The following is a 72,089-nucleotide window of genomic DNA, read 5'->3' on the forward strand; positions in this document are numbered from 1 at the left end:
CTTGGGGCTCCCTTGAGCCCCAAGGCTAGCCCTCCGCTCGTCCTATATATATTGGTGGTTTAGGGATTTTTGAGACACAACTTTGCCACGTGCAACTCAAACCTATACCCACTACTGGAATCCAGTTCTTTTCCGTCAGCCAGTTCTTTGCCGTCTGCTCGCTGACGGCAAAGAACCTCTTTGCCATCAGTTGACACAGGGCAGTCGGCAAAGGACTGACACATGGAAAAAACACTATTGGCCATGTGCGAGCCCTTTGCCGTCTGCCAGCGGACGGCAAAGAGCCCACGGCAGACGACAAAGAGTATGGGTGGGTCCCATGCCTGCCATGTCCGAAATCCGGGGGGCTTTGCCGTCCGTGGGCCTTTGCCGTCTGCCATGGGGCCCTTTGCCGTCGGGGGGCGGACGGCAAAAGGGCAGCCCTATAACGGCCGTTAACCCCCTCCTCCTCACTGTCTCTCTCTCCCCCCGGCCACTGTCTCGCTCACTGTCTCTCTCCACGGCGCCCCCTCCCCGCGCGAGCCCCTCCTTGCGGCGAGCCCCCCCCCCCCCCGCGGCGAGCCCCCCCCTCGGTGAGCCCCTCCCCGCGAGAGCGCCTCCACGCGGCAACCCACCCTCGCGGCGACCCAACCCCATGGCGACCCACCCCCGCGGCGAGCCCCTCCCCGCGGCGAACCCCCTAATGCACGCCCCCTGCCACGCGCCCCGTGCCCCCCTGCCGTCGTCCACCGCCGCCGCCGCCTCCCCCTGCCGTCGTCCACCGCGGTGAGTTCTTCTTCTTTTTATTTTTAAAAAAGTTAATTACTTTAGTTAGTTTATTAGGTTAGTTTTTTATTATATATAGGGTAATTTAGTTAGTTCATTTGGTTAGATTATTAGGATAATTAGGTTAGTTAGTTAGGTTAGAAGAAAAAAAGAGGAAAAGCAGAAGGAAAAAAATGAAAAAGAAAAAAGGAAAAGAAGAAAATAATTAGAAGAAGAACGAAAAGAAGAAGGAGAAGAAGAAGAAGAAGAAGAAGAAGAGGAGGAGGAGGAGGAGAAAAAAGAAGAAGAAGAAGAAGAAGAAGAAGAAGAAGAAGAAGAAGAAGAAGAAGAAGAAGAAGAAGAAGAAGAGGAGGAGGAGGAGGAGCAGGAGGAGGAAGAGGAGAAGAAAGAAGAAGAAGAAGAAGAAGAAGAAGAAGAAGAAGAAGAAGAAGAAGAAGAAGAAGAAAAAGAATACGAGGAGAAAAAGAGGAGGGGGAGGAGGAGGAAAAAGAAGAAGAAGAAGAAGAAGAAGAAGAAGAAAAAGAGGAGAGAGGAGAAGAAGAAAGAAGAGGAAAAGGGAACCCCGACACCCCGAAACTGACCCTCGACCCCCGACCCCTGACGCCCGACGCCACTGACCCCCGACCATCGACCCCCGACGCCACTGACCCCCGACCCCGACCTTCGACGGCACTGACCCCCGAAGCCACTAACCCTCGACCCCCGACGCCACTGACCCCCGACCTAGACCCTCGGCCCACGACCCCCGACCCCCGACGCTCGACGCCACCAACCCCCGACCCCCGACGCCACTAACACCCGACGTCACTGACCCTCGACGCCAGTGATGCCCCACAACCGACGCCACTAACCCCCCGACCCCCTATGCCACCGACAGCCGACACCACCGACCCTCGACGGCACTGACTCCCGACGCCACTAAGCCCCGACCCCCGACACCTCTTCTGCCATCTTTTGAACGAGAAGGTGCTTTTCGGCCTTCCAGAGGCCCACGAGGTCATAGTTTTGTAAATTATGAGTTAGGTCACATATTTTCCGATTATGTTAATTATAAAAACATAGTATTTGTGTTGATCGTGTGAATTTCAATGTGCAGTTGTTCGACGACCTCCATGTGCGTTGGACGAGCTCAGCCCTTGCGTTTGTTGGTGAGCACCAATGACTTCTCCTCCTACCCCCTTAATTTGCTCTGTCCCGGTCTTCGTGCCGATGAAACTTGCTAGTTATAGGTTTCTTCAATCATGAGTATGCGTGACCAGTATGCGTCTCCCGTTCGAAAGGGCGACATCAATAAATATGCATTTCTTTGCATATTTATAAACGTCATCCTTTCGAATTGTCTAACATTATCCATGGACAACCCGAGTATGTGTAGATTGGGTTTGTTTTCCCGTATGCTGTAATCCGGATCCGATGCGGAATTTCGTCAGTGCCTCCCCTGTTGTTCTCCGTGTACACATCCTTTCTGCTTATTGCCGAGACGTGTATCAGGAGAACAGCGGGGAGGTGCTGCCGAAATTCTGCGTCACATCTGGAGCAGAGCATGGGAAAACGAACCCAGTCTACACATACTCGGGTGGGCATAGGACATATCTTTTCCTATTAGCGTGTAGGTTGCATGGACGTAATAAAACTGATAAACTTGATTAGCGTATGAATAGAGATGATGAATTATTTATTTATTTCTTGTGCCCCCATAGGTAGCTAGGCAACATGAGTGATCGTGCTTTGGTGTACACTTGTCACCCTAGTCAGAAAGACATGACCCATGAATGGTTAACAAAAACCATGGGGTTTGTGAGAGCCGCATTTGCAAATGGCCAGCAAAAAACATGGTGCCCTTGTCCCAACTACGACAACTGGAAAAAGCAGACAGAGTTTGAAATGCATAAACACCTGCAGATGTGGGGTTTTACGCCTAATTATACGGTGTGGACTTTTCATGGTGAGTTCGACCAACGTGCGAGAGCTGAGGTGATTCGTCGTCGCACCGACGAGCATGGTACCGGGATTGAAGACATGGTGCAAGACTTTGATGATGCTCGGGATTCGGACGATGAGATGGAGGAATCTGCAAAGGCCTTCTATGAAATGTTGGAGTCTTCAAAACGTCCTCTCCACGAGCAGACTGAGCTTTGTCAGCTGGATGCCATCGCGCAAGTAATGGCTCTGAAGGCTCAATTCAACCTAGGCAGAGAATGCTACGACGTGATGATGACGATATTTGGACGCTTTCTACCCAAAGGCCATGTACTGCCTGCAAACCTGTACCAGTCAGAGAAAATCCTCTGTGTACTTAAGATGCCCTATGAAAGTTACATGCCTGTGAGAATGGATGTGCCTTATTTAGGCTTGAGTATGCGGCCTTGAACTATTGCCCCATTTGCAATTCTTCCAGGTATATTGTGGTAGACAACGACATGGGTGAGAAGAATCAGACCAAAATCCCCATTAGTGTTCTTTGGTATCTACCAATCGTACCAAGACTTCAACATCTTTTCATGGTCGAAGAGATGGCCAGACAGATGACATGGCACAAATTGGGCAAAAGAACCGAACTAGATGCGGATGGGAACAAGATGCTGGTACACACTCCAGATGGTTTTGCTTGGAGGCACTTCGATGCATTACATAAGGATAAATCGGAAGATCCAAGGCAACCTAGAGTTGCCATCAGCACGGATGGGTTCAATGTGTATGGTATGACGGCAGCACAATACAGTTGTTGGCCTGTATTTGTCATTCCACTAAATTTGTCACCCGGAGTGATTATGAAAAGAAAGAACATTTTCCTGATGTTGATAAATTCAGGGCCCAACTACCCGGGGAAGAATATGAATGTGTACATGCAGCCGCTTAAGGACGAGTTGCAAGAAGCCTGGGATAATGGGATCAAGACCTACGACGCGGCTACCAAAACAAATTTCAAAATGCATGTCTGGTACATGTACTCGACGCATGATTATCCGGCGTTTGCGCTATTCGTTGGCTGGTGTGTGCATGGAAGGTTCCCATGCACCACATGCAAGGCAGCACTTCAGTTCCGTTGGCTGCAGGCTGGTCGCTAGTATTCTTGCTTCGACATGCATAGACAATTCCTAGATCCTTACCATAAGTTTAGAAAAGACAAGAAGAATTTCATCAAAGGTAGAGTTGTCAAAAACACTGCACCAGCTGCGTTGACAGGCCAACAGACCCTTGATCAGTTAAACGCTCTCGAGCCTGACCTTTGGATCCAGGATACTTCAAACGGTATAATACGGAACACGCCTGGACTCATCAGTCATGCTTATGTGATCTGCCTTACTTCAAAGACCTCCTTTGCCCACACAACATTGACGTGATGCACACTGAAAATAATATTGCGGAGGCCATTTTTTGTACATTGTACGGCATAGAGGGGAAGTCAAAAGATAATCCTAAGACTAGAATCGACCTGGAGGCTCTATGTGATAGACCGTTGCAAACTTGCGACAACGGAAAGGAAAGCAAAGCATAGCGAAGCCAAAGGCACCGTTCAATCTTGAAAGGCCACCTATGAGGGAAATGCTATTGTGGGTGAAAATGCGGTTGATGTTCCCCGATGGGTATGCTGCGAATCTAAAGAGGGGAGCGAGTCTTGAGAAATTGAAAATATTTCGGCTCAAGAGTCATGATTTGCACATATGGATTGAGCGGGTAATGCCGGTGATGTTGCGTGGCTTTATCCCTGAGGATGAATGGCTAGTACTGGCAGAGCTGAGTTATTTCTTCCGTTCTCTTTGTGCGAAAGAACTATCGCCTGGCGTGCTAGATGAAATGGAAGAGTTTGCACCGGAGTTGATCTGCAAATTAGAAAAGATCTTTCCATCGTGCTTCTTTAATCCAATGCAACATTTGATTTTGCATCTCCCGACCGAGACAAGAACAGGGGGCCCGTTCAAAATCGATGGTGCTACTGAACTTAGAGGATGCAGAAGATGCTTCGAGCTAAGTGTAAAAATAAACGTAGAATTGAAGCATCGATGGCCGAGGCATTCATTACTGAGGAGGCGGCAAACTTCGTGACAGCACACTACGAAGCCAAAAATCATCATTTGCATAACCCGAAGCCTCGGTACAATGATGGCGATCCAAAAAAAGTTCGATCCAACCTCAGCCTATTCAAAGGTAAGCTCCCACCATCCGGTGCTTCGAAAGGGAAATCGTTGGATGTCGAAGAATGGCGGACCATTTCTTTGTATTTCTTCACCAACCTAACAGAAGTGCGGACGTACATCGAGTAAGTTCTCGGTAATTTATTGTTCCGCAACTTCTAATTGCTATGAACTACTCTTATTCCCGGATTTTTGATATAGTCGATACGTCGCCGAATTCTCGGATGGAGCGGTCATCGAAATGGATTCCGCCGAAGAGTATGAGCTTCTCGCAAAGCATGGAGGCTTCTATCCCGGTTTCATCTCTTGGTTCAAACAAAGGGAAATTAATTACCATTAAGGGCCCATTTGATTTCTTAGTCTAATTTGCGGCTAATGCATCCATTCTTTCATATTAAACTTGTAGCCTGATGCAGAGTCTATGGACGCCGAGTTGAGACAAGTCGCTAATGGTTTTGACTATAAGGTCCGTTCATTTGACAAATCCAACATCAACGGGTATCACTTTCGTACCTTTGGCAAAGAGCTATCTATGCTCGACCTAAAGAGTACAAATTGTTCTGTCTCTGCTATCGGCGAAGCAGACATCGAGTATTATGGAAGTGTTGAAGAAATTTATGAACTTCTATTCTATGGTGAAAACCCACCGACCGTCGTAGTCTTCAAATGTTATTGGTTTGAGGCAAGGGAGACTAGAAGGACTCATGAACATATAGGACTAGTCGAAATCAACCAAAACACCCACTTAGATGTTCCCGATGTCTATCTTACGGCTCAACAAGCGACACAAGTTTTCTATCTACTGTGGGCCTGCCAAACTGATCCAAATCTCAAAGGTTGGGATATCGTTTATGAAGTGCCACCACATTTTAGACCACCTACCCTCAATGAAGAGGATTACGAACCTCACATTAACCGAGACACATATGAAGGATAATTCTTTCAAGAAACACGTATGCCCAAGAAACGTGTCAAGAACCGCTCTACTTGACCCTAGAACATTGAAGTAGACAGCGACAGTGAATCCGTCTTAACCCCTGAGCCCGAACAGGAAGAGCTGGAAGAAGAAGAGGTTACTGATGTGGATGACCTTTCACTTCTTGACCGATTACATAATGGTGGCCTTCCACATGTTCTTCGTGATAGTGATGATGATGATGCATTTATTGATGATAGTGATGATCATGATGCATTTATTGACCCCGAAGCATATATAGACGAGCACGATTGTTATTAGTTCATGTGAGGTATTCAACTATTATACTATATATAAATTTTGAGTTCATGTTAGGTATTCAATTTTTATTAGTCATGTTGGTATTTATGACGATGATACACTTAAATTATATACATTTTATTACTCATGTTGGTATTTATTTTGTACTAATTTCATTTACCCTTTGTCATGACAGGTGTAGAAAGATGGTGGGAAAGGGTCGAAAGCACTCCACGACTCCTTCTTCGTCGGCGGGTGATGGGATGTGTACTTCCATTCCTGCCTCGCCTCTTTGGAGAGCGTTGCTCTCTACTCTGCAAGGAGCGCCCCCTGTGAGAGGAGGTCGACCCCCCGCGAAGCCGAGAGGTACTAAAGGTGCACATTGTATTCATGTTGGTATTTATGTTGTACTCATGTTGTATGCATATTGGAATTTATATACATTTTATTACTCATGTTGGTATTTATGTTGTACTAAAGGTACACGTGGCCGCGGGAGAGGTAGGGCGGTGGCTGCCACACCTTCTGAGGTGGCAGCTACACGGTCTCCGCCACCACCCCAAGCTGATTCACCTGAGCACAGGACTTCAAGGGTGGATTCTTTTGAGGTGGAGGCTACACGGTCTCCGGTTCACGAGCCTCGGGTCGACGAGCCTCAGGTCGACGAGCCTTCGACCCACGAGACTCGTGTCCCAGAGGCTTCATTCCAGGCGACTCCGGAGCAAACCAGGGATATGAGGAGGACGCGGCAAATGTTATCGAAACCGAATGTCGTCGCCTACTTCAAAACTTTCGGCACGAGGCTCGGGTGCACGCTGTTCGAGACTACTATGCCACGCGGCGTATTAGGATTTACAAGGTGAAGTGCCCTGATGCTAAGATGGAGAAAGAGCATTACATGAAGGTAATTACATATTATTAAGGCTTTGTAGTTAGTTACCTTGATTTGGTTCTTACGCGCTCAAATTTCTCTTTATTAACTTAGGTGCCCCCGAGATGGTGTGTGGATAAGATGGATTGTTGGGAGACCTTGGTGGATCAGTGGTGCTCTGAAACGTGGGAGGCCAGCCACAACAACGCCAAGGAGAGGCGTGGCAAAATGGTTGCCGTGCCACACCATCAAGGGAGCGTCAACTTAATCCAATTTGGCGAGAATTGGGTATGTGGTTTGCTTCATGCCTCATGCAATTCATTCTTAATGCTATCCTGATCCCTTTACTAATACAATTTCCTCTCTCTCTCTCTCTTTTAGGCGCGTCACAATAAGACGGAGGTGCCACAGATGTACGACCTGTATGCGATGGCCCATAGTGCCTCGTACAAGAAGGTCAAGGCATTCTCTGAGTCTGACCTCGAGCATCCAGAAAACTTCACCAACATCTCCTCCCACCACAAGCTCGTGAAGTACAGAGATCACGGGAAGGCGAGGAAAGGGGAGGACTTTAACCCGAGCGAGGGGCCTATTGATCCAGAGCTGGTGATGGTAGCTGGCAACGGGATGCCCCATGGCTCGATCGCCATTGGAGACGGCCTTATACGTTGTCCTAGCACTCTCCGGCAGATAAAGGCACGCCAAACGAGCTCTTGTCCGGAGATAACACGTCGTCCACGGCCAGTCGAGCTCGCCATCGAGGTTAGTTTAATGGACTCAACTATCTTTCTGCATTATGTTGTGCGTTGGAACCAATATGATTACATTGCTAACAACGAGTTGTGTTGAAGGCTGCTATTCAGAAAGAGAGAGAGGCAATGCAGGCGGCTATGGCGGAGAAGGATAAGGAAATTAGGGAGCTGGAAGAGAGGACGACTGCAGTGGTGGAGGCGGAGAGGGCACGAAATGATGCGTCTAACAGGGCCATATACGAGCTCTTCGTGGTAAGTTTCTTCTTCATGTTATTTCAAATCTTGCATTTGAATGTCCGTTTCATTAATAAATAAAAAAGTTTGACTTGTCGAAACCAAATGTACAGTCTATGTGCGAGAAGAGCGGCCAAGTCCCTCTGCCGATGCCAGTTATTAACGTGGCGGGGACGGTGAGTTTCATTTCAGTGCAGTGATCTTAAGAGTGTCGTCATGCTAACTACACATTGCAAACGATGTTTGGTGCAGAATATCTCCCGAAACACATCGCAGGACCCTTCTACAGTTGACCCTCCAGGACAGCCATCTCCAGGTGAAACAAGCCAGAGCCACCGTGCTTCACCGCTGTGATGACGATAATGGTATGTTATTTCAAGTGTTTTAATAAAAAATAGCTAGACTTCCATCTAAATGACATAATTAGCTTAGTTAGCTCGAAAATGGCTATATTGGCTAATTATCCTACGAAATGACATAATTAGCTTACTTAGCTCCAAAATGACCTATTTAATAAAAACTGACCTATATTTAGCTAAGTTCTCTCCTAAATAACATAATAAGGCTTACGTAGCTGCAAGATGACCTATTCCCCCTAACTTAGGTATTAAATGACCTATAATTAGCCTAGCTAGATCCAAAATGGCTTAATAAGCATAGTTTGCTCCGGAATGACCTATTTTACCCAAGTTAGCTCCGAAACGACCTATAGTTAACTAGGGTTCCATCTAATAGACATAATTAGCTTAGTTAGCCCCTAAATGGTCTATTTAATAAAACATGACCCATACTTAGCTAATTATCCTCGAAGTGACATAATTACCTCCAAAAAGGCATTCTTAGCCAATTTAGCGTGAAGAAGGGGACAAGAGCAGAAGAAAGAGGCAAATTGAAAGGAAAGAAGATGAAGAAGAAGAGAAGAAGAAGAAGAAGGACAAGGAGGAGGATAAGAAGATAGAGAAGAAGGACGAGAAGAAGGAGAAGGAGCTCCTCCTACTCCTTCTTCTTCATCCTTCTTCCTCCTTCTCCTTCTCCTTCTTCTTTTCTTCTTCTTGTCCTCTTCCTTCTCCTTCTCCTCCTCCTCCTTCTTTTACATCTTCTTCTCTTTCTCTTCTTCTACGTAGCTTAGAGTCATCGAAGAAAGGCTAAATTGGCTAATTATCCTACGAAATGACATAATTAGCTTAGTTAGCTCCAAAATGACCTATTTAATAAAAAATGACCTACAGTTACCTAAGTTCTCTCCTAAATGACGTAATAAGGCTTATGTAGCTGCAAGATGACCTATTCCCCCTAACTTAGGTATTAAATGGCCTATAATTAGCCTAGCTAGATCCAAAATGGCTTAATAAGCATAGTTTGCTCCGGAATGACCTATTTTACCCAAGTTAGCTCCGAAACGACCTATAGTTAGCTAGGGTTCCAGCTAGATGACATAATTAGCTTAATTAGCTCCTAAATGGTCTATTTAATAAAACATGACTTATACTTAGCTAATTATCCTCGAAATGACATAATTAGCTCCAAAAAGGCATTCTTAGCCAATTCAGCCCGAAGAAGGGGACAAGAGGAGAAGAAAGAGGAAAAATAAAAGGAAGGAAGAAGAAGAAGAAGAGAAGAAGGAGAAGGAGAAGGAGGAGGATAAGAAGAAGGAGAAGAAGGACGAGAGGAAGGAGAAGGAGCTCCTCCTTCTCCTTCTTCTTTCTCCTTCTCCCTCCTTCTCCTTCTACTTCTTCTTTTCTTCTTCTTCTCCTCTTCCTTCTACTCCTCCTCCTCCTCCTGCTTCTTTTACTTCTTCTTCTCTTTCTCTTCTTCTACGTAGCTTAGACTCATCCACGAAAGGCTAAATTGGCTAATTATCCTATGAAATGACATAATTAGCTTAGTTAGCTCCAAAATGACCTATTTAATAAAAAATGACCTACATTTACCTAAGTTCTCTCCTAAATGACATAATAAGGCTTATGTAGCTGCAAGATGACCTATTCCCCCTAACTTAGGTATTAAATGGCCTATAATTGGCCTAGCTAGATCCAAAATGGCTTAATAAGCATAGTTTGCTTCGGCATGACCTATTTTACCCAAGTTCGCTCCGAAACGACCTATAGTTAGCTAGGGTTCCACCTAGATGGCATAATTAGCTTAGTTAGCTCCTAAATTGCGTATTTAATAAAACATAACCTATACTTAGCTAATTATCCTCGAAATGACATAATTAGCTCCAAAAAGGCATTCTTAGCCAATTTAGCCCAAAGAAGGGGACAAGAGGAGAAGAAAGAGGAAAAATGAAAGGAAGGAAGAAGAAGAAGAGGAGAAGAAGAAGAATAAGAAGAGGAGAAGAAGAAGAAGGAGAAGGAGGAGGATAAGAAGAAGGAGAAGGAGCTCCTCCTTCGCCTTCTTCTTCCTCCTTCTCCTTCTCCTTGTTCTTTTCTTCTTCTTCTCCTCTTCCTTCTCCTTATCCTCCTCCTCCTCCTCCTTGTTTTACTTATTCTTCTCTTTCTCTTCTTCTATGTAGCTTAGACTCATCCAAGAAAGGCTAAATTGGCTAATTAGCCTACGAAATGACATAATTAGCTTAGTTAGCTCCAAAATGACCTATTTAATAAAAAATGACCTATAGTTAGGTAAGTTCTCTCCTAAATGACATAATAAGGCTTACGTAGCTGCAAGATGACCTATTCCCCCTAACTTAGGTATTAAATGGCCTATAATTAGCCTAGCTAGATCCAAAATGGCTTAATAAGCGTAGGTTGCTCCAGAATGACCTATTTTACCCAAGTTAGCTCCGAAACAACCTATAGTTAGCTACGGTTTCACCTAGATGACATAATTAGCTTAGTTAGCTCCTAAATGGTCTATTTAATAAAACATGACCTATACTTAGCTAATTATCCTCGAAATGACATAATTGGCTCCAAAAAGGCATTGTTAGCCAATTTAGCACGAAGAAGGGGACAAGAGGAGAAGAAAAGGAAAAGTGAAAGGAAGGAAGAAGAAGACGAGGAGAAGAAGAAGAAGGAGAAGGAGGAGGATAAGAAGAAGGAGAAGAAGGAGAAGGAGCTCCTCCTTCTCCTGCTTCTTCCTCCTTCTTCCTCCTTCTTCCTCCTTCTCCTTCTTCTTTTATTCTTCGTCTCCTCTTCCTTCTCATTCTCCTCCTCCTCCTCCTCCTTCTTTTACTTCTTCTTCTCTTTATCTTCTTCTACGTAGCTTAGACTCATCCAAGAAAGGCTAAATTGGCTATTTATCCTACGAAATGACATAATTAGCTTAGTTAGCTCCAAAATGACCTATTTAATAAAAAGTGACCTATAGTTAGATAAGTTCTCTCCTAAATGACATAATAAGGCTTACATAGATGCAAGATGGCCTATTCCCCCTAACTTAGGTATTAAATGGCCTATTATTAGCCTAGCTAGATCCAAAATGGCTTAATAAGCATAGTTTGCTCCGGAATGACCTATTTTACCCAAGTTAGCTCCGAAACGACCTATAGTTAGCTAGGGTTCCACCTAGATGACATAATTAGCTTAGTTAGCTCATAAATGTTCTATTTAATAAAACATGACCTATACTTAGCTAATTATCCTCAAAATGACATAATTAGCTCCAAAAAGGCATTCTTAGCCAATTTAGCCCGAAGAAGGGGACAAGAGGAGAAGAAAGAAGAAAAATGAAAGGAAGGAAGAAGAATAAGAAGAGAAGAAGAAGAAGGAGAAGGAGGAGGATAAGAAGAAGGAGGAGAAGAAGGAGAAGGAGCTCCTCCTTCTCCTTCTTCTTCCTCCTCCCTCTTCCTCCTTCTCCTTCTCCTTCTTCTTTTCTTCTTCTTCTCCTCTTCCTTCTCCTTCTCCTCCTCCTCCTCCTTATTTTACTTCTTCTTCTCTTTCTCTTCTTCTACGTAGCTTAGACTCATCCAAGAAAGGCTAAATTGGCTAATTATCCTACAAAATGACATAATTAGCTTAGTTAGCTCCAAAATGACCTATTTAATAAAAAATGACCTATAGTTAGCCAAGTTCTCTCCTAAATGACATAATAAGGCTTACGTAGCTGCAAGATGACCTATTCCCCCTAACTTAGGTATTAAATGGCCTATAATTAGCCTAGCTAGATCCAAAATGGCTTAATAAGCATAGTTTGCTCCGGAATGACCTATTTTACCCAAGTTAGCTCCGAAACGACCTATAGTTAGCTACGGTTCCACCTAAATGACATAATTATCTTAGTTAGCTCCTAAATGGTCTATACTTAGCTAATTTCTCTCCGAAATAACCTATATATACACTTCTTCATCTAGTATTATTCTTCTAACTTTCTTTTTTGTCATTTTGCAGATTACCTTAACTTCACGAGAAGCTTGGATTATATTGAAGATGATTTCTTGTACCATGGCTTGTATTGAAACTATTGTAGTATATGGATATATATGAAACTTTGTATGCATGTGGATGAAACTGGTGTAATATATGGTTTGGTACGGATGCAACTTGCATAATATGTATGCACTATGGATGAGAGTTATTTTAATATGGTTATGAGTACGGAAAGAAATTTATTTATGTCAAATATATATATATATATATATATCCTGATTATTGTTAAAAATGCTGGATATAATAAAAAATTAATTAAAAAAGGGCTGGTTCCCCCCTTTGTCGTCTGCCCCCACATGGCAAAGCGGGGATGGCAGACAGCAAAGGGGGGAATCTGCCCCCTCTCTCTCCCCTCTTTGCCGTCTGCCCCCACATGGCAAAGGGGGTAGGCAGACGGCAAAGAGGGGAATCAGCCCCCTCTCTCCCCCCCCTTTGCCGTCTTCCCCCACATGGCAAAGGGGGGATGGCAGCCGGCAAAGGGGGGAATCAGCCCCCTCTCTCTTCCCTGTTTGCCGTCTTCCCCCACATGGCAAAGGGGGGATGGCAGACGGCAAAGAGAGGAGGCCTGCCATTAACACTTAAGGGGGCCGTTGTAGTATGTGCCGTCCTATTTAGTTTGCCGTCTGCCCCCTCATGGCAAAGATTATTTGCCGTTCGCTTTAAAAAAGCAGACGACAAAGAACCTCTTCACCGGAATTTTTTTTACCGTCTAGTTTGTCGTCTGCTGACCGACGGCAAAGCCTTTGCCATCTATGGTTCGCCCCTTTGTCATCTGCCATGGTACGTACCACGTAGTTCTTCCTCTAGATTGGATTTCTGCAGAGCTCGGGCGGAGCCCTGCAGGAGTAGATCATCACCACCACCGGAGCGCCATCACACTGCCGGAACTCATCTACTTCTCCGTATCTCTTGCTGGATCAAGAAGGCCGGGATCGTCATCGAGCTATACGTGTCCTGAATGCGGAGGTGTCGTCCGTTCGGCGCTAGATCGGAACGGATCGCGGGACGGATCATGGGGCGACGATGATTTGAATCACGAAGCTGTACCACTACATCAACCGCGTTTCTTAACGATTCCCGCTTAGCAATCTACCAAGTTATGTAGATGTAATCTCCTCTTGTAGATGGACATCACCATGATAGGTCTTCGTGTGCGTAAGAATTTTTTTGTTTCCAATGCAACGTTCCCCAATAGTTACCACGACGGCTATAACAGTCATTTTACTAGGTGTACAGTGGGCACTTCAGTGATGGGTCTGATTGCCACAATGGGTAATTGGAAAGACTTAACTCCGATAGACTGGGATAGGCACATTAAATGCATCGTGAGGTGGCACGCGGACGGCGTCTCCCGACAAGTATTGCCTCTCTCTCTCTCTCTCTTGACGTCCACCCAGCTACCTCTCTATTCTGTCGCCATGATGCAGGACATTTGTCACCGTGATAGGGACACGCCCGCTGCTACGGCCGCGTGACCCTCCTAGCCCTGCATGCATGCCTGCCTGCTCGACACCTCGGCTAATTGAGACAATCGGACCCCTCGTGAGCTGGAGCAGTGGCTTGGCGTGCTGGGGTGTTGCCGGGCACCATGAGCGGACGCGTGTATAAGCCGGTGGAGGGCTTGCCGCTCCATCTTGGCCTTGGTCATTGTTTTCCTCAGGGCTCAGGATGAGCCCGACAAGGAGTCGCCAACCTCGGGGCCGTGGCTGCCCGTGCCTAAGTCAGGGGAACTAAGGACCCCTTTCATTATTACACCGACAGCAGCACCCACAATGCTCTCGCGCACTGCATTTTTTGACTAGGGTAAAAAACAATGCACGGGCATGCACGGTCGTGCTCCTCTATAATGATGACCTTGATGACCGCTCCCACGATGCGCAGTCCCGGGAGGGACGGTATTAGTAGAGAGGGGCGGTCACCCAAGTAGCACGCCCCGCAGTGAGTGGTCATGTTGGTATACGAGCGGCCAACCCCTGGTCTTCCTCAGGTCTTCAAATGGGGACATGACACGTCATCTGCCCTCCTTCCACCATTTAAGTGGCGTCGCCTCCCCTCCTATCTTAACTCCGCCTCGTATGACACGCACTCCGCCATTGGCCAGGGCAGGCGGTCATTGGGGCCGCGTGTACGCGGCTGCATGCTCACCTTGGACAGTAAGGAGCCACTCCCTTCCCCTTCTCGTTGGATTCTTCTCTATAAATAGAGGGAGGATTGGAGGGAGGATGCAACTCACTCGCGGTCCCCTGCTTCTCCCCATGTCTAGCTCTTCATTCTTCCTCCTTCTTCATTCCCTCAGTGCGCCCTCCTCCCGAGATGGCGAAGGGACGCGAACGGGCCCGAAGCTCCAGGGGCACCCGGAGGGGCAGCCCCCAGAGTCAGATGTGTGTCTTGCTGACGGCGGCGAGGGTGGGCTCTAGCCCCCGTGGGAGGTCCCATCGGCTTGCGGTGGCCATGGTGGCCCCCTTCTTCTGCAGCCCCATGCAGGGATTCATGTGGGGGGAGAGGTGCACGAGTTCATCGTGGTGACTCCCCGGGGGGCATTGGATCTAGCTGTGACTCCCGGACCATTTCGCGAGGGCCATGGAGGGCAGCCTACCGTACGGCTTGTGGTTCCCGGTGGATGGTTGCTTCAATGGTCTTGTGTGGGCGGCGGTTGACCTCACTCTCAGAAGCGCCATGTTTTTGACGCGGGGGTAGAAGTAATTCACCCATACCCGGGGAATTGGCCCCAAGCATCTCCTCCATTTAAGGTTCGATGACTCCTTCATGCTCTTCGTGAAGTTCTTCAGAGCGAGTGGTGTCCGCCTGGAATGCTGCGTTGAGAGCTCGAGCGATAGCAACGCCAACACTCCAACGCCAGCAACGATGAAAGCAACGTCTTCGATGTCAAGCACGAGGGCGACGACTCTGAGTATTGCGACGGGCACCATGGAGGTATCCAAAAAATGACCCCATTCGGTGGGGCCATTTGTGCATCAATTGCCACATTGTAGTGGTAGATCTCCTCCTCGCCGCCGGTGGCGGTGCTATAGGAAGTCGTATTCCGACTTGACCCCATCGTCACCATTACTACTGACCAAGGAGTTGCTTCTTTTTACTCTTAAATAGTACCCAATGTAACCCGGAAAGAATATCAAAGAAAAATGTTGGGTATTACTATTGTGTCAATGGCCTGGCTTGCCTCTTTTTCTCTCTTCTCCTTTTTTTGTTGAATGCGAAGGTCGGATTCGAGTGCCGCTCTGACTTAAACGCATGACGGGAACGCTTGTGGGTGAGTGTCGTCTTGCCGCGGGTGCTTCTAAGGACGGGTCCTGAACACACCCTTGGTGCCACCACACCCGTCAAGACTAACTTGTCATCCTCGCCACAATCACCCAGGTGAGGATAGGCATGCCCCCAGTCCCTCCCGGTACGCAATGCTTCTGACAAGGGCTCAATCGCGTGGAAGTATTCTCATATGGGTGTGATTTAGATAGTAGGGAAAGGTTATCTTTTCCTCCCCCCACCGACTTCCTTGCATTGAGGTAGTAGCCTTGGACGCATGAGTGGACGCATCCGGCCGCTCCTGCTACCCCTTCCCCCGGGATGACTTGCGTGCTGGGAGCCCTCTTCCGGGATGCCCCGCTTTCCTTTGAGAAAAATAAAGAACAGAAAATAGGATGCATTGGGGGTCCTTAGCGGTTCAGCAACATTTCTACGTCGCATATAGTCTACTGCAATGATCCTCATGATAGGCATAATGCAAATATGCAATTAAGAAGAAAGAGATGCAGGATTTTCTTATTAACTGCGCATAGGGTCATCACCTGGCTTTGTAGAAAGGATTACACGCATTGCTACGAGACTTGTACAAAATTGGTTGTCGAGGGGGGGCAACAATCGCGCCTCACGGGTAGAACTTGGGAAGATGCTCGACATGCCACAAGTTCTGCACCAGAGTGCCATTCTCGGTCTCCACATGGACTGTGCCAGGCCTGTTGACCTGTACCACCCGGTAAGGGCCTTCCACTTTGGCATCAACTTGTTTGTTCCCTTCGCGGACTGATCCTTCGGAGGACAAGGTGTCCTTCCTCAGAAATCATGGTGCGCTCCTTACCACTATGGTAGAGGCGCAGGGCCAGCTCGTACCTAGCAGCGCGCAGTGCGACCTGGAGGCAATTTTCCTTGAGGAGTGTGGAATCGTCATGCCGTAACTACTCTTGCGGGTTCTCGCCAAAGGCCTGCACTCTCTATGACCCGTACTTGAGTTATGTGGGGAGAATTGCCTCCACCCCATAGACGATGGCGAAGGGGGTCTCACCGGTGGCTCGATTTGGCATCGTTCTGATTGACCAAAGAACCGTCGGGAGTTCGTCAATCCAGCGCCTTCTATGCTTGCGCAGCTTGTCGAAAGTCCTCGTCTTGAGGCCCCGTGGCACTTTAGCATTTTCTCTCTCTACTTGAACGTTGGTATTAGGGTGAGCAATGGAGGCGAAGCAGACCTTAGCACCAATGTCTTGACAATACTGCATGAAAGTGCCGCTAGTGAATTGTGTGTCGTTATCGGTGATGATCTTGCTTGGGACCACGAAATGGCAAATAATCCCTCCGAGGAACTTGACGACTGCCAACGTCGTGACCTTTCTCACTGGCTCCACCTCGGTACACTTCATGAACTTGTAAATGGCGACGATGTTGAGCCCCCAGACTGAGAAAGCCAGGAGAGCGGTACGGTTTGAAGGTCTTGTTTTGGTTGGTGTATCTGCTTGGCGTGGTATTAGCATGCTTCGCACGTTGACACCACCGCCAAGGCATCTTTAAGGGTTGTGGGACAGTAGAAGCCTTGTCGGAATGCCTTCGTGAAAGGAGCTCATAATCCTACATGTTATCCACTAATCCCTTCATTTATCTTTGCCAACAATCGTTGTCCTTCCTCCTGAGCGATGCACCTTAATTTCACCCCGTTAGGTCTCTGCCTGTACAGGTCGTTGTCCATGAATAGGTACATGCTCGACTACTGGGATAATTTTTCGGCTTCCTCTGGATCTTCAGGGAGGTCTCCTAGCTGGAGGTATCGGACAATCTGTCGTGACCATGCTGGAGCCCTTGGCTCGACGACAAGTACTAAAGGCGTCTCTTCTGTCGCGGGAGCGCTAGCTTTGCCGGCGAGGAGTACTTGCCTTGCCGGAGCTTGGCACTCACCGTCGAGATGTTTGCTATCCCCAACAACCTTCTTGGTGGCCACGGGTGGATGTGCGAGGAAAGAGCCGCCGAAGTTGATCTTTGTCTTCTTAGCTTGTCGTCCTAACGATGTAGCTGATGGCTGAGTGAGTCGGAGCACTAAGGTCCCTGGTTCCACAGGTGACTTCTGAGCTGCTTGCTTCGACAAGTCATTGGCGATGCTGTTCTCCGCCCTTGGGATATGTTCCAACTATAGACCGTCAAAGTGTTCCTCCAACCTTCTTAATTCATCAACATAAGGTTCCATCAATGGGCTTTGATACTCCTTGTTGACTTGACGCACTAGCAGCTGTGAGTCCCCTTGGACTATTAGCTTTTTGATCCCATGTTCTGCCGCTACTCGCAGCCCGGCAAGCAAACCCTCATACTCTGTTGTATTGTTGGTCGATACCTCTCGAGGGAAGTGCATCTAGATCACATACTTGAGCTATTCTCCGGTGGGTGCTATGAGTAGCACTCCGGCACCGGTGCCTTGGAGCGAAAAAGATCCATCAAAGTACATGACCCATGCTTGGGCAGTTTCCTTTCCGTGAAGGGTTGTCTCCAGGATCTCTTAATTTGGTATTGGTGTCCACTCGACAACGAATTCTGCCAGTCCACAGCTCTTGATGTTTGCTGACTCTTGAAGTTCATATCAAAACTAGCAAGTTCCAGGGCCCACTCCACGATCCGTCCATTTGCTTCTGGGTTCCTCAGGATCGGCTGCAGTGGGGAACGAGTGACAACTGTGATGCGGTGCACCTGGAAGTAGAGACGTAGCTTGCGGGAGGCCATGAGGAGCCCAGAGAGCAACTTCCAGTTCCTAGAATATCTCATCCGAGCCCCATGCAGGAGGGAGCTGACAAAATACTCTGGCTTCTACACTATCTTCCTCCTATGCGCCACCCTTTGTTCCACATCTCGTGCTGCTTCCGAGTCGGGCTCTTGGCCTATTAGGTTTTACTTGGGACTACCGATCATCAGGCCATAGGTTACCGTTTCACCGTCCTCGACCTTCCTTTCTACCACTAGTGTGGCGCTGACCACCTATTCGTCACTACCACCTACAACAAAAATGGCTCCTTGGGCTTGGGCGCGATTATGACCGGGGGCGAGGACATGTACTTCTTCAGGTCTTGTAGCTTTTCTTCTACTTGTGGAGTCCATGTAATTAGTCGTCCCTTATTCAAGATTTGGAAGAATGGTAGGGCCCGTTCTGCGGACTTGGAGGTGAACCTGCTGAGAGTAGTGACACAGCCCGCCAGCCGATGGACATCCGTGATGCTCTTCGGGGCCTCTAGTTGCTCGATGGATTCACTCTTGGTGGGGTTGGCTTCTATCTCGCGCTGAGATATGAAGAAACCAAGGATCTTACCAGACAGAATCCCGAATATGCATTTCTCAGGGTTGAGCCTCAAGTTTATGTTGCTCAAGTTCACAAATGTCTCCTACGGGTCTTGGACCAGCGTGGATTTTCTCTTTGTCTTGCCTATGACACTATTCATGTAGGCTTCCACATTTCTATGCAACTGTGTTCCAAGGCCGATCTAGACACGCCTCGCGATCATGGAGCCCACACTCTCCAGGACAAATGGCATGCCTGTGAAGTAGTATGTGCCCCAAGGGGTGATGAAGATTGTCTTCTCTTCGTCCTCCTGACCCATAATGATCTGGTGCTAACCAGAGTAGGCGTCGAGGAACGAAAAGGTTAAAGCCGGTAGTCGAGTCTACGATCTGGTCGATGCGTGTCAAGGGGAAGGGGTTCTTTGGGCAAGCCTTGTTGACATCTGGGAAGTCAATGCAAAGCCTCCACTTCCTACTTTCTTAGTGCACCACCACGGGATTCGCAGGCCATGTCGGGTGGAGCACACCCCTGACTAGCCCTGCTTCTTCCAACTTCTTGATTTCTTCAACAATAAATTCTTCCCGCTCCAAATCTTGCTTTTGGACCTTCTTCTTGACGGGGCGTGCGTGAGCACAGACTGCATACCCTTGGAGGAACATCGGGGATGTTGGACGGCTGCGAGGAAAACAAGTCGACATTCGCAAGGAGGAAGGAGACGAGTACGGTTTCCTATTTGCCGTTCAGGGTGGCACTTATAGTGAAAGTACCTCCATCCCTATCCTCTCGTGCAGCCACTTGCTTCGTCTTGTAGATTGTCACTTTGTTTCTCTTGCCCCCGGTGGTAGAAGTCTCAGGTGAGTCATCGACGGGTGCGCTCTACTCAACAACGCGCTTCCCTGATTTGTCACAAGTCTTGCCGAATGTCTTGGGCTTGCTTTTGGCAGCAGCAGATGAGTTGTTGCCGGACGTTGCGACTGCCTCTCGGTAGATCTTGTCGATGTGAAGGTTCGCGTCTTCTGGTCTGCATGGACGTTGATCGTGCTCATCGCCCCTGGCATCTTGAGTGTGTTGTAAGCACGGTGAGACACCACCATGAACTTGGCCAGTGCGGGACGACCCAGGACTCTTTTGTATGGCAATGCCATCTTGGCGACGTCAAGGATGACATTCTGTGTCCTGAAGTTGAGCTTTCTACCTCATGTGACCAGAAGGGTTATCTTGCACTTTGGTCGAAACCTCCCCCCATCCACTCATTGGAAGGAGCCCGTGGGTTTAAGGTTTGAATTGGGGATTTGCAGCCTTTTGATCACATCATGTGATATCAAGTTCAGATCGGCCCCACTATCAACCAACATCTTTGTGACCGTGAGGTTGCGTACTACTGGCGAGACAAACATCGGCATGCACCCGACCACGGTGATGCCATCAGTGTGGTCCTTAGCATCGAACATGATGGGAGTGTTGGACCACTTGAGAGACATCCTTGCTTCTGCCCCTGGCTTTGTCTTGTTGACCCATTGCTTAAGATGCATGTGGGAGGAGTGCAAAGATGTACCTCCGTCAACACACATAGCATCTATAGCCTTGTGGAACTCTTGTGTGTCGGACTCCTATCCATTCTCGTCATCATCACTTCCGGATTGGTTGTCTCGGCCCCTGGTGGGCTTCTTCTTCTATTCCTTCGCTTTGTCGCGCTGGCTACCTTGGTCGTCGTGGTTCTTCTTGTCGGACCTACCCGCACCATCTCGGCGTTTCTCCTTGTATCGCCTTCCATACTCTTGCTTCTGCTTCTCTGCAAGTTGTTCTACTTAGCGGCACGCATTGATGTCATGGCCCCTGCTGAGGTGGATCTTGCAGTACAACTTGCCGGTGTTCTCGCCCGTCGCGGCTTCGCGCCCCCAGAGCATGCGGTAACATCCTTGCCGAGCTACTCAGGCTTAGACTTCTTGCCGGTGTTAGGCTTACCGGAGCTCTCGGCAACCATCACTAATTCCCCCCTGTATTTCTTGTTTCTTTTGTGTCCCTTGTTTGACGAGGCCGGCGTGCCCTCATTGTCATAGGAGTCAACTTCCCCGTCGGCATCCTCCCCCGAGATCCTTCTTCCCTCTTCAGCCCACGCGCACTTGTTGGACAGAGCGTAGAGCTTGGAAACATCCCTCACCTTGTTGATACTCATCTCTTTGCGCATGCGGCGATTTGCATACGTTCATGCGGAACGCGCAAATCACCACAGCGGGGTGGATGTCTGAGATATTGTGCTGCACGCGGCTGAATCTCTGGACGTATTTCCGAAGGGTTCGTCGTCCCGCTGAGGCAAGACGTGCAAATCGCTCGGCTGCCCTAGGATCTTGTGTCCCCATGGTAGGCCCCATCGAACTAGTTTCTTTTATTTAACTTTCTTTATTTTTTTATTTTTATTACCTTTCTTTCCTTTTTATTATTTTCCTTTCCTTTTCTATTTACTTTTCTTTTTCTTTTGTATTGCTTCCTCCCTTTTGTTTTTTTGTTTTTCTCCCGACGGCCTCTCGCACGCATGTAGTCGATGACGAGAACATCGCCCTCCCACACTACGCAAATATTACCGGAACCATGTGTTGTTGCGTACACAATATATGTACATATATATAAAGGATTGTTTCTCAGCTGCGTCGAAGACGTTTCACCTTGAGCTTCTTCCCTTTCTTTTTCATTGTCTTGATTGTTCTTTTCTGGCACCATGGTGTACGATCTTTCTTAGGTAATGTAGTCTTAATTCTTCTTTTCACGTATGCTTCATCGTCATCGTCATCTTCCCTCATCTGGTTGCCGTATTGGTCGTAGTCTTACTCGTAGGCGACTTCATCCATTCCGACGATGTTCCTTTTGCCTCTCCTCACAACAACACGGCTGGGATTGGTCGGGTCGGGTATGAAGAAGCATTGTGTCATGTGCTTAGCGTGTATCCATGGCTCAGTTTTGGCGATGACGTTAACGTTGACGGTAGCGCTCTTTGCGTCGGGTATAGACATGGTAGTGAAATACTTTTTTTCTCTTATGACGGCCTTAGCCCACCTGACACGGAATAGCTTCGCATCATGCTTTCCAGCATAGTTAAGCTCCCAAATCTCTTCGACCCTTCCGTAGAAACTTTCAGTTGTGCCATTGGAGTCGGTCACGCATTTAGTCGTCACCCCTAAGTTCTGATAATCATTGTCCATGTCTTTGGCCTCCGTGTAGAACGTGTACCCATTGATATCGTATGCCTCATAGGACACGAGTTTGGGCGCGGTCCGTATGCTAAGACATGTATGAGAAACCCGTCCGCACTACACTCTTCGGGGGGATTAACATGAACCTGTTCTTTGAACCAACGCAAGAAAGTGGTGTTGTGCTCTATAGTAACTTGGTCGTCCGTCTTGCGCATCCCGTGATCATGGTACTTCTTTAGGATGATTTCTTTGTGCGGTGCTACATAATCATCTACCACATCTAGGTGTTGTAGCACTACTAAGTTAGCCCCATCAAAGTCGTCACGTCGATCCGAGTAGTCCACGTGCAATTCCCTCTGGCCCTTGTTGTGACCTTCTCCTCCGAGCCTCCCATGGTGCTTGTTGATGGACAAACCAACAACATGTCTTCTTTACCCATATAATTCTTGCAAAAGGATATGCACCCTTGGGTCAGATACCCCTCGACGATGCTCCCCTCGGGACGGGCCATTTTATGAACGAATCCTTTGATCACCCCATTCATTCTCTCCAACAAGCATCATGTTGTGAAGGGATGTCGGCCCGAGGTCGATGATGTCGTCCACGATGTGGACACACAGATGCACCATGATGTCAAAGAATGCAGGCGAGAAGTACATCTCAAGCTCACATAGTATGACAATGATCTCTTCCTGTAGTCTTTGGAGGTGCTTCACACTGATGGACTTTCGAGAGATAACGTCGAAGAAGTTGCAGAGACCAGTAAGTGTCTCACGGATGTACTTGTCCATTATCCATCTGGTGGAAACCGGGATTATGTGCATCATCACCACGTGACAGTCACGAGACTTCATCCCACTGAACCTTTTCTTCTTGGTGTTTGGAAATCTTCTTATCTTCCCACAGTAACCGGAACTAAATTTGATTCCCGTAAGGCACTTGATGAATTGATCGATCTCCTTCGGACTTAAGGTGAAGCAATAAGGGGCAACAATTCTTCTCCTTCTTGTTCACTTTTCTTCTCCTTGGCCATGTCGCCGTCTCCGTATCCGTCTCCTCCGTCGACTTTCTACAAGGCATGTGGAGATCCCCCTGATCTCCAAATCATCCAACTCTTTCATTGCCTTCGGCCCATTCTTGGTATTCTCCAGCATGTTCATCAGTGTGCCAAGCAAGATCTCGAGGACATTCTTCGTTATATGCATTTGATCAAGGCAATGAGGTGTGTCATGATTGGGCCAGTACTCCAAGTCCGAGAAAACAGACCTCGTTTTCCATACCTTCAGCAGAGGGTCCGACGCCTTTTCCAACTTTCCTGGCGCGGGGCACTGTTGCCACTTATTCAACAACTCGTTGTTTTCGGCGCCGCTCCTATTACGTGGAAGACCTTGATGCTCATCCAAACCATTGAATAGATCTCCACGTTTTCTCCATGGGTCATCCTTTTCGAGCCATCTACGATGCCCCATGTACACGATTTTCCCAGACCCTCCATCTTTCGTTGACGTAAGGTGCTGAGACGTTGTATCATCCATGCACCTCGTGCATCCGCTGTATCCTTGGCACTCCTGGCCTGAGGTGTACCCGTAACCGAGATAGTCGTGCAGCGTCGTCATCAGCGTAGCTCTCATATAGAAATAATCTCTTGTGCTGGCATCCCATGTCTTGAATGGCGATTTCCATAACGTGTCTAGCTCCTCTTTCAGAAGCCCCATATATAGGTTAATATTATTTCCCAATTGTTTCGGCCCTTCACTCAGCATGCTCATGTGTATGTACTTTGTCTTCATGCACTTCCATGGGGGGAGGTCGTACATCTATACAAAGACGGGCCATGTGTTGTGGTTGGTGCTCTGGTTTCCAAACGGACTCATGCCATCGGTACACTCACTAAGCACGATGTTCCTTGCATCTTCTCCGAAAAAATGATATTCGGCATTGAGTGCTCTCCACTGGCTATCATGTGCGAGGTGTCTCAGCTTCAGATCATCTCCATCATCAGGCTTCTTCCTCTCCGCGTGCCAGCACATGAGCTTTTCTTCCTTAGGATCTACAAAATACCGCTGTAGACGGGGAGTGATCGGAATTTACCATACAACTTTCTGAGGAACTTTCTTTCCTGCCTTCTTGTATCGAGAAGCATTGCACATTGACAACTGGTTTATTCTACGTGCTCACCCCAATAAATGATGGAACCGCGTGTGCATGCGTTGTATCTAATGTGCGGCAGATCCAGAGGGCAAACAATTTTCTTGGGCTCATCCACACGAGTATGACACAGGTTCCCTGCGGGAAGAACTTTAGTCTGTAGATACTTCAAGTGTTGATCGAGGCTTTTGTTTGTCCATTTGTTTTTGACCTTCGTCTTTGGAAGTTCGAGCGTGAAACTTAAGTGGGTAACCTCGGGATCGCAACCGTCATATAATGGAGTCTTCGAGTCTACTTCAAGTTGCGCCAGCTTGGCCTCCTCTCTATAATCAATTGTGTCTCTATTCATACTCTTGTGAAGGAGGTCTCGAAGATGAGGGTCCTGCAGGGCTGAACTTAGTAGCATCAAAGTCTGCGGCGTGTCCATCGACTCTTCTCCGCCATGTCCGGACTCTGCTACTTCGCCGTGTCCAGAATCTTCTCCGACGGCATGTACACACTCTTCACCGCCCCCGTGTCCGGACTCTTCATAGCCGTCATGTCCAGCGCCATTGTCTTTGTGTCGATCGGTCATCTCTTCGTCTAGACCCATGTCGTTATTCCCTGCCATGTGGATGCCCTCATCATCATCTTCACTTATCCACCGAGTATAGCCATCCAAGAAACCATTGATCAGCAAGTGGGCCTTCAAACTGCCACGATCAAAAGGGTCCAAAATTACTCCTTTGCATCTTGTACACGGACATATAATCCGAGTGCGTTTATTTGCATACATTTCCATAATCACGGATTGCAAGTATCGCTCCACCTTCCTACCATTCACCTTCATGACTACAAGGCATAACAAGCAAAAGGGTCATAAACAAAATACATGCATATAAAAATTTGGCATGACCTTGCCTAAAACTAGGACATATCAAGTTTGCTCGTAATTCATCAAAACGGAAATAAATCGACATTTCAGCAAAACATAAGCAACTCACGGGTCATATCACTCACGCAATATCCCTTCATATCGCAACACACAAATTCCCATTATTGAAATGCACAACTTTTTACTCACCTATATATATATATATATCCCTAGAGAGATTGTGCATGGCTAAATAATGGAGAAGTAACAATGGTGGAGAACTTAGAGACAGGAAAGGAAAAAGAAGGGGATAGGACAAAGGGGGAGGAAGGGGGGAGGGGGTGTGTGCGGGTGAAATGAGGGCAAAAATGGTGGAGGAAAGCAGAAAGGAGGGGATAGGGAAAAGTGAGGGGGGAAGGGAGAGAGGGGGTGTGTGTGGGTGAAAGGGCCACAATGGTGGAGGAAAGGAGAAAGGAGGGGATAGGGCAAATGGGGGAGGAAGGGGGAGAGGATGTGTGTGTGGGTGATAGGTAGAAGAAAGAGAGAAGAAGAGAAAGAATGATGGAGAAGTAACAATGGAGGAAGAAAGGAGAAAGGAGTGCAAAGGGGGAGGAAGGGGGAGAGGGTTTGTGTGTGGGTGTAAATGAAGTTGCCAACAACCACGTGTAGCAGTAGCGCTGGTTCCAGAGGAGCGCTACTTCTATTGCACTTAGGAGTAGTGCTTTTCACCAGCCAGCGCTGCTACTATAGCTGCTGTCGGTTGCCTCGTTGGGCCCCTTTTAGCAGTAGCACTGGTTCGAGGGAAGCGCTACTACTATGGAACTTAGCAGTAGTGCTTTTTATAGTCCAGGGCTACTACTACAGATGTTGTGGGTTGCCTCGTTGGGCCCCGTTTAGCAGTAGTGCTGGAAATGCATCCCGCGCTACTACTACGGTAGTTAGTAGTAGCGCATCCTATTTCCAGCACTACTGCTAAGTAGCAGCAGCGAGTGCTATTTTCCAGCGCTACTACTAGGCTTCTACCTATAAGGTTTTTCCTGCTATGGTTCCTTGGCCGTGAAAATATGGTGACAATGGAGTAGGCATCAAGGAAGGACAGGCGGTCGTAGCCGGCAGTCACGTCCACTATCTGGTCAATGCGCGACAATGGGAAGGGGTCCTTCGGGCAAGATTTGATGACATTAGTGAATCGATGCAAGGTTCCCACTTCCTTTTTGCCTTACGCACAACCATAGTGTTCACCAATCATGTTGGGTGGAGGACACCTCTGACCCAAGCATGTTGTTTCCATTTTCTTGATTTTCTCGGCAATGAACTCTTGCCACTCCAGTGCTTGCTTACGGACCTTCCGCTTGACGGGGCGCGTGTCGGGACAGATAGCAAGGTGGTGCTCGATCACCTCCCTAGTAACACCAGGGATGTCATATGGTTGCCAGGCAAATGCATCAACATTCGCCCATAGGAAGAAGACAAGCACACTTTCGTATTTGTTCTCAAGGGTGGCACTTATGGTGGATGTGTCGCCCTCAGCGTCTTCCCACACAACCACTTGCTTCATGTCGGGGATGGTCACTTTATTCTTCTTGCTCCTCGTGGTGGAAGTCTCTGGAAATCCTCAACGTGCGTGCGTCACACTATGGCATGCTTCCCGAAGTCCTTGTTAAAGTTCTTGCCAGTTTTCTTGCTCTTCCTCTTTCCCCGGGAGTTCCACTGGGAGGAGCGAGTGCTTTGTGAGAAGACGCTACTATTTCTTCCCGATATAGCTCCTCGACATAGAGGACCTCGTCCTTGTTGTTAGCGTGGATGGTGATGATGCTCATCGGCCCTGGCATCTTGATCATGCTGTAGGCGTGATGGTACGCCGACATGAACTTTGCGAGCGACGGTCTGCCCAAGATCTTATTATATGGTAGAGACATCTTGGCGACGTTGAAGATGGCGTTTTCTGTCCTGAAGTTGAGATCATTGCCAAACATTACCGGTAGTGTTATCTTCCCCTTGGGTTGCAGTTTCCCTGGGTTGACTCCTACAGGGACTCTAACGGCTTGAGATCCGTGTCAGGAATATCCAACCGCTTGATCATGTCGGGTGAGATCAAGTTCAAACCAGCCCCATCGTTGACCAACATCTTTTTCACCTTGAGGTTGCGGATTGTTGGCGAGACCAACAATGTCACACATCCGACCGTAGTGGTGTGAAAGCAAAATTGCTCCCTAGGATGGTTTTTATAATTGATCACAATGCATCATTGGACAAATATGTTTATCCAAGTATGTTTCAGAAAAGTTCAAAAGATGCATTGGCTAAAGGCTTATGTGGATATGCCCCTTGATGCAAGAAAGGACTAAGATTTGCCCAAGCTTCAAGCTAGAAGACTCTTCATTTTATATTTGTGAGAAATCATTTTCCAGTCCATAGGAAAACCAATACTATTAAAAGGGTGTGAGGTATTAAAATGAACTGATTGCTGAAGTGCTCAAAGATATACACCAAAAATACTCATTAATTTTCTCACATAACCATTCTGTCCAAAGCCTCATACTCAAAATCGGTGCCACCTACTTTCTCATTCGGCCCTACCAATTTTCATCTCACACAGAACCATAGCCAAAGCCACCAATTCGGTGCAACCGGCACCATGTTGGTGCTGCCGAGTTTAGGTGACCAACTTTTTGTTGCCTCGGTACAGAAAATCGGAATTTTCCAAGTTTGATTATTGGTGTCACCGAGTTATGCGATCTGACCGTTGGCCACCTTTTCGGTGTCACCAAGTTGTGTATATCGGTTCCACCAAGATTCAAAAGTTGCTCACTTTAGTGCAAGTCGGTACCACCGAGTTCATGATTTCGGTGTCACCGAGTTGGTCACTTTAGGTGTAACGGTTGGATTTTTTGGGCTGCCTCTATATACCCCTCCACCTCCTCTCATTCTAGATAGAAGCACTTAAAACACACACTTCATTGCCAGATTCATTTTTCTGAGAAAGAGCCACCTAATCATGTGTTAAGACCCAGATAATCCAATCCTATCATTTGAAACTTGATCTCTAGACTTACCAAGTTTCTTTCCACCAAATCAATCTCTCCTACCCATGCCTATTATGTCAGAGAGTGATTTTGTGTTGAGGACAGTATCTTTAGAAGAACAAGAGGAAGGAGTTCATCATTCTACCACATCTATTACCTTTCGGAGGGTGGTGCCTCCTAGATTGGATAGGTGTCGCTTGGGAGCCTCCTACTTCGTGTTGTGGAGTCGAACCAAGATGTTTGTAAGGGAAAGGAGATCGCCTACTTCATGAAGATCTACCATGAGTAAGGCTAGTCCTTCGCGGGCGGAAGCTGTGGTGGAATCGACAATGTTGCTTCTTGGTGGACCCCTTGTGGGTGGAGCCCTCCGCGAACTCTCGCAGTCGTTACCCTCCGTGGGTTGAAGTCTCCACTTACATGGACGTACGGTAACGCCACTTATCAGAACCAAGCCAAAAATCACCGTGTCAACCTCATGCGTTTGATCTCGCTACCTTACTCCTTTACTTTACACTTGCATGTTTTACATTCCACTGCTATACTCTTAGAACTGCATGTGTAGGGTGTACTTGACTTGCCATAATTGCTAAAACGGGCCCACAACTTAAATTGGGAAAAGGTTAAGTTTATCTTGTCAAGTAGTCTAATCAGCCCCCCCTCTAGACATACTATCGATCCTACAACTGGTATCAGAGCTTTGGTATCCATCGCATTGGTTTCACAACCTAGGAGAGTATGGCTTCTAGTGAGGAATCTTATCACCATAGAGGTCCATACTTCGATGGCACTAATTTTGCTAATTGGAAGCACTAGATGAAAATGCATAATCTTGCTTTTAATCATTCCGTATAGGTTGTTATTCGTGTTGGTGTGCAAGGTGATTTCTTTGGAGAAGGGCGTGAATCGGATCATGATGCGACAGCGGATGAACTAAATATGTTGCAAATCAACGCATAAGCTTGCGACATCATCTTCAACTATCTATGTCCCAAAGAATTCAACAAAATCAACCGCCTTGAGAATGAAAAAGAGATTTGGGATACTTTGATTGATATATACGAAGGTACTGATTCTGTCATAGAATCTATGCTCCATAGTTAGCTTGACAAGTTCAAGATGAAGGATGGTGAAGGTGTCGCTCAAATGTACTCTAGGCTAGCTGTCCGTGAAGGATCGACGCATATGGGCCCCTCAACGGTCCCCTTTCTGCTGGTTTGGCGGGGAGAGGGGTCGCGGCAAGAGCAGAACCAACAGTCAGGGCCTGGCAAGATTTTTTTACCCAAGTTCGGGCCGCGTGGTGCATAAAACCCAACTCCTGCATGCGTTTAGTTATTCTCTTCGGGTTACTGTAGATCCGTCCCTCTTTATAGCCTTTCGATTGGTCAAAAAGCCAAAAATCCCTTCTACTGAGCCCCGGGCCTCCTTATATAGGCGAAGGGGTCACCACAGTGGCTCAGTGGGTGAACGGTGGGTTCACAAGTGAAACAGCGCCGACCGACAGCTACAGTGTTACTACCTTGTTAGAGGTGCATTGAATGCTTCGAAAGACTTCCCTGACCTTGGCAGGGGGGTTGGACACATACCCACACGTGGCAACTTCGGGGTGTTGCACTAGCGTGCGGGCGGACGCATGGCTCATGCATTGTCGGTGGCGAGTTCGTCGGTGGAGGCGCTCACAGGTCGCGAGGGCGCCTTGGGCCCTCGCCTCTCTTCGGGCCTTCTGTTCCTTCCTGATAGGGTTACCTTGCCGGGGTCCTTCTTGTTCCTCTCGGCAGGGAGGCCATGGCCTGCCGAGGCCTTGTCAATCTTCTCGGCAAGGATGGCTTGTTGGGGCTCAGTCCTTCTTCCTCGGTGGCAGGGTCTCGCCGTGGCATTGTCTATCTCCCCGGCAGGGAGTTGGTGACGGGGTCTCTTCTTCCTTCCCAACAAGCGAGTGCTCGTCGGAGCTTGCAATCAGCACTTGGTGGCTTCTGACTCTTGCTTTCGCCCCAGGCTCCAGCGACGCGCCTTCCCGCTGTGGAGGGGCTGTTTGTGTCCGCGCACTAGTCCTGGCACTGGAGACCCCAGTCTTTAGTGCACTGACGGGAGCCCTCGGGCCTGGGCCACACACGCATGTCAGGCGTTGTTGGGCCAGGCCCAAAGCGGTGCGCGGACTCGCCGGCGCCGGGCTTATCGGAATCGAGCCGTTATAGGCTTTCTTTCCCCACGTCGCGCATTGAATGCGCGAAGTGGGAGGGTGCACGGCGTGCGCATGATGGCCTCTTTATTCCCTGAAAACGCCTCTGCCACGTGTAGGACATGCACAGCGGCGGTCGGGCAAGTGACGATCGTGGCCTCGAAAGCCGCGGGCGTGGATGGGCCCGCCCCTACATGCATTGGCGCATCTGGGCGGTTCCATGTTCCGCTCGTGACTTGAGGGCGATTGGGCGAGAGGCGCGGTGGCTTCTGGAGCGAGGCGGGTGGCCTCCGAGCTTTGCCCTATAAATTAGGGTGATCGCGCGGAGGTTTTTCCCATCCATCTCACTCTCGAAGCCTTCCGCGCCTATCGCCTTTTCATCTCTTGTTTCTTTCAGCTTTGCCGGTGGCACCCACCCCTAACCATGATAAGGGGACGGGGCCGACCACCGTCAGCCGCCAGGGCGGCAAGGGAATCCTGCTCAGATCATGCCAGAACCTCAGGGGCCGCAGCCAGTGGCAGCCCCATCGACCGTTGCGGGAGAGGCTCGAGGGGCCGAGGATGCCGCGGTCTCCTTGGCCTGGCGGGCACTCGGACAGGACGACGCTGGAGTTCGTCGTGGAGCTGCACGACGTCCTGCGGGGCCACCTACATCTCCCCCGCCCTTTCGCTAGGGCGATGGAGATCGCCAGGCCCCTTGTCTTCTGGTTGCGGGCGCACAGATACTCCCACGAAACTATGAAGGCGTGCGTGGAGTACCCGAAGCGCCATTCCATGATGCGCGGGCGGGGCTGGAAAGCCTTCGCCCGTGCCCACAGCCTCGAGGATGGGCATATCCTATGTTTTAACAAGCGGAGGAAAATATGCTATCTGTCAATTTTTACGGACGCACAGGTGTGCGTCTCGGCTGCTACGAAGAGAGCTCTAGCGACGCCGAGTGTTCCTTCTCGAGCGATAGCGACGAGGGGGACAGCGGCGAGAGTGGCGTTGTTGGCAGGTCGGGATCCCGGGGAGTCAAGTCGGAGTACGAGTCCCCGAGCTTCGATTGACTGTTGGCCCTGCCGCCGAGGCCCACTCAGGCCTTTCCCCCGCCTATCGGGGTACGTAACGACTAAGATGTTGTCCTTTCCGATCTGGGGATCGAGGCCCCGAATTGGAAAGGAGCGCATCTAAGCGTCTCGCAAACAAGGTATCATTGCACATACATAATATCAACAGAATGACAATAAGGGGTTCAATTGCCATCTCATAAATATATCAGAGTACATCACGCATGCTATCAAAGTAGTTCCGCTAGGACTTCAAAACAAGGAAAATGGCTATGCTACCCTACCAGCTGGCCCAAGATCACGACCACGCCTCAATCTTTTGGGTAGTTCACGTACAGGCAGTCGTTCTCCTCGTCGTACTGCCACGCCAGCTGCGTGCCGTCGGGATCACCTGTCTCGGGGGTACCTGAACCTGTTGGTGTTGTGAAGGAATCTGTGAGCCACGGGGACTCAGCAATCTATGACCTCGGTGCCAGAACTAGTCAAGTTATTAGGTTGGATAGGTGGAGTATTTAGGTTGCAGCATCCTAAGCTTGATATGGTGGCTAACTTACGTAGAACATATATGAAGGTCGCCTATACTAGCGATCGATGATAGATGACCAGTAAGTGTTCATGAACACCTACCTACGTCAATCATAACCCCACCGTGTTCCCGATCGAAGAGAGATCTTCGAGGGGACAATCACGGTTACGCACACAGTTGGCAATTTTATTAGCTTATGTTTGAGTTATCTAATAGCGGATGTTAACAAAATATTTCAAGTTGCCACATAACCGCGGCCACGGCTTTCCGAAAGATTAAACCGTGCAGGGGTGCTCCAACTAGTCCATCACAAACGTACACAGGCCGCAAACTAATCCTCTATCACGAATCTCGTGATCTCGTCGGATTTCTTAGAGGAAAACCTCAACTCTGGGGAGAACCAAAGCTTCACTGGGATTCCTATACACAAGATATATCGCTAAGGTAAGGCAAGACTAGCAGGACCTCCCGTCGTGTCGACGACCCTGATGAGAGCCGCGTATGTCAGTCTCAGGACACGACGGATGAGCTAGACGTCGGGATGGCTAATCCTCTGGGTGACTAGTGGGGCCCCGGACATCGCTCAGGTGGGACCAACACTCATGAGGAGCACTGGCCCGGGTTGTTGATTAAATTCCTGAGGGTAGCTATTCCCTATGCAGATTATTGTGTGATTAGAAGATTAAAACCAATGTTGGGTCCTGCCGGACAAGTCTTAACACTACGCGATTTATCAAGGGGGTCCCCATAACAACCCCGAACGTGTTAGGAGCGATCAATATGGAATCAAACACCGGTATCCGGTAACTATGGCGGCAATAATGGAACAAAGCACCCGGCAAAAGGCTCGGCCTTTCGTTATTTACCAAGTATATAGGTGTATTAATTAAATAACATAATTTAAGATAATGATATCAAGCTCATGTTATCACATGAGACAAAGCACCTGCACCTAGGAACGCTAACATTAGTAGCTGAGCAAAGCCTACTTAGCCATTCAAGTTTGCTAGGAAGGGGTAAGTGTTTGGTTTCATGGCATATCAAGAGGCAAATATTTTCAGTGGTACGCAGCGATCATATGACAAGGAAAACGTAAATTAGCATAACAAGTCTAGAGATGGAATCAAGGTCATATCATCTTGCCTGTGATATCCTCAGCTTGGAATGGTTCTTGTTCGTCCTGCACGTACTCTCCCAAATCCACGTATTGGTTCTCCGATCCTGGTGCTACCCAACATAAGAATAACATCCAATGAACAACAACACCTCAAGATGCAACAAGCACATGATGCATGAGATGAATATGAGCATGCATCACTATTTCTATCACTAGCACAAGCATAAAGAGTAAATACATGTTCCTGGACAGAAATGCATCCTAAGTTATTTTGACATGCATGAGAATGACATGATCAAATGCGTCTCAAGAAAACGATGCAAAAGCATATAAAGAACATTACAATCGGAGCTACGGATCAACGGGAATCAACGAAACAAGATATGAAGCCCTACATATCAAAATCATCATCACACACTCAAATGGCACAACTCTGGTATTTCCAGGTTGCCAAGACATAAAACAACCCAACATGGATGGGGTGGATCGAAGGAGAACACCACATCATCAATTAAGCACTCACAAACACCAAAATGACAAAACTACACAATCTGCCATAAAATGCATCATAACACTTTGTGAGCTACATGCAAAGCACCTACAGCCACCCAAATATGACAAATAATATATGTGCCTGTAGCTAACCAAGAGTACTCCAAGCATAAGCAAGAATCACACCAAAAGTAATTAAACACAGAAAGTTACAAGGCTGCAAACTTGCCCAAAAATGTCAGATTTCACGGACTTTGTGAAAATTCCAGATTCTCACTTTCTGTCTATGCTCTGAAGCATTTTGACAGCAGCAAAAACAATATCTAAGGGACTCCAAATGGAATGAAATTTTACAGGAAGCTAGAAAAACATATCAGCTCCAACTTTCCAGTTTAAAGCTAAGGCTAGATCACAACGCATTGACCTGCACAACCTCATCAACACGAGAAGAAAATATAAACATATTCTCAGACTTTGTGAAAATCTTAGATTTTTCACTAATCTGGAATTTCAGCCACATGCCCACTTTGTCTAGGCACAAGTTGCACACATGGATTCCAAAACATGAATTGAAACCAACATGTGGTAGAGGGGGTCACCCTCTACTACCACAACCAAGAATCAAACACAAAGGCTCACCACAATTACGGGGAACCAAGCTCTAAACATAGAAGAAAAATGAAATATGTCATCTCCAGAAAATGTTCCAATGGCAAAACTAAGTTCACCAATGGATTCCTTGGGAGATTCTACAGCAAAATTATATATAGTATGTATGCACTTACTTGCGGCAAGTGACCACAATCTAGGAAGGAAGATACTACAAGAGATCATACATGGTGAATAGTGCAACATTTCATGTGCATTTCACTAGAACAACTCCTACATAGATACTTGCCCATGTGCACAACACCAATGGTTACATGAGGGTTTTGACCCCATGTATGTGTGCCATAGCACATCAATCACCACAAGCACATCTACCAAGCTATCGACTACCACAAAACACCATGCCCTCTCACATATGGTCATGTGAAGGTGCATAGTTTTGCTTGCAAAGGTGGGGTGTCCCACGCACACACATCCACTCCACTACACACAACAACATCATGCTCTTGACCAAAACACAAGATGTGAGTCTGTAAATATGTAACACAAGATGGGAGCACCATATCACATACACATGCTCATAACTAGGGTGTACATGAACTATGTTCATGGGGGTGTGTTCTTCACACCACAAGCACAACATAAGAAATAATTGCACAACAAGAAGGAAAAAATAAAAGGAGGAGGTAGGGGTCGAACCCTGTACCTCTGGTACACAAACTGCACTCTACCACTTTGCTACCGAAGCCATGTCTGATAGAACGGAGGCATCTTGCAGGTCAAGCTGCTCTGTTGCGCTCTCCACTACCAGAAATAGGAATGCAAAAAGAAGGGGGGGGGGGTCTACCGAAGCCATCTCCAGGGGACTCGAACCCACCTCCTCGCGAGAACAAATACATACAACTACCACTGTGCTACGGAACGACGTCTGACCGAGGGGAGGACTAAAGCTAGGTAAACTAGTAGGAGGCCCTGCCCTGCCTACAGAGCCTGCTGACGACAGGGAGGACACTGGGCTTGCCTCGTCGTTCTTGCTACTACTGCGCTAGGAGGACTACCACATTGCTACTGCTGTGCCTGCCACGCTACAACTACCTGCTGCTGCACAACACGTGCATCCACAACACGCACGCACCAACACCTGCTGCAACTACTCGGGACATGGAAACGCAACGGCTTGTCTCGCCGGATCTAGATGAGGAGGAGGGTAGGAAGGTGGCCGTCTCACCATGGGGAAGGAAGAGGGGCCGCACGGTGGAGGAGGCCGGCCGGAGGTGAGGTAGACGCGCGGAAGAAGCCCCCTGTTGCAGATCATTGTCGAACAGAGGCAGACGTAGATGTTCACCTGAGCAGAGGCGATGGCGTGCTGCTGCCGTCGAGATGGGCGTTCCCTGGCCTCGGCGAGGTCGGGAATGGAGCGCGGGGCGATCCCCCGTAAACCTAGACATGGCTGCGATGGCGGACGGCGACGGAACCAGGGGTTGACGCCGGCGAGCACTGCTCTCTCTCTCTCTCTCTCTGCTAACTCCTAGAGAGAACTTACCAGTTGGGGAGAAGAGAGATGGGGATGGAGAGAGGTGGCGGCGGCGGATGGCGAGAGAGGGAAAACCTAGGGAGAAGAGAGGCACGGATGCCGAGATTATAAAGGGGGGACCTTGACGGTCATGCCATCACGGCGCCATGCTATTAACCCTACCAATGCATCTCCAAACACCACATGAGATCATAAGGTACCCACACACATCACATGATAACACAAGCAATCACAAGGACAATACATGGTATGAACCCATATGCATGCAAACAAGGAAGAATATAAGTGCCACATGAAATCATAGAAGCAAAAGGACTCTCTCATATCAAAGACAAGGTGGACCACATGAAGTAGGTTCCAAATAGGGAAGGTTTACACTTGGGGCATTACAAACTCTCCCACACTACAAAAAAGATCTCGCCCCGAGATCTTTGCCTAAAAGAACTACAGAAATTCAGAACGGAGGTGATCCTCACGTTCCCAAGTAGCATCTTTATCGAAATGGTGTGACCACTGCACTTTGAGAAATTTGACGGTCTTGTTGCGGGTCTTGCGCTCAGTCGCCTCGAGAACCGCAACTGGATGCTCAAGATAAGAAAGGTCAGGCTGAAGGTCGATGTCTTGAAGATGAACAGTGCGCTCGGTGGTCTTGAAGCACCGCCGAAGCTGAGAAACATGGAACACATCATGGACATTTGCAAAGGTTGCCGGAAGCTCGAGCTGGTATGCAAGGTCACCTCTCTTGCTAACCACTCTGAACGGACCAACGAAACGAGGCGCAAGCTTGCCTTTGATGCCAAAGCGTTGCATACCCTTCATAGGCGACACCATGAGATAGACGAAGTCATCGAGCTCATAAGACATGTCACGGTGCTTGCTATCATAATAGCTCTTCTGACGGGACTGAGCTGCTCTGAGGTTGTCGCGAATGACCCGACACATCTCCTCAACTTCTTCTATCAAATCATTCCCAAGGATCTGACGCTCGCCGGTCTCGAACCAGTTGAGCGGGGTACGGCATTTCCTTCCATAGAGAATTTCAAACGGAGCCTTGCCAGAACTAGGTTGATAACTGTTGTTATACGAGAACTCCGCAAAACGCAGACAATCTTCTCACTTCATGCCAAAAGAGATAACACACGCTCTCAGCATATCCTCAAGAACTTGATTCCCTCTCTCCACTTGACCACTAGTCTGAGGATGGAACGTTGTGCTGAAGCGGATCTTCGTTCCCATAGCCGACTGAAAGGAGTCCCAAAACTTGGAAGTGAAGATACTTCCGCGATCCGATGAGATCATCATAGGCACACCGAGCAAGGACACAATCCTGGAGGTGTACAACTCTGCCAGCTGAGCTGCTGAAATGGATTCCTTGACTGGAAGAAAATGAGCCACTTTACTCAACTTGTCGATGACGACGAACATGGCATCATTACCCTTCTTGGACTTCGGAAACCCGGTGACGAAATCGATCTCAATGTGATCGAACTTCCACTCGGGAATGGGCCATGGATGCAAAAGACCTGCTAGACGTTGATGCTCTGCTTTCACCCTTCGACATACATGATATTCATTTACGAACTGAGCAATCTCACGTTTCATACGAGTTCACCAGAAGGTCTGTTTCAAGTCGTGGTACATTTTGGAGCTACCAGGATGAATAGAGAGCAGAGAGTTATGAGCTTCCTCCATAATTACCTTCCCGAGATCACCTTTCGGGACGACAAGGCGATCCTCGAAGAACAACATGTCTCTGGCATCAACAGTGAAGCACTTATACTTGGGAAGACTCTTTCCCACCCCAATCTTGACCTTCTTCACCATAGCGTCAAGAAGTTGTGCTGCTCGGACCTGATCTTCCAAGGTAGGAGAGATCTGAAGGTTTGCAAGAAATCCCTGAGGTACTAGCTGAAGGTTGAGCTTCCTGAAAGGCTCACAAAGACCAGGCCGGAGAGGTTGCAGAATCAGACTGTTGCAATATGCCTTCCTTCTCAAAGCATCCGCCACGACATTAGCTTTGCCTGGCGTGTACTCAACACTCAGATTATAATCCTGCAGCATTTCCACCCATCGTGTTTGCCAAAGATTCAAGTTAGGCTGAGTGAAGATTTACTCGAGACTCTTGTGATCAGTGAAAACTTCAACCTTACGTTCCAACAAGAGGTGTCTCCAAGTCATCATAGCGTGTACCACAGCTGCTAGCTCAAGATCATGCACAGGATAGTTCTTCTCCGCTGGCTTCAACTGCCTGGAGGTATAAGCAACCACCTTCTTATCTTCCATCAGGACTGCACCAAGACCCTGGAGAGAAGCGTCGCAGAAGACCTGGTAAGACTTGGAGTCATCCGGAGGAACCAAGACTGGAGTGGAGGTAAGCTTCTCTTTGAGTGCGTCGAAGGCCAACTGACACTCTGGAGACCAAGCATACTTGACACCCTTCTGAATAAGACTTGAAAGCGGCTTGGCGATCTTGGAGAAGTTCTCAACGAACCTTCTGCAATAGCCTGCAAGCCCGAGAAAGCTTCGAAGCTGCTTCACATTCTGCGGAGGCTCCCATTCAACTATGGCCTGAACCTTGGACGGATCAACTTTAATGCCCTCGGTAGAGATAATGTTCCCAAAATACACCACTTCTTTCAGCGAGAACTCGCACTTGGAAAACTTGGCATACAACTTGTACTCTCTCAGCTTATCAAGCACTAACCTGAGATGTTCTTCATGTTCTTCCTCAGTTTCAGAAAAGACCAGAATGTCGTCGAGATAGAGCAAGACAAAGTCATTCTTGAAAGGAGAGAATATGTAGTTCATCAATCGACAGAATGTCGGAGGAGCATTTTCCAGACCAAAAGACATGACCGTATACTCATACGAGCCAAAACTAGTCCTGAAGGCAGTCTTCGAAATATCTTCCTCGCGAATGTGAATTTGATGATAGCCCATTGTGAGATCAAGCTTGGAGAAGACCTTAGCACCTTTCAACTGTTCGAACAACTCAGTTATGTCCGGAACTGGATATTTGTTCCTCATTGTCTTCTTGTTCAATGGACGGTAATCGACACACATCCGGTCCGTGCCATCCTTCGTCTTGACAAACAGAACACCACAGGCCCACGAAGACGAGCTCGGTCTGATCAAACCCAAACGCTCCTGCCCATCGAGTTGCCTCTTAAGTTCCTTCAATTCTTCTGGACCCCGCTTTTACGGATGTTTGCACACGGGCTCTGTGCCTGGCTCAAGCTCAATCACAAACTCAACTTCTCTGTGCGGTGGCATGCCTGGCAGCTCTTCAGGAAACATATCTTCATATTCACAGACCACTGGGACTTGCGAAATAGAATTGATCTCACCCTTTTCATTCAAAGAGAACATACAGATTGTATCATCGCGCGTTGTGAATATAATCACGTCTTCCGAAGAGTGGGTAAGCTTCACTTCTTTGGCTTCACAATAAATCCATGCCTTGTTCATGGCCAACCAGTCCATACCAAGGATCAAGTCGATGTCGGTCTTGCCCAAGACATACAGAGACGCCTGAAAGGAATAACTGCCCAACTAGACAGAAACATCGGGAGCACGAGTACTAGCATGCATGAACCTGCCTGGAGAAACTACTGACAACGGACTAGGAAGCCCTTCAACAAGAACATTATGCTTGGATGCAAATGGAATGGAGAGGAACGAATGTGAAGCACCAGAATCGAATAACACTTTAGCAGGAATATCATTGATGAGGAGGTTACCCATGATCACATCTGACGTGTTGTCTGCCTCAGCTGCATTCACCATGTTGACTCGAGCTGATCTGGGTTGAACTTGACAAGAGCGTTGCTTGGAGGTTTTCCTGGAGGAGGAGGAGGCAGTCGGAGCTGAGAAGTACACTTGTTGGCATAGTGAACCTTCTGCCCACACTTGTGACAAGTCACCTCTGCTCGCTGCCGGTACTGAGTCTGAGGAAGCCCTTGCTTCTTATGCTGGAATCTCTGCTGGAAGACAGGGTTGGGTAGGTGGGAAGAACCACGACCACCAGAGTGCTTGAGTTGCTGCGAGTGCCGAGCAGGAGGAGGAGAAACCCAAAACTTATGTTGCTTCAGAACCACCTGAGTCGAGGAAGAGCTGGAATCTCTAAAGCGCTTCTTAGAATTCTCCACCCCGAGCAAGGCTGCCTCTCCTCTGAGAGCTAGGTTGTAGAACTTGTAGAACTCCTCAGGATCGTGCAAGGAAAGAGATAACTGCAAATCTTCTTTCAAGCCACCTCTGAACTGATAAATCTTGCTCTTCTCGTCAGGGATATCCTGCAGCGCGTAACGGGCCAGCTCGTGGAACTCAACGTTGTACTTGTACATGGAATTGCCACCCTGCTTCAAACGCCTGAACTTCTCACGCATCTCCACCACAAAGCTGGAAGGAATGTAGTGGGACCTGAAGTCACGACAGAACTCATCCCAAGAAATCACCCTAGCGCCTCTGGAGTCCTTCAGCTCTTGCCACCAGATAGAAGCCTACCCCTTCAACTGGAATGTTGCAAATTTGACGAAATCCTCATAACGCACATTGCTACACTCGAAATGCTTGTTGATATCACGGATCCAGTCCTCTGCATCAAATGGCTGGTCGCAACAAGTGAAAGTCTTTGGCTGGTTCGATAGGAACTGACTCAGACTAGCAAACTGATTGCCACCATGCTGAAAATTGCCTTGCTGCTGATTGGCTCTCTCTTTCAACAACTGTAGGAGCATCTGGGTGTTTGTATTAGTAGCAGCCATCACCGCTTGCCAGGCCTCTGCAGGAGGAGGCGGCGGCGGCGGAGGATTCTCCGGAGGAGGAGGTGGTGGCGGCATATCCTCACGCCCTCGGTTCTAATGAGTTGGTGGAGCCATCCTGAAGACGGAGAGCATATTAGCCCACATAATAAATTGAAGATATTGCTGAATCAAGAGACATGAATATCTGAACAGGAATAAAGCAATTGCATTCGAACAAAATAGTAAGAATGCTTCCTCAAAGTGACGGTCGACATAATTCCGATTAAGACCACTTCAAACAAGTATGAGCTATAACTTCTCAAAACAAACATACGATCGAGATTTCATCTGATATCTTCATGGATAAGATCGCACGGGCTCGAATTTACAGTAGCCATCCTGTTCAAGGCAGTGCACACGACATACGAAGTATCCCCGAGTCGTAGCGAGCTACAAGGACTCTTTAAGACACAACGAGAACCGCTGTAAGACGACCGTCAACAAACGCACCCACTGAACATCGAATCCCAACCTCAATCATGCATCTGTAGGAAGATAGTCCTATAACATACTATTTGATATCCCACCTATGAATACCCGAAAAAAAATGGTCATGCAATCTGGTACACGGATACAAGGAGTAATATTACAGAACTCCTATACTAACCCGTCACCTATATCACATCCGTCAACACACAACCAACATCTCGGACCTCCATCTACAACAAACCCTCGTGATCACAACGATACTAAGTATGGTAGTACTCCCGAACAATCTGCACCAGTACTGGGGACATCGGGGTTATCTCGCCACTACCAGTATTGAAGCAATTACGAACATCCTTCGTTCTTGGATACTCAGAAATGTGAATGATGGCAATGTGCGCGAGAATCCCCTGGAGCTCAACTGCCCGGAAGAAATCAAAGCAGACAGGACGCACCAAGACAGGACTCTGTCACATCGAAATCATATGGATTTCACAAATACCCGCGTGATCCTAATTTTTCTTTAGCGAGAAGAGGAGTAGAACAAAAATTTCCTAAGACGGGAACCTCACGAGATCATAAAAGAGGAGAAAAAAGAATCCTACTCTCCGATATAACTAAGACCCAAAACATTTTACTAGACTCGACTCGGCCAAGTACGATCACACAAAGGCTCCTATGGTCGTAAGGCTCTGATTACCAACTTGTAACGACTACGATGCGGTCCTTTCCGATCTGGGGATCGAGGTCCCGAATTGGAAAGGAGCGCATCTAAGCGTCTCGCAAAGAAGGTATCATTGCACATACATAATATCAACAGAATGACAATAAGGGGTTCAATTGCCATCTCATAAATATATCAGAGTACATCATGCATACAATCAAAGTAGTTTCGCTACGGACTACAATAGAAGGAAAATGGCTATGCTACCCTTCCTGCTGGGCCACGATCACGACCACGCCTCAATCTTCTGGATAGTTCACGTACAAGCGGTCGTTCTCGTCATACTGCCACGCCAGCTGTGTGCTGTCAGGATCACCTGTCTCGGGGGTACCAGTGGGGCCCCGGACATCGCTCAGGTGGGACCAACACTCTTGAGGAGCACTGGCCCGGGTTGTTGATTAAATTCCTCAGGGTAGCTATTCCCTATGCAGATTATAGTGCAATTAGCAGATTAAAACCAATGTTGGGTCCTCCCGGACAAGTCTTAACAGTACACGATTTATCAAGGGGGTCCCCATAACAACCCCGAACGTGTTAGGAGCGATCAATATGGAATCAAACACCGGTAGCCGGTAACTATGGCGGCAATAACGGAACAAAGCACCCGGCAAAAGTCTAGGCCTTCTGTTATTTACCAACTATATAGGTGCATTAATTAAATAAAAGAATTTAACATAATGATATCAAGCTCATGTTATCACATGAGACAAAGCACCTGCACCTAGCAACGCTAACATTAGTAGCTGAGCGAAGCCTACTTAGCCATTCAAGTTTGCTAGGAAGGGGTAAGTGTTTGGTTTCATGGCATATCAAGAGGCAAATATTTTCAGTGGTAGGCAGCGAGCATATGACAAGGAAACCGTAAACTAGCATAACAAGTCGAGAGATGGAATCAAGGTCATATCATCTTGCTTGTGATATCCTCAGCTTGGAATGGTTCTAGTTCGTCCTGCACGTACTCTCCCGAATCCAGGTATTCGTTCTTCGATCCCGGTGCTACCCAACATAAGAATAACATCCAATGAACAACAGCACCTCAAGATGCAACAAGCACATGATAAATGCGATGAATATGAGCATGCATCACTATTTCTATCACTAGCACAAGCATAAAGAGTAAATACATGTTCCTGGATAGAAATTCATCCTAAGCTATTTTGACATGCATGAGAATGACATGATCAGATGCGTCTCGGGAAAATGATGCAAAAGCATATAAAGAACATTACAATCGGAGCTACGGATCAACGGGAATCAACGAAACAAGATATGAAGCCCTACATATCAAAATCTTCAGCACACACTCAAATGGCAGAACTCTGGTATTTCCAGGTTGCCAAGACATAAAACAACCCAACATGTATGGGGTGGGTCAAAGGAGAATACCACATCATCGACTAAGCACTCACAAACACCAAAATGACAAAACTACACAATCTGCCATAAACTGCATCATAGCACTTTGTGAGCTACATGCAAAGCACCTACAACCACCCAAATATGACAAATAATATATTTGGCTGTAGCTATCCAAGATTACTACAAGCACAAGCAAGAATCACACCCAAAGGAATTAAACACAAAAAGTTACAAGGCTGCAAACTTGCCCAAAAATGTCAGATTTCAGGACTCCAAATGGAATGACATTTTACAGGGAGCTAGACAAACATATCAGCTCCAACTTTCCAATTGAAAGCTAAGGCTATATCACAACGCATTGACCTGCACAACCGCATCAACGAGAGAAGAAAATACAAACAGATTCTTAGACTTAGTGAAAATCTCAGATTTTTCACTAATCTGGAATTTCAGCCACATGCCCACTTTGTCTAGGCACAACTTGCACACATGGATTCCAAAAATATGAATTGAAACCAACATGTGGTAGAGGGGGTCACCCTCTACTACCACAACCAAGAATCAAACACAAAGGCTCACCACAATTCATGGAACCAAGCTCTAAACGTAGAAGAAAAAAGAAATATGTCATCTCCAGAAAATGTTACAATGGCAAAACTAAGTTCACCAATGGATTTCTTGGAAGATTCTACCCCAAAATCATATATAATATGTATGCACTTACTTGGAGCAAGTGACCACAAACTAGGAAGGAAGAAACTACAAGAAATCATGCATAGTGAATAGTGCAACATTTCAAGTGCATTTCACTAGAAAAACAACTACATAGATACTTGCCCATGTGCACAACACCAAAGGTTACATGAGGGTTTTGACCCCATGTATGTGAGCCATAGCACATCAATCATCGCAAGCACATCTACCAAGCTATCCACTACCACAAAACACCATGCCCTCTCACATATGGTCATGTGAAGGTACATAGTTTTGCTTGCAAAGGTGGGGTGTCCCACACACGCACATCCACTCCACTACACACAACAACATCATGCTCTTGACTAAAACACAAGATGTGAGTCTTTAAATATGTAACACAAGATGGGAGCACCATATCACATACACATGCTCACAACTAGGGTGTACACGAACTATGTTCATGGGGGTGTGTTCTTCACACCACAAGCACCACAAGATATATGCACACAAAAACACATCACACTAATCCACATAAACATGCCACTAGTGCACCTACACACACACTTGTGTTAGCTTCACCACACACTCACATACATATAACCATGCGTGCACACACATATAGACAAGGTTCAACTCCTTACATGGGCAACTACACCCAACCAGCAAGCTAGTATGCAAATTATGTTGTTGTGAGGGCAGTTTAAATGGGCCTCATGGTGTGTTGCACACCATAGTAAAAATCACTCAAAGCAGGATGCACAACACAAGAAATAATTGCACATCAAGAAGGAAAAAATAAAAGGAGGAGGTAGGGGTCGAACCCTGTACCTCTGGTACACAAACTGCACCTCTACCACTCTGCTACCGAAGCTATGTCTGACAGAACAGAGGCATCTTGCAGGTCAAGCTGCTTTGTTGCGCTCTACACTTCCAGAAATAGGAATGCAAAAATAAGGGGACGGGGGGTTTTCCTCCCCTGGGACTCGAACCCACCACCTCGCGAGAACAAATACATACAGCAACCACTGCGCTACGGAACGACGTCTGACCGAGGGGAGGACTAAAGCTAGGTAAACTAGTAGGAGGCCCTGCTGTGCCTACAGAGCCTGCCGGCGACAGGGAGGACGCCGGGCTTGCCTCGCCATTGTTGCTGCTGCTGCGCTAGGAGGACTACCACACTGCTACTATTGTGCCTGCCACGCCACAACTACCTCTGCTGCACCAAGCTACTGCTGTTGCACAACACCTGCATCTAGAGCACGCACCAACACCTGCTTCAACTACTTGGGACAGGGAAACGCAATAGCTCATCTCGCCGGATCTAGACGAGGAGGAGGGCAGGAAGGTGGTCGGCTCACCTTGGGGAAGGAAGAGGGGCCGCACGGTGGAGGAGGCCGACCGGAGGTGATGTAGACGCACGGAAGAAGCCCCCTGTTATAGATCGTCGTCGAACCGAGGCAGACGTAGATGTTCACTGGAGCAGAGGCGATGGCGTGCTCCTGGTCGTCGAGATGGGCGTTCCCCGGCCTCAGCGAGGTCGGGAATGGAGCACGGGGCGATCCCCCGTGCTCGTGGACATTACTGTGGCGACGGACGGCGACAGAACCAGGGGTTGACGCCGGCGAGCACTGCTCTCTCTCTCTGCTAACTCCTTCAGAGAACTTACCAGTTGGGGAGAAGAGAGATTGGGATGGAGAGAGATGGCGGCGGCGGATGGGGAGAGAGGGAAAACCTAGGGAGAAGAGAGGCATGGACGCCGATATTATAAAGGGGCGACCTCGACAACCGTGCCCTCACGGCGGCAGCTTCTCTCTCTGTTGACCTGACGGAAAGGGGGCAGAGAGGGGGGACGCCGTCAGGTAGGGGAAGGAGGGACGTCGTGTGGGCTGGTGCGCGAGAGGATTGGAAGGATGGCCGGCCATGTGGGAGGAAGCCCACAGGGGCGACAGATAAGGAAAGAAGGCCCCGTGGACAATTCTATTTACAGAAATAACAGGCAGTAAAATAAAAGCACAAGAAAAACTACAAGTGCAAAAATAAAAATGGCACTTGCATTGGACATGTAAAATCAAGTCCTAATTAATAAAAATGAGAACAAGAATTTAGGAGCAAGTAATTATTTTACAAAACAGCCATGGTAGGGACTGTTTTGTAATTGCTTACACCTTTTAAACACCCATACAAAAACAGCAAGACACATATCTCATCCACCACAATATTTCCTAAACAATAGACATTTTAAAATAGGAAAAGAAAGGTTGGAAAAAGGAGCTATGGTTTATTTGAGAGAGAAGGGTTTTGGCAAAAACAATCCACCACATGCCATGCTATTAACCCTACCAACACATCTCCAAACACAACATGAGATCGTAAGGTACCCACACACATCACATGATAACACAAGCAATCACAAGAAAAATACATGGTATGAACCCATATGCATGCAAACAAGGAAGAACATAAGTGCCACATGAAATCATAGAAGCAAAAGGACTCTCTCATATCAAAGATAAGGTGGACCACATGAAGTAGGTTCCAAATAGGGAACGTTTACACTTGGGGCATTACAGGGTATCGTGCTGGGGCCCACATCGATGCCTCGTCTTTGAGAGGGTGCAACCATTGGCTCCGGCCCCTTCATCTCCTTCGGTCACCCTATCCTCCGGCGTTGTTCTTCACTATGCAATGCTGGTCCAGGAGGAGCCAGCCTGGGTTGCTCCGGGGGCTAACCCGCTTTTTGTATTTTTGAACATCACTTCCTTCGCATAGGTCGCCCTCAGAAAAAGACAGAGTCTTTAGGTTAGGGCAACAATTCTTTGTAAGTGGGATCGAATGTATCCAGACAAATGAATGAATAGATGCATCCTTTATTCGACTCTCATTTTGTATGATTATTCCTTTGCACTTTCTGGATGCTTGTCGGCTTGATTATCCTGCCGCCAGCACCTAGAGGAGCGGATCCTTAGAAAACTCAAAAGAGGAGGTCGTCACCGGCAAGACTCCCTGCCGCACTCTGTGCAACCATGTAAATCATCGAGCATGGCTCGAGGCGAAATAAGGTGCTACGTAGCTGTCCGAAACGTTGAACGAGTTCGAAACGAGATAAGGGCGCTCTGTGGCCGCTCAAGTCATTGAACAGGCTCGAAAGGGAGTCGGGGTGCACTGATCCTAGCAAGGTCCATCTGCGCTCGGGATTCTCATACAAAAGTCGATGCTTCAACAGGATACAACTAATCTACCAAGAGTCTGGCAAGAAGTTTGCCTTTGTAATTATCTCGGGCATCGCGGCATTCCTAGCCGCAGCATCTGAAGGTGCTGCCGGGGAGGAATATTTGTACCCTGGCAAGCTGATGTTGTCTCCAGCGGCCTCCTTGCCGACGAATTTCTCATCGGTGGCCTTTGGCCACTTTGAAGGAAAGAGGCACGCTGGGGCGTATCACTTTCTGATCTCTTTTGAAAGAAATTTGCTGGCGGAGCCCCCGAGCGAATCTTTCTCACGTCACAGCGCTCCAAGGAGAAATGTGATCCGGAGGGCGTGTAGAGGGGCAGTTCGGGGCCTCGGACGCGTCCTCCACGACCATGCGAGACTCCGGAGATGTGCGACGGTCGGAGTAAGCGTCGGAGGCCTGGCTGAATCCCCCTGTCACACCCTCGACAATAGTGTGGCGTTCCAAGGAGGTGTGTCGGCCGGGCGATGTAGATCTCGGGGCTTCCGCTCCTTCCACCCGCGCTCGCATAGCACCTATGGAGGCCTTATGAGGTCTTGCGCGGGCAGAGAAGCCACTGCTTCCTCCCACTCACGGAAGATGCCGTGGCGAACTGGGATCCGTGGAGCCGACGAGTGGCTCGTTGGATCGGGGTGGCGCTGACGTCGGCCTGCTTCCGGCAATCCCCCTACCCGGCGTTCCAAAGATGTCGGTGAAGGATCGACACCTATGGGGGCCTCAACGGTCCCCTTTTTGCTAGTTTGGCGAGGAGAGGGGTCGCGGCAAGAGCAGAACGAACATTCAGGGCCGGACAAGATCTTTTTACCCAGGTTCGGGCCGGGTGGTGCGCAAAACCCTACTCCTGCATGCGTTTAGTTAGTCGTTTTTGTTGGGGAACGTTGCATGGGAAACAAAAAAATTCCTACGCACACGAAGACCTATCATGGTGATCTCCATCTACGAGAGGAGATTAGATCTACGTACCCTTGTAGATCGCTAAGCGGAAAGCATTAAGAAACACGGTTGATGTTGTGGTACAGCTTCGTGATTCAAATCACCATCGCCCCACGATCCGTTTCGATCTAGCCCCGAACAGATGGCACCTCCGCGTTCAGCTGACGTATAGCTCGATGACGATCTCAGCCTTCTTGATCCAGCAAGAGAGACGGATAAGTAGATGAGTTCTCAGGCAGCATGACGGCGCTCCGGTGGTGGTGATGATCTACTCCTGCAGAGCTCCGCCCGAGCTCCGTGGAAATCTGACCTAGAGGAAGAACTACGTGGTATAGGTTTGAGTTGCACATGGCAAAGTTGTGTCTCAAAAAGCCCTAAACCACCAATATAAATAGGAGGAGGGGAGGGGCTAGCCTTGGGGCTCAAGGGACCATAACTTTCGGGTGACCAAATGAAACAATCCTATATATCAATCTTCGTTTCCGGACCATTCCGGAAACCCTCGTGACGTCCGTGATCTCATCCGGGACTTCGAACAACCTTCAGTAACCATACATATAAATCAACTATACTAGAACATCATCGAACCTTAAGTGTGCAGACCCTGCGGGTTCGAGAACTATGTAGACATCACCCGAGACACTCCTCGGTCAATATCCAATAGCAGGCCCTAGATGTCCATATTGGATCCTACATATTCTACGAAGATCTTATCGGTTGAACCTCTGTGCCAACGATTCATATAATCCCGTATGTCATTCCTTTTGTCCTTCGGTATGTTACTTGCCCGAGATTCGATCGTCGGTATCCGTATACCTATTTCAATCTCGTTACCGGCAAGTCTCTATACTCGTTCCGTAATACAAGATCCCATGACTTACACTTGAGTCACATTGCTTCCAAGGCTTGTTTGTGATCTTGTATTATTGAGTGGGCCCCAAGATACCTCTCCATCACACGGAGGGACAAATCCCAGTTTTGATCCATACTAACTCAAGGACACCTTAGGAGATACCTGTAGAGCACCTGTATAGTCACCCAGTTACATTGTAACGTTTGATACACACAAGGAATTCCTTCGATGTTAGTGAGTTATATGATCTCATGGTCATAGGAATGAATACTTGACACGCAGAAAACAATAGCAATAAAATGACACGATCACATGCTATGTTCATAGTTTGGGTCTAGTCCATCACATGATTCTCCTAATGATGTGATCCAGTTATCAAGTGACAACACTTGCGTATGATCAGAAAACCTTAACCATCCTTGATCAACTGGCTAGCCAGCTAGAGGCTTGCTAGGGACATTTTTTGTCTATATATCCACACATGTATCTATGCTTTCATTCAATACAATTATAGCATGGATAATAAAAGATTATCTCGAAATAGGAAATATAATAATAACTATTTTATCATTGCCTCTAGGGCATATTTCCAATAGTTTTGGGTTACTGTAGATCTGTCCCTCTTTACAACCTTTCGATTGGTCAAAAATCCAAAAGTCCCTTCTACTGAGCCCCGACCCTCCTTTTATAGGCGAAGGGGTCACCACAGTGGCTCAGTGGGTGAACGGTGGGTTCACGAGTGAAACAGCACCGACTGACAACTACAGTGTTACTGCCTTGTCAGAGGTGCATTAAATGCTTCGACAGACTGCCCTGACCTCGTTTGGGGGGGTTGGACACATACCCACACGTGGCAACATCAGGGTGCTGTGCTGGCGTGCGGGCAACCATGTTGCTCATGCATCATCGGTGGCGAGTTCATCGGTGGAGATGCTAGCAGGTCGCGTGGGCGCCTTGGGCCCGCGCCTCTCTTCGGGCCTTCTCTTCCTTCCCGATAGGGTTACCTTGCCGGGCGTCTTCTTATTCCTCTTAGCAGGGAAGCGATGGCCTGCCGAGGCCTTGTCAATCATCCCGGCAAGGATGGCTTGCCGGGGCTCAGTCCTTCTTCCTCGGCGGGAGGGTCTCACCGTGGCATTGTGTATCTCCCCAGCAGGGAGCTCCTGTCGGTGTCTCTTCTTCCTTCCCAGCAAGCGAGTGCTTGCTGGGGCTTGCAATCAACACTTGTTTCCTTCTGAGTCTTGCTTTCGTCCCAAGCTCCAGTGACGCGCCTGGCCGCTGTTGAGGGGCTGCCGGTGTCCGCGCACTAGTCCGGGGCACTGGAGAATCCAGTCTTTAGTGCACCGACACTAGCTCTGATCACAAATTAGATTGCCGACTTAGGAAGCGAAGAGATGACCAACAAATTCATCATCAAGAAGATACTTAGAGCTCTTGATGGAAAGTATGACACCGTGTGCACATTGATTCAAATGATGCCAAACTACAAATATCTCGAGCCAACTAAAGTCATTGGTAGGATTGTTGCTCATGAGATGTCATTCAAGGACAAAGATGAGTTGCACAACAAGTCAAGCGGTGCTTACAAAGCTTCAAGCGATGTTCCCGACATTTCAAATGGCAATCGTGTCACTGATGAAGAGATAAGCCTAATGGTCAGAAAATTCAACAAGTTCTACAAGAGTAGAGGCCAAGAGAGAAGCTCAAGCTCAAGACATGATGAGAAGCGTTCGTCCAGTCATGACTGAAACTACTAAAACTGTGGGAAGCCCGGATACTACTCCAGTGAGTGCTTGGCTCCCTACAAACTAAGAGAAGAGTCACCTCGAAGACTAAGCTCAAGGGATGAGTCACCTCTCACAGAGAGAAGGATTAGAGAAGATCGTTATGAACGAAGACACTCACGGAGAGGCAAGGAATCGGAGAAGAAGGACAAATACACCAAGAGCAGCTTTAGAAGAAGACATCAAGCTCATGTTGGTGAATGGGTTTCTGGTTTCGAGTGTGACAAGAAATTCTAGAAAAGCTATCACTCCAACTCCGACTATAGTCAAGATGAAGGTGTTGTTGGCATTGCTCTCGTTTCCTCCAACTCCTACGACTTATTTGATTCACCAAATAAGGGTTCGGAAACTGCTTCATGTCTAAAGGCCCCAAGGTATCACACCCCAAGTATCTTCATTTTAATAGTGATGAGGATGACTTGTTAGGAGAAGATGACTTGCTCTTTGATCAAAACAGTGATTGCACTGATAATGAACTTGCTAATTATCATGCTAGTCAAGATAAATCGAGTGATGATGATAAGAAAGAGATTGAATGACTAACTATAGAATTGAGCACTCTTAAGCTACCTCATGAAACCACTCTACAAGATCATAGAGAGCTTGCAAGAACTCATGAGAAGCTACGCGTCGAGAAACTCAATTTGGTGCAAGAGCATGAGTTCCTAAAAGCAATCAATGATGATCTTCGAAAGAAGAGTTCTTCTTATCTAGCCAAACGATTACTCTTTTCTACTTTTGTTCCACAAGTTAAACCTATGAAAACTAGTAGCAAAGGAAAAAAGTTTCTTATTCTAGTAACAACAATGCTAAAGCTAAATCTAATGATGTTGTTGCTAGTAGCTCTCTTGATTCCACTAATTATTCTCTTAGCCAAGTTACACTTGAGCAAGAAAATGATCTGTTGAAAGGGATTATAGAGAGAGATGTCTTCAAGATTCTTTCCGGAAGTAAGCAATTTGAGGAAATTGTGCGCAAGCAAGGAGGTCATCGGAAGAAACAAGGTGTTGGCTACTTCAACGTTAATGGACATGATTGGGAAGAAGGTCCATATCCCATTCCTAAGTTTGTTCCACAAGAGGAGAACTATGATCCTACTCCTCCCAAAGGAACAAGCTCACAAGATGGACGTATACCACAAGACCACAAGGGCAAGGGAAAGCTTCAAGAGGACATTGACTTATTTGAAGAGGAACCCCAAGTCTAGGACAACTGGATTCCCAAGGACACTACTTGCAGTACCTCATCTAGTGCTACTACAACTCCAGTGATTCCCATCAAGCTGATGTGGATCCACAAGAGGAAGAACTAGAAAGTTCTTGAGGGGTGACTCCGCCATTGAAATTCACTCTTATTCATTTTGGCAAGAACTATATGCGATCAACCTCAACCATATACATTAGTTCAAGGCGTCACGCATTCCCTTAAAGGTAATCAAGGCGCAAGGTAATTAATGTATCTTTGGACATAATCCCACACGTATTTCACTCCATGTCCATATATATTCTTGCATATGTTCCTTGTGCTTTGGGGCTAACCCATATAGGTGATAAGAGTAAAAAAACAACAAGGATTGCTCCCAACTTAAGATGATCTTCATCAACATAGAGCATCCACCACTACTTCACCTACTTGAAGTCTTCTACGACAAAACCCAAGGTTAGATTATCCCTCTTTGGGGGGGATGTTGTATGAAGGGTGAGCTTTACTCTAAATCTTGAGTATAAGAATCTCCTAAGGATATGAACACATTAATGCTTTACGTAGAAGTGGTAACCCCACTTGTGCTTAAACGATGAGTATGACATATGATCACGTATCCTTACTTGGCTCCTAAGTCAATATACTCTAATATAGAGGACTTTGTCATCGCCAAAGTGCTTGATAGATGGTAGAATGTTTGTGCATGTTCACCAAGTTTTATCCATCGTCTTATTGTGTGAGTATGTTGCCGTGCATATTTTTGCTCATTCGAGGACATCCAATTGTTGTTATTTGGCTCTTGATTTATATTTTGCCAATTGGATGGACAAGAATGCCTTGGACCCACCTCTAGCTATCTATGCTTTCTCATCTCAATTTCTATTCATGCTTCATCACAAAACTTGAACAAGAACTTCTCTATCCCTCTGTGTGAAGGAGCACTTGGAGTTCCATATCGTCAAAGGCTGCCTTCCAAAACCTCTTTGTGAATCTCGGTGTAACCAACCCCACAATCTTGGTTCCAACGAATTCCAAAGGTTATATGGGTTTTAAATTTTAGTACCACCGAAATCACTAACTCGATTACACCGAGTTTCCCTGTCAGCTGACAGTAGAGGAACTCGGTGACACCGATTTTGTAATCACAGTGACACCGATAGTGATGCGTATATAATGAGACCGACGAGCGTTTTGAAAATACTTCTTCGAACACTTCGTCCACAAACCCTAATATGCCGCACCTGGACCCCTGGTCATCGCCTTTGCATTCCAAATCTCCTCCACCATTGGGATTCACCGCCGTCGCCGCTGTAGTCGGACCGTCACCAAGCTAGGGTACGACTCTGTCTTTCTCTTTCGCTCGATTGGTATAATTCATGCGCATTATAAAATTTTCTCTATAAGCCACCATGTGCAAACACTCCTCTCCACCAGAAGTTCTCATAGATCAGCGAATGAAATATTTTTAGGGTTATCCATGCATAGAGCACATCTAGGTGACACTGAATCGCACGAATCGGTTCCACCTATTTTGAGTCTAGGGTTCCCGAGAATGAACTTGGTGAGACCGAGTGATCACTTTTGGTTCCACCGAAGTGACTGCCAAGTCCGTGTGAAGAAGTTCATCTGTCTCGGTGACTCCAAAAATTTAGACTCGGTGCTACTGAAATTTGCATGCAGAATGCTAAAACTAAGGATTTCTTTGTTCAATTTTTTTAAAACCTTGTGTGTTTTGTGATGCTCAATCCTTCTTCTCTTCTATATCTATTTCACAGGGCTGCTTGTGTGCTCGTCTGTTGGTTGCTTGTCTACTTTGTCTGTCAGGATGTTAGGATTTGACGATAGCCAAAACAACTTCACTGAGGATAGTGTTGAGATGGACTCGGGCACATGTCCTGAGAAGAGACACTCTAACACTGGTTCTTACAGCTCTCATGGCTTGCCTAAGGCAGCCACCAGGCAGATAAAGAAGCTTAACTAAGGTGAAGAGTACTTAGATGATGTGCCAGAGGAAACTTCAGCACCTCAGAAGCTGAAAGAGAAAGCTCATGTCAAGAAGACTGTCAGGAAAGAGTATGTTAAGCGTGCTGATCTTAGAGCTCCTAAATCGGCAAGGCAAGGTGTCACCCTTTCCCTTGACAATCCTCCTAAGAAGGCTGGTGTGAAGACAGCTAGGAAGAGGGTGATTCATGTTGTTGGAAGACCTACTTCCATGTATGAGAACCCAGAAGATGCTGCTGGAGATGATGAGATCCTAGTTGATGCTCCACCTCCTCCTCCTCAGAAGAAGAAAGCTCATGGCTGATGTTATGCCCAGGAAATGTGCTCCTAAGACTTCTTATAAGGCTAAAAGGGTTGTAGCTTACAAAAGGACTACAAAGGATATTCTTGCAGCTATCAGGAACAAAGGTCCTATTTGGAGTACCTTTGCTGCAGAGGAAGAAGAAGAGAATACACCTATTATCAGAAAGCTTGGACCTATAATCGCACTGCAGAATGCTGCTCAACCAGTAGCTGAAGATATGAAGAAGAGGAAACATGGAGGATTGAGGAAATGGAGAGCTGCAGATCGATATGCCATAAGGAGAAGAAGTTTTGTTGATCCAAGGTTCCACAGCAAGGAACAACAAGACTTTTATGAGACTATTTTGTATGACAAAAGTCCAGCTGTTAGTGATATGAGATATGTTGACTGGGCTTACATCAAAGCCAAGGAAAAATTCTTTCCCCATGTGCAAGATAATTTCAAGTCTGGGACATTGAAGAGTTTGTTGGGATAGAAATGACCCCATGGGATGTTGAAATGATTATGCAATTCTATTCAAATGTTCATCTCTATGGTCATGGATCTATTGTTTGGATGACTGATGGTCACAAGTATGAATCCATAGTTATTTAGTCGGCCACTATCATTGGTGCCCCTAAGTAGAAAGAGAGTGGTGTTGATGTATACTCTGAGCAGAAGATGAGTCACAACTCCATGTCTAATATGTATAAGCCAATTCCTCACAAGTTTGGCTCAGTATACTTCTTGGAAGAAGGGATACCTACAATCAATAACATTATGAGACACACCTTGAGGCCTAAATCAGGTGATGTGAAAATGATTAGAGGTCACTCCATCAACTTGTTGCACCATTTGGACACTTACACTAGATTCAGAGTGATGGACTTGATAGTAGAGACTATCAGAAGGACCGCTGCTGATCTGAAAAGATCTTGTGGATATGCCCCATACATCCAGATGCTTATCAATGCCAAGTTAGGAAAGCATGCATATCTCCTTGATCGTCCCCATTTACCCCTTCAGCCAGAATTTGAAGACAATGAAGTGGTGATGGATGACAATGATCCTAGCTCAGCTGTAGCTAGAATGGCACCATAGCCAACAAAAGCTGAGGTTGCTAAACATGTGCCACCACGAGTTCCATATCTCAGAATTCAAGCTGAGAAAATGGCTTTTCTAGTTAGCTCTGTCCAAGGAATGGAGAAGAACATCTCGGAGACTCTGCAAAATCAGAAGAGTTTGGAGAGAATCGTGGAAGCCAAGTTCCATGATTTGGATGTCAAAGTGAGTGAGATATCTCCTAGTGTTGATCAACTCAAGCATGGCATTGACGGTGTGAAGACACCCAGTTCTACTAGTGATGATGAAGAGTCTCCTCCTCGCACTACCACTCAGTTCAGCACCAAGCCCCGGTGAGAAGTTGTGCGAGTGTCGGAAGCAAGACCAACTTCATCAGCTCAGGCATTTGCACCTTAAACTTCTGCCCCAGCTCCAGCACCTCCAGTATCCACTCCTCCAGCTCCAGGACATTCAGCAGAAGCCTTTGTGGATGCTCTTTTGTCCACTCCTTCATCAGCTGCCCAGAGAGACGATTAGCTCTATACTTTTGAACTTTTTGGGTAACTTGTTGGCAAAGGGGAGAAATGTATAGATCATAGGGCTTTGAGAGAGAGAGATTTTAACTTTATTTGCTCTTATTTTGGTTTTTCAAAACTTTGGTCTTTTGGATGACATTATACTTGTACATGTGTTTCATCATATGCTTTGCTTGGTTGATGCTAAATTATTAACTTTTTGCTATCTCTGTGATGATCATTCACTTATCTTTTTGCTGTCATGTGCATTATTATTCATTCTTATCATTTATGCGCACCACCACAATGTATGTGACATGGAAGAGTGACCCATGATCCTAACTAATTGTGCATTTGCATTCAAATGCAAATTATAAATAAGGCACAAATTTAGGGGGAGCTCTTTTTTCACATACTTCTCAAAGCATCAATGCTCATCATTGATTATATATTTTGTCGAAGCTTTGATCTATATGTTGTCATCAATTACCAAAAAGGAGGATATTGAAAGCACAATTGCTCCCTCGGCTGGTTTTGGTAATTGATCACAACATATGCATCATTCGACTAATATGTTTATCCAAGTATATTTCAGAAAAGTTCTAAAGATGCATTGGCTAAAGGCTTATGTGGAGATGCCCCTTGATGCAAAAAAAGACTAAGATTGGCCCAAGCTTCAAGCTAGAAGACTCTTCATTTTGTATTTTTGATAAATCATTTTTGAGTCCATAAGAAATCCCATACTACGTAAAGGGGTGAGGTATTAAAATGAATTGGTTGCTCAAGTGCTCAGAGATAGCCACCAAAAATACTCAGTCATTTTCCCACATAACCATTATGTGCAAAGCCTCATACTCAAAATCGGTGCCACAAACTTTCTCATTTTGACCCTACCAATTTTCATCTCACATAGAACCCTAGCCAAAGGCACCAGATCAGTGCAACGGAACCTATGTCGGTGGTGCCGAGTTCAAGTGACCAACTTTTTGTTGCCTCGGTACACAAAATCTGAATTTCCGAGTTTGAGTATCCTTGTCACCGAGTTGTCTCAACTGACCAGTGGCCACCTTTTCGGTGTCACCGAGTTGTGTATATCGGTTCACCGAGATTCCAAAGTGTTGGAAATATGCCCTAGAGGCAATGATAAAATAGTTATTATTATATTTCCTGTTTCAAGATAATTGTTTATTATCCATGCTATAATTGTATTCAACGAAAACATAGATACATGTGTGAATACATAGACAAAACTATATACCTAGCAAGCCTCTAGTTGGCTAGCCAGTTGATCAAAGATAGTCAAGGTTTTCTAACTATGTGCAAGTGTTGTCACTTGATAACTGGATCACATCATTAGGAGAATCATGTGATGGACTAGACCAAAATTATGAACGTAGCATGTGATCGTGTCATATTGTTGCTATTGTTTTCTGTGTGTCAAGTATTTATTCCTATGACCATGAGATCATATAACTCACTAGCACCGGAGGAATACCTTGTGTGTATCAAACGTCGCAACGTAACTAGGTGACTATAAAGGTGCTCTACAGGTATCTCCAAAGGTGTCCATTGAGTTAGTATGGATCAAGACTGGGATTTGTCACTCCGTGTGACGGAGAGGTATCTTGGGGCCCACTCGGTAATGCAACATCACACACAAGCCTTGGAATCAATGTGACTAAGTGTAAGTCATGTGATCTTGTATTACGGAACGAGTAAAGAGACTTGTCGGTAACGAGATTGAAATAGGTATGCGGATACCGACGATCAAATCTCGGACAAGTAACATACCGAAGGACAAAGGCAATGACATACGGGATTATATGAATCCTTGACACTGAGGTTGAAACGATAATATCTTCGGCGAATATGTAGGATCCACTACCGGCATCCCCGTCCCGCTATTGGATATTGACCGAGGGGTGTCTCTGGTCATGTCTGCGTAGTTCTCGAACCCGCAGGGTCTGCACACTTAAGGTTCGATGATGTTTTAGTATAGTTGAGTTATATGTGTGGTTACCGAATGTTGTTTGGAGTCCCGGATGAAATCACGGACGTCACGAGGGTTTCCGGAATAGTCCGGAAACAAAGATTGATATATAGCATGGTTTCATTTGGTCACCAGAAAGTTTCGAGCATTTGCGGAAGTGTACCGGGAGTGATGAATGGGTTCCGAGTGTTTACCGGGAGGGCCCCACCCACCCGGGAGTGAGCCCATGGCCTTAGGGTGGCGCACAAAGTCCTTATTGGGTTGGTGGAGCAAGCTCAAGGGGGCGCTGACGCCACAAGTAAAAATACCAAAGGAAAGAAGAAAAAAAGGAAAGAGGGAGGTGGGAAGGAAGAGGAGGACTCCTCCATCCCAAACCGAATTGGAGGAGGAGTCCTTCTCCACCTTTGGCCGGCGCACCCTTGGGGCCCTTGTGCCCCAAGGGTAGCCCCTCCCCTCCTCCTATATATATTGGTGGTTTAGGGCTTTTTGAGACACAACTTTGCCACGTGCAACTCAAGCCTATTCTACATAGTTTTGCCTCTAGATCGGATTTCTGCGGAGCTCGGGCGGAGCCCTGAAGGAGTAGATCATCACCACCACCGGAGCATGGTCACGCTGCCGAAGAAATCATCTACTTATCTGTCTCTCTTGCTGGATCAAGAAGGCCGAGATCGTCATCGAGGTGTACGTGTGCTGAACGCGGAGGTGCCGTTCGTTCGACGCTACATCAAAACGGATCGTGGGACGACAGTGATTTGAATCATGAAGCTGTACCACTACATCAACCATGTTTCTTAACGCTTCCTTCTTAGCGATCTACAAGGGTACGTAGATCTAATCTCCTCTCGTAGATAGACATCACCATGATAGGTCTTCCTGTGCGTAGGAAATTTTTTGTTTCCCATGCAACGTTCCCCAAGAGTGGCATCATGAGCTAGGTTCATGCGTAGATGTTATATCGAGTAGAACACAAAAGGTTTTGTGAACGTTGATGTTTGATTTGCTGTCCTCCTTAGTCTTTTCTTGATTCGGCGGTATTGTTGGATTGAAGCGGCCCGGACCGACATTACTCGTACGCTTACGAGAGACTGGTTTCATCGACTAACATGCAACTCGTTGCATAAAGATGACTGGCGGGTGCCTGTTTCTTCAACTTTAGTTGAATTGGTTTTGACTGAGGCGGTCCTTGGAGAGAGGTTAAATAGCAATTTGCACATCTTCGTTGTGGTTTTTGCGTAAGTAAGATGCGATCATACTAGATACCCATAGCAGCCACGTAAAACATGCAAAAACAAATTAGAGGACGTCTAACTTGTTTTTGCAGGGTATGCTTGTGATATGATTTGGCCAATGACGTGATGTGATATATTGGATGTATGAGATGATCATTTTGTAATAGTTAATATTGACTTGCACGTTGATGTTACGGCAACCAGCAGGAGCCATAGGGTTGTCTTTAAAATAACGTTTGTGTTTGCAGATACGTTTACTATATTGCTAGGTCGTAGCTTTAGTAGTAATAGCATAGATAGCACGACAACCTCGATGGCGGCACGTTGATGGAGATCATGGTGTGGCGCCGATGACAAGAAGATCATGCCGGTGCTTTGGTGATGGAGATCAAGAACCACAAGATGATGGCCACATCCTGTCACTTATGAATTGCATTTGATGTTAATCCTTTTATGCACCTTATTTTTCTTAGAACGAGGGTAGCATTATAAGGTGATCTCTCACTAAAATTTGAAGATGAAATTGTGTTCTCCCCGACTTTGCACCATTGCGGCAGTTCGTCATTTCGAGACACCACGTGATGATAGGGTGTGATAGACTCAACGTTCACATACAACGGGTGCAAAACAGTTGCACACGCGGAACACTCGAGTTAAACTTGTCGAGCCTAGCATGTGCAGACATGGCCTCGGAACACATGAGACCGAGAGGTCGAGCATGAATCGTATAGTTGATATGAATAGCATAGATATGCTTTCCACCTGAGATGTTCCAGTTGATATGAATAGCATGAATTGTATAGTTGATATGAATAGGACCGAAAGACCGAAAGGTAGTTCAATGTTCATTGTAGCTTGCGTAATGACTATGAAGAGGGCAAAATAATGCAAGGCAGGAAAATGAATACTCCCCATGGTAGCTTGCATAATGTCTCTAGTTTCTCCAACAGTAATACCAGAGCAAAAATCACTAACCGTAGATTTAGGAGGATCATTGAGGCTACCCCAAATAGGTATTTTGCAAATTCTATTGAAATCCTCTAAATCCATGGTATACGATTTATCATAAAGATCAAACAGTACCGATGTTTCACGTCTAGCTGAAAATTTGAATCTACGAACAAAAGAGGCAGTGAGAGCAACATATTGTTCACATTTATCGGAGATGAATTCTTCGAGTCTGACATTGTGAACAAGTGCATCAAACTCATCTTTGAAACCTGCCTCAATCATAAATTCATCAGAAGGCCATTCACATGGTTGTACCTGCGCGTCCCTTGGTTGGTAAGGATCAGGCTCCCGAATCGCAAGACGGGGACCTCTCTTGCTTGAGGAACCACCATGATAGTTTCCCCTGAACATCTTCCTTTTCTGAAATTTTTAGTGACCCAAAGGAAAAGTGAACAAGGCTCAACTAAACTCGTAGCAACTTCTCCTACAAGTGCCTAGAGGCCTTATTACGCATCAAAATTACTCGGCGCGAGCTAAAATCAGCATGCAAAGCTCAAGAACATGGTCACCAAGGCACCAAAAATACGCAGAGTATAAGGCACTAGAGCAAAAACTAATTGTACCAATGGAGGAGTCACTTACCAAGGAGTAATTTCCCCAAAACAGTTCGGAAAACGGTGATTTGAGCAAAGGGATCGAAAATCCAAGCAAGAAGAGCAAGAACACGGGTTTGAGCTGCGAAACGATTTTTTCTGGAGGTAGGAGAACTAGATGAGAGCAAGAATGAGTGGAGGGGGTGCCTGTGGGCCCCACAAGCCTGGGTGGCGCGGCCAGGGGGGTGCCCGTGCCCCAAGGGCTTGTGGCCCACTGGTGCAGCCCTTAGACAAGTTCTTCGTCTCAGTATTTTTCAAAAAATCCAGAAAAAACCAGACAAGATTTTCAGGACGTTCGAAGAAATTTTATTTTTGGGGTACTTTTCTACCGGACGCTAAAACAGAAAACAGGGAAAACTAAACTAAATCTATTATTTTTCTTCTGAGCAACCCAAAGTGAAAGGTTGGAACAGAGGTTCGTGACTCCTTGATTCATCCATCTCATGGTCATCGAAAGAAATCCGTCAGTGAGGTTGATCAAGTCTTTTTGACAAACTTTTTCGAATCGCAAAAAGAGAATAGAAAATTCTCGAATAGTCACTAGGTCACCTCAATGGGGATGTGTATTTCCCCAACAAGCAAATCAAACTTCATCTTAACACGAGGTATAGGGCATTCAAAGCTCCCAATAAGAATCGATGAAGTTTTTTTGATAGCATTGATGCAATGTACTCGATATTGTTTCTTCGGAAAGTGCATTGTATGCTCATTACCGTTGACATGGAAAGTGACATTGCCTTTGTTGCAATCTATAATAGCCCCTGCAGTGTTTAAAAAGGGTCTTCCGAGGATAACTGCCATGGCATCATCCTCAGGAATATCGAAGATAATAAAGTCTGTTAAGATGGTGACGTTAGCGACCACAACAGGCACATACTCGCAAATGCCGATAGGGAAAGCAGTTGATTTGTCGTCCATTTGCACAGAGATTTCAGTGGGTGTCAACTTATCCAGTTCAAGTCTATGATAAAGAGAGAGAGGCATAACACTAACACCGGCTCCAAGGTCGCATAACGCAGTTCTAACGTAGTTGCCTTTAATGGAGCAAGGTATAGTGGGCACACCGGGATCACCTAGTTTCTTAGGAGTTCCACCCTTGAAGGTATAGTTAGCAAGCATGGTGGAAATCTCAACCTCAGGTATCCTCCTCTTATTAGTCACAATATCCTTCATGTACATAGCATACGGAGAAAGTTTGAGCAAATCTGTCAAGCACATTTGCATAAAGACAGGTCTGATCATTTCAACAAAGCGCTCAAAATCCTCATCATCCATTTTCTTGGATGGTTTTGGAGGAAAGGGCATGGGTTTCTGAACCCATGGTTCCCTTTCTTTACCGTGCTTCCTAGAAGTGAAGTCATTCTTATCGTATCTTCTATTCTTAGGCTGTAGGTTATCAAGATCAACAGGTTCAATCTTCACATCCTTATCATTGCTAGGTTGAGCATCTTCATGAACATCACTATCGATATTATCATTAAGCTCATGTTCATCACCAGATTGTGTTTCAGCATCAGAGACAGAGGCATCGTTTGGACTCTCAGGTGTTGCAGCAATAGAGTTGCTACCGTGCACATCCCTATCATCTTTCTTCTTCTTTCTAGGATGACTAGGTGCATCAGTGCTAACTCCTTGAGAATCTTGTTCAATTCTCTTCGGATGACCCTCGGGATACAAAGGTTCCTGGGTCATTCTACCGCCTCTAGTAACGACTCTGACGGAATTGTCATTCAACTCATTCAGCAAGTCATTCTGAGGTTTAAGTACTTGTTCTACCTGAGTAGTAACCATAGAGGCATGTTTACTCACAAGTTTAAGATCATTGACGTTTCTGTCCACACAAGCACTTAAATGACTAAGCATACGAGCATTTTGTTCCAATTGTCTGCTAACATAATCATTGAAACTTTGTTGTTTGGCAACAAAGTTATCAAATTCATCCATGCATAGGCTAGCAGGTTTATCAAAAGGAATATCACTCTCATCAAACCTACGCAGAGAATTTACTTCTACTACGTGTATCGGGTTATCGAGACCATGGATCTCTTCGATAGGTGGTAGATTTTTGACATCTTCAGATTTAATTCCTTTCTTTGCATAGATTTCTTAGCTTCTTGCATATCTTCAGGACTGAGGAATAGAATACCACTTTTCTTCAGAGTTGGCTTAGGAGGTGGTTCGGGAATAGTCCAAGCATTCTCATTGCACAAGATGTTATTCAGTAGAATCTCAGCTTGTTCTATAGTTCGTTCCCTAAAAACACAACTGGCACAACTATCTAGGTGGTCTTTAGAAGCATCGGTAAGTCCATTATGGAAGATATCAAGTATTTCATTCTTCTCAAGAGAGTGCTCAGGCAAAGCATTCACTAGCTAGATAAGCCTCCCCCAAGCTTGTGGGAGACTCTCTTCTTCAGCTTGAGCAAAGTTGTATATTTCCTGCAAGGCAGCTTGCTTCTTATGGGCAGGGAAATATTTTTCAGAGAAGTAGTAGACCATATCCTGGGGGCTACGCACACAACCAGGAGCAAGAGAAGTGAACCGGGTCTTAGCATCATCCTTTAGCGAGAAAGGAAACAGCTTGAGGATATAGTAGTGGCGGATCTTTTCCTCACTAGTGCACATGGTGGCTATATCGTTCAGTTTGGTAAGATGGGCTACAACCGTTGTAGACTCATAACCGTGAAAAGGATCAGATTCGACCAAAGTGATTAACTCAGGGTCGACGAAGAATTCATAATCCTTATCGGTCACAAAGATAGGCGAAATAGCAAACTTCGGGTCGTATTTCATCCTAGCGTTCAGAGATTTTTCTTTCCACTTGCGCAGTAATTTCTCAACATCATAGCTATCCTTACACGCAAGAAAGTCCTCAGCTATCTCTCCCTCCATAACATAGCGTTCAGGCATAACAGGCAATTCAGACATAGGAGAGCTAGTTCTAGCAGCCAAAATAGCACGTTCTACTTCAAGAGTATCAGGAGTTTCAGAAGTATCATCACATCTAGCAGCAACTCTAGCAATTTGTGCATCAAGGAATGCACATAATGGCAAAGAAGTATCAAGCATAGCATCATTAGGCATAGTATCAAGCATAGCATCATCAGGCATAGTATCATGGGCAGCAGAAGTAGCATCATCAAGCACATGCGACATATCGAGATTTCTAGCAGGAGGTGATGTCGCAAACTTACTCATAAGTGAAGGTGAATCAAGTGTAGAGCTAAATGGCAGTTCCTTACTTGTCCTCGTAGTGGAAGGCAAGACTTTAGTTCTTGGATCTTTAGGATTCTTCATAGCGACCAGTAGACGTCAATCCAAAGTGACTCAGAGAATATAGATGTGCTTCCCCGGCAACGGCGCTAGAAAAAGGTCTTGATAACCCACAAGTGTAGGGTTTCGCAACAGTTTTCGAGGGTAGATTGTTCAACCCAAATTTATTGATTCGACACAAAGGGAAGCGAAAGAATATTCTCAAGTATTAGCAGCTGAGTTTGTCAATTTCAACCACACCTGAAAGATTAGTGTCTGCAAGCAAAGTATCAGTAGCAAAGTGGTATGATAGCAACGGTGCCAGAAACAGGATCTGTTGACGGCAGACTATTCCTAACTTGTTGTATCAATGGCGCCAGTAAAGTGTTGCAGCAAGTAACAACAAAGTAGCAAGTAACAGTAGTAGTGACAGCAGAGTAGCAAGTAACAGCAGTAGTGACAGCAGTAGCAAGGAACAGCAGTAGTGACAGCAGTGTAGTAAGTAAGAGCAATAGCAATAGAGTAACAGCAGCAGGAGTAACAGAAGTAGCCGCAAAGTAACGTAGCAAAGACCAGTTGTAGAAGACTCATAGGCAGTGGATCGGTGATGGATGAGTATGCCGGATGTGATTCATCATGTTACAACTATAACACAGAGAGATATGTAACTAGCCCCCGTTTGTCAATCTAATGTAGGCATGTATTCCGTATGAAGTCATACGTGCTTAGGGAAAAGAACTTGCATGACATCTATTGTCCATCCCTCCCATGGAAACGGGGTCCTAATGGAAACTACAGGATATTAAGGTTCTCCTTTTAATAAAGAACCGGACCAACACATTAAAACGTGGTGAATACATGAACTCCTCATCTATGGTCATCTTCGGGAGTGGTTCCGGCTATTGTCAATCCGGGGTTGCCGGGTCATAACACATAGTAGGTGACTCCAACTTGCAAGATAGGATCTAAAACACACATATATTGGCGACAACATAATAGGTTCAGATCTGAAATCATGGCACTCGAGCCCTAGTGACAAGCATTAAGCATGGCAAAGTAGTAGCGACATCAATCTCAGAACATAGTGGATACTAGGGATCAATCCCTGTCAAAACTAACTCGATGAAATGATAGATCTCATCCAACTCATCACTGTCCAGCAAGCCTACGATGAGATTAATCACGAACGGAGAAGAGCATCATGGAATTGTCGATGGAGGAAGGTTGATGATGACGATGGCGACGATCTCCCCTCTCCGGAGCCCAGAACGTACTCAAGATCTACCCTCCAGATGAAGAACAAGAGGTGGCGGCGCCTCCGTATCGTAAAACGTGATGAATCCTTCTCCCTGATTTTTTTCTAGGCGAGACAGAATAAATAGAGCTAGGTTTGGAGGCGGTGGCACCACGTGGAACCCACAAGCCCTCACGGCGCGGCGAGGGGGGTGGCCGCGGCCCAGGGGCTTGTGGCCCACTCGCACACCTCCTCCGGTGGATCCTTGCGCATGTATTTTTCATTAATTCTAGAAAAATTCTCCGTAAATTTTCAGGTTATTCCGGTAACTTTTATTTCTGCACAAAAACAACACCATGGCAATTCTGCTGAAAACAGCGTTAGTCCGGGTTAGTTCCATTCAAATCATGCAAGTTAGAGTCCAAAACAAGGGCAAAAAAGTTCACAAAAGTAGATACGACGGAGACGTATCAACTGTCAAATATGACCCCTAAGAATATCGGAAGACATTGATAATGGCCTAAGCCATTGGTGGTACGCAAAGATAATCGCTTGAAGATAATGAAACGTGAAGACAAAGTCTTCTGGCTGTTTTGTTTCTTCTTTCCTAAATCATAGGAACCATTGTACTATTAAGTGGGGTCGAGGTGATCGAATTCAAAATTTGACGTGATGCTTAACACAAATACCTATGTGTTCAAGGGAAGACAATGAGAGGAAATCTCTTCCAAAGTTGGTTGAGTCAGCATTGCTTGTAGCCCAAGTGATGTTGCCGTGCGAGTCTTTGAAATCCTACCGTTGTGACACATGTCAATTGGCCATTGACCTAGGGCCATTTTGGTCATATCTTATTCGGTTGCCTATTGGATCTAAATAGCCCACCCCGTCCACCATAAGTTGGTGGCTGCTCAGAGTTAAGAGAGTGAGCTATCCTGCAAGCATAAATCCAAACACCTAGACCCAGAGTGTTTGAGCATCACCGAAGTCTTTCTGTTTTGAGTGAACCAAAGACTTGTTGCACTTGAAGAGTGTGATCTTCCAGATGGTTAGGCATCATGGTTAGAGCATCCAAGAATCATTATGGATTGTCGGGTGACCGGGTTTGTGCAGGTTTCGGAAGTCTCCCCTGAACACTTACCTAAGTGATTAGGATAGGTTTGATGACCTTGGATCAAGGGGAACAAGGTGAACACGAGGTATTCTTAGTTGAATCTCAACCTCCCTAACCAGACATACAGTTTTCACAACAACTAGAACTGGTCCAAAAAATCCTGAGTTTTTGTCAAGCAACCGGTTCTATCTTTCTACTCCTTTACTCGTTGCTTAGTACTATGAAGTCATTGCCTGATTGATCTTGTGTGAAGACATTCATCAAATACATTCATCTTATCTGCATTTGTTTTCATACTACTTTAGTGTATGTTTGATATACTTCTGTTTATATGATGGCTATATTGTACATGTCTGAATGCCTTCATTACTATGTAAGCCATGCCTAGATCGTTGAATGTTATCCCTATGTGATCGTGATTCTCTTCCGCTCACTTTGAAGACATATACTATTTCGAAGCTTTTCATAAAAATCTCGTATTCACCCCCCTCTAGTCGATATCTAGCACTTTCACATTATACTAGCAATAATCATGTTGTCACACATAAACAAAAATTAGAATAAGAAAATTAAGATAATTATTGGGTTGCCTCTCAACAAACGCTATTGTTTTACGTCCCTAGCTAGGCATAATTCATAGATTCACGTGTTATAATAAACATGCGAAAATTCATCATGCTATAATCATATTCCCTTCTGTCAGTAGCAGGGTTCTAGTAGGTAAGAAAATGTAATTGAAGGGACTAAACTTCACAACACAAGGGTATATGATGTCGATCTTGGGAGGAAGAGGAGGCTTCTCCTTAGACCTTCCATATGTAATAGTCAACTCTTCATTGTATAAGTTTTGATAACGGTACTTCCTTAATTCATTCTCAAGCACGTGAATGAACCCAAGATTTTGTATGACAAATTCATCATTATGTTTAGATACTTTATCAACTAAGACATTAGGTGAACCATTTTTCTAAGGATCTCATCATAAGCAACATAATCCCTTGATCTCAACTTCCCTATTTCTTCCAAATCATAAAATATTCCTTCTACAAGTGGGCACTCATCATTACCCTATAATGAGTAAATATCTCTCTAGCTTGCTCCATAATGTGACTGAACTCATGAACAAGAAATATTTTTGCTAACCGTTTAGTTCGAGCATCTTGAATATTGGAGAATTCTATAAACAACCATTGTATTAAGGGATATATACAAACAAATTGTCTTTCTAATTCAACTATGAGCAAAGATATAACATCCACATAACCTGGTAGTTATAGAAAGAATAGATTCTCCTAACAAGGGTAATTAGCCAACACAGTTGAAAAACTCTTGAATTACACATTTACGAATAATATTACCACTACCTATGTGGAATTTTTTCGTTTACACAATAGGTTATCCTTTAGCAGGATCATCATCCACAAGGTTTTTAAGTTTTTGTTTGGCAACTTCCTCAACATTTGTTTTACATTCTCATTGCATGGTGAAGTTGGATGATCTAGGGCCTCTGCACTACTCGCAGAAGAACCATTAATTTCAAACTCGGACATGATATCAACTTCAAGCAAGCAAAACAAGCAAACAAGTAAACTAGAAAAGATAAATATTCTTGATTTTTTAATTTTTATAGAAATAAAAATATAATGGGAAACAAAAAGTAAAGCAAGTGAATGATAATTTGTGAGAAGGTACTTGATACGAAATTGATGATACTCTCCGGCAACGCTGCTCGAAATCATTTTGATACTTCTGATTTGCGTTGGGTTTTCCCCCAGAGAGGAGTGGGTGATGTCACACAGTATAGGTAAGTATTTACCTCAGTGTGAACCATGGTTATCTAAGCAATAGGATAACCATGTTATTTCCCATCTTGAGCGCCTACACAAAGAAGAGAACACACTTGCACCCAGTGCGGGAAACAGGGTTGTCAATCCCCTTGAACTCATTACTTGCAAGCAATAAGTAGTGACATATAGACAACTCAGATATATTAAATATAAAAAGTAAATGAAAATAATAAAAGGCAGCAAGGTATTTTGTATTTTTGCAAATATATTTGTGAATAGACTCGGGGGGCATAGTTTTCGTTGGAGGCTTCTCTCTCGTAGAAAGCATACGGTGGGTTAACAAATTTCTGTTGGGAAATTGATAGAAAAACACATATTTATTCAATATTTACTTATGACAATGATCCTTACATATGACAATCACGTTCATAAGAAAGTATACCGATTCCTTCCTGCATCTACTACTATTACTCCACCCATCGACCACTATCTAGCATGCATCTAGAGTCTTATCCTTAGTGGAAGAAATAATATATTGCTTGGAGAACAATGATATGATGTAGACAGAGAAAATCCAATTAAAATGAATCAACCATGTCATTTTATCCTTAGTGGAAGAAATAAAAGTATGTGTCTTGTCCCCTACTTTGTCACTGGGATATAGAGCATCGCAAGATTGAAGCCACTAAAATGCACCTCTCTCACTCAAGATAGATCAATCTAGTTGGCCAAACCAAATCAATAGATCGAGGAGAATTATGAATATATTCCAATCATGCACATAATAAGTCACAGAATACTCAAACATATTTCATGAATAATCTGAATATAAACCCACAATTCAGCGGATCCCAACAAATGCACTGCACAAAGTGATTACATAAGATAGATCACAGCAAGAATTACGATGATGAGGGCAATCAAGAACATAGAGATAGAGAGATAGCCATCTAGGTACTAACTACCGACCTGTAGTTCTATGTTAAACTACTCACACATCACCATGGTTGGATCAAGGTTGAAGTAGAGGCCCTCCGTGATCGATCCCATCTCAAACAAGGCATCAAAACAGGTGTAGAGATGGCCACATGGAGGAACAGAGACTTGACACAGTGCAAAACTATTTGGGACGCTCCTTAGGCTTTTTGGGATTAATGAGAGTTTATAGGATAGAGAGGAATGTCAGAGGCCAAGGGATGTGGCCCCAAGCCATCACGGTGCAGCCACCCCCACCCACCCCACCCCTTTGCACGCTCTATTGGCTTGGCATCACCACATGGGGCCTCCGGTCTCCTTCTAAAGTTTCGAGGTCCTTATTTTGTCCTGAAAAAATCATCAAAAAGTTTTGGGGTAGTTGGACTTCGTTTGGTATAGTTTTCCGGAAAAACTAAGAACATGTACAAAACAACAACTAGCACTTAGCACTCGGTTAATATGTTAGTGCTCAAAAATAATATAAAACAACAAGTAAATGCCTAAAAGCATTCTAGAATAATAATATAATAGCAAGGAACAAGCAAAAATTATATATATGTTGCATACGTATCGACGGCCTCCGTCTGAGCTAGGTTTGGGAGGCCACCGACGAACGGACGGCTGCTTGAGTGCTCTCGGTGATTGCCAACTCTCCGGATGTAGGTTGTCGACCAGTATAGGAGAAGGACACCTCTATTTATGATGTGACCGACACGAGCCAGGTGTGGGCAGTCTCGACATAGGCGTGAGCAGCCGCCATCATGGCTACGATGTCCGCCGAGGAATGGACATCTACTAAGCTATTCTCTCCATTTGCTATCCCAGTCGTAGATGTTGTTGTCTCCATCTCAGTGCAAATGCTTCCCCTTCAGCGGCTGCAACCACCCTGTCGTAGATTGCACCCGGGCACATGGATGTTGTGAGTGTGCTCATGGTTGATGAGGCCCTGCTCGGGCCAGAGTGGGTCTCCGAAGCTACCTTCACAATGCAGATCCATGTCCCCATCTTTCACTAACGATCTTTGAATAGTAAATTGGGTTGGGGGATCTAGTGTGAGTGTGTGGTTCACGCGCTAGTGGTAGACTATAGCGGGCTAAGGTTTTGGTGTAAGGCATATCGGAGGATTTGCCCAAGATATTTTATACTGCATCACACACGGTTCATGATTATGAACCGTTTGTGACGTACTTGATTTTTTTATTGTTTTGCAACGAAAAATGAGGTTACATCGGCGAAGGAAGGTGTTTGGATTGTAATAACATTTATCTATCATGAACATGCAACTATAGGAGTGTGTGTTAAAATGTGGAATTATTCAGGATTCGTTTCTCCTTTTTTAAACATTTATTTAGTTTTTAAACATTTAATGTGCATAACTAAAATATGAACTATAACCACAAGGTCCAGCGGACGAAAATGGGTTAAAAAATCATATATGTGTCATTGGCTGCATGTTTTGGTCCCATGCCAGAAATGGGAATGAATTTGAAACCTCCCGGGGTTTTGGCTCGGCCATGGACATTGAGAATCTATGTTTTTCTATTCAAGTAAACCCAAATCTCATTAGGTATTCATGAAACTTGGCATGTTGTCAAGACGTGGCGCATATGTGATGTGGTAAAAAGTTTTCCATTTTGGGACAAGTTTTGGCACAAACCTCTTACAAACCAGAGATTGTTACGAGAAGCTTTGTGGTTCAAATAGGGAACATCACCTTTTGTGGGCAAAACAACATCTGACTCCTCTTCTCGCCTAGTATTTTTTCTAGAGGCAACATAGAGCAACATAATTGTCATGCTAAAATATGGAGTTCCTACGGGTTTGTTTGGCCATTTTGTACATTAATTGAGTTTTCTAGGCATTTTATGTGAATAATTCAAATTTGAACTACAATCACAAGGTCCAGTGCACGAGTATGGGTTAAAACCATATATATGTCACTGGCTGCATGTTTTGGTCTCATGCAAGAAATGGGAATTAATTTAAAACCGCTTACCATTTTGGTGCGTCCATGGACATTGAGAATCTATATATGCTTTCACATTACAATAAATCCAAATATCGTGAGAAATTTATTAAACTTTGCATGGTGTCATGACATGTCACACATGTGATGTGGTAAAAAATTATTCAATTTGGGACAAGTTTTGGCATGAAGCCTCTTAGAAACCAAACATTCTCACGAAATCTATGTGGTTCTAATTGGGAATGTTCACCTTTTATGGGCAGAACAACATATCTATCCTCTTCTTGAGTGGATTTTTCTAGAGGCAACATATAGAAACATGAATGTCGTGCTAAAATATGGAATTATTCAGGGTTCGTTTGGCCTTTATTATACATTAATTGAGTTTTCTAGGAATTTAATGTACATAATGCAAATTTGAAGTACAACCACAATGTCCAACGCACAAAACTGGGTTAAAAAATCATACACATGTCTCTGTGTGCATGTTTAGGTCCCATGCAAGAAGTGGGACTAAATTAAAATCATCTCGGCGTCTTGGCTCAGCCGCAAACATTGAGAAACTTGGTTTTTAAATTCCTATAAATCCAAACCCTGACAGAAATTCATGAAACTTGGCACGGTGCCTTGACAAGGCACACATATGCCATGGTAAAATAGTTGTCGAACTTGGGACATGTGTTGGTACAAGCCTATTACAAATCTGAGCTTCCCACGAGAAGCTTCATGGTTTCTATAGGGAACATGCATGTCACCTCTGTGGGTGAAATGACACCCGCTGCGTCTTATCTCCTAGATTTTTTTTCTAGAAATTCCATAGACCAATTGGAGTAAAATTTAAAAAACGCAATTATTCATGGATCGATTAGCGTTTGATACATTAATTTAGTTTTATATGCATATAATTTCTATAATTCAAATTTAAACTACAATCACAAGGTCGAGTGCACCAAAATGAGTTCAAAGTTAATATACATGTCACTGGCTACATGTTTAGGCCCCATGCAAAAAATGTCAATGAATTTCAAATATCACAATGTCTTGGCTCGGCTTCAAAACATTGAGAAGCTTGGTTCTTAAATTTATGTACATCCGAACCTCGTCGGAAATTCTTGAAAATTGGCATTGTGTCATGACATGACACACAAAGGCATTATATGATTTTGTTTTCCAACTTGAGACATGTTTTTCGGTTTATTTCCCCTAAGGAAAACATTGAGCATATTGGTTTAAATTATAGTAAATCCAAAACTCACACAAAATTCATGAAATTGGGCAAGGCGTCATGATATAGCACAAATATGTTGAGGTATTTTTCATGTCCACTTTGAGAGAAGGCAAAAACATTAATATCCAACAAATGCATTTTGGAGGAAAAAGTTCTCACATTGCCATCGCAAACAAACGTATTATTCATAAATCGTGGATGTTCTACTAACTATTTATGTGTTGTCACATGTCACACTAT

The sequence above is a fragment of the Hordeum vulgare genome, chromosome 5H (genome assembly GCF_904849725.1).
Source record: "Hordeum vulgare subsp. vulgare chromosome 5H, MorexV3_pseudomolecules_assembly, whole genome shotgun sequence".
NCBI lineage: Eukaryota > Viridiplantae > Streptophyta > Magnoliopsida > Poales > Poaceae > Hordeum > Hordeum vulgare.